This window comes from Dasypus novemcinctus, chromosome 1 (genome assembly GCF_030445035.2).
Source record: "Dasypus novemcinctus isolate mDasNov1 chromosome 1, mDasNov1.1.hap2, whole genome shotgun sequence".
Taxonomy (NCBI): Eukaryota; Metazoa; Chordata; class Mammalia; order Cingulata; family Dasypodidae; genus Dasypus; species Dasypus novemcinctus.
This window is the reverse complement of record NC_080673.1, coordinates 14,221,342-14,293,430: the sequence shown is the minus strand read 5'-3', so window position 1 is coordinate 14,293,430 and position 72,089 is coordinate 14,221,342. Positions and strand designations below refer to the sequence as shown.

The following is a 72,089-nucleotide window of genomic DNA, read 5'->3' as shown; positions in this document are numbered from 1 at the left end:
GGTCACCATCATTTTTCCCTACCACCTTCACTGAAATTATGTCTTATATTTACAATAGTTACAGTTTTTTTCTTATTCTCTTTCATGCAGGAGTCCATGACCTTGTACTGATTTTTTTTTTTAATGCACAGAAGAAGGTTCATACTTTGTCAATATCCATGGTTGTTGGCAAATTCATACTGTCACCTATCCAGCCCAGGGCAGAGCATTGTGGAATAAACCTTATCAGATTTTTTCCTGTCTTTGGTTAATTTCCATAGTGCTAGAATAGTTGTTTCTGTCTATTTTGTCCAGTTTTACACTTGCTCTTTGTGCAAGGATTTGCCTGTCTTCTCATGTATCCAAAAAGCCAGAAGTCATAGTTTCTAATATGCTGAAGTCCACTGATTTCTAATAATGATGTCTTCCTGTTTGTTTTTATAATGTTTTCCTGAATTATTCCTACCAGTTCAGCTAGAATCTTGCCATTTCATTGGTTTACTACTATCATTTTATACCAGGTTTGAGCACTTGATATTTTTCTTTGATTTACCATTGTATATGGATTGTTTTGTTTTTCATTATAAAACCTTATAACCCATTAAAGAAAATTCTGGAGAAATTGATTCAATGTAGCCCTACATAAACATGAGCCTTTGCAAGCCACTGTGTTGGATATTGATGAAATTATTGAGAGTCCAGAGAACTAGTTTTGTATTCTGGAAGCTCAGGTTCCAATGACTGTTTATTGTTTGGCAGAGCACTCTCATTTCTGTTCATTCTGTTATTTTGTCTTATCGGTATGTTATGAAGTTGTTCTTGGGAGGAATAAACAAGGCAAGTAGTGCAGTTTATCACTGAAGACATTTTCTTAGAATAATTAAATGCAGAAAACAAAACAGTTTTAAATAAATGTGTGTGATTACCAATATGAATATCACAGTCACGTACATAAAATGCACACAAACTTTAAGCAGACCATTCATCTTTTAAACACAAGAAGAAAAAAGATAGTAGCAATAAACTCAAATTGTTAATAAAAACAAGTTTCTTAAAAGAAAGTTATTGAAGTAGAATAATGATTAATATAAGTGCTAAGGCAAAGCTTCATTCATTTAATCCATTGTAACATATACACCTCGTTAATGTAAGAGGTGACTAATAGGAGAATATGAGTATGAGAGTGAGACATTTATATGGCAATCCTATAGATTTTTGCTTTGATTTTTTATTTTTAATTTTTTATGTCATTCACACATGAACATAATTAAACAATAAGGGTATAGTAAAAGTTGTGAACTTAAAAAGCAAACATGCATAACATCACACAAGGTCCATACATCACCCCACCACTAACACCTTGCATTGTTGTGAAATGTTGCTATCAAATTATGAAAGAATATCATCAAAATAGTATTACTAACTGTAGGCCATACCTTACATTTGTGATATTTTCCCCAAAACTATCCTATTATTTGCTTTGATATATTTTTATTACTGAAGTTGTGAAGTTAAAAAATAAGCATGCACTTATGTAGCATTCTTATACCACAACCCTTCTCCAATATACCACACTGTCATCAAACATTTGTTTTAGATTATCAGATATCATCAGAATATTACCACCAACCATGGTCCATAGCATACTTTGACATACTCTGTTGATACTCCCATACTTGGCACAGATTCAAGAATATTACGGTATTACTGTAAACCACAGTCCATAGGTCACATCAACTGTATTTTTCCAATCCTTCACATTCCCATCTCCCTGCAATAGTGATTTATATCCACTTTAGATCACAGAAGGACACTCTTACATCTGTTCTATCAACCACACTTCTCATCCAACTCTGGGTTCACTTTGTTATTCAGCCACTAGATTATTCTCTATCATTCTTTCAACTGACATTTACATCCCTAGACTAGACTTTCAGTCACAATCCCATTGATAAACCAGATGCTACAGACTATAATGAGTTACCACGAACTCTATCATTTCCACAATTTTACAGTCAAGTTAGTTTAAACTCCTTCATACTTTCAGCATCAGCCATCTCAGCTCTCATCTTATCTCTTAATAACCTATACTCTAGGCTTTAGCTACATGTATTTTTTTAGTTGCATTTAGTCCATATTAATGAGACCGTGCAATATATGTCCTTTTGCACTTGGCATACTTCACTTAGCATAAGACAAGATGTGTCTTCAAGATTCATCCATGTTATCTTATCTGTCCAATTTCATTTCTTCTTACTGAAACATCACATTCCAGCCTATGTATAGGCCATATTTTTTATCCATTCATTGGTTGTTGGGCACTGGGATAGTTTCCATCTTTTGACAAATGTGAATAATGGTGCTATAAGCATCAGTGTGCAGATGTCTGTTTGTGCCACAATTTTCAGTAATTCTAGATATATATGAAGTAGAGGAATTGCTGGGTTATATGGAAGTTCTGTGTTTAACTTCCTGAGGAACCATCAAACTGTCTTACTTAGAGGCAGCACCATTTACAAATGCACCAACAGTGAAAGAGTGTTCCTATTTCTCCACATCCTCTCTAGCACTTATTGTTTCCTGTTTTTTTTTTTTTTAAATGGCCATTCTATGGGGTGTGAGACGATATCTCATTATTACTTTGTTGTTTTGTTTTGTTTTTTTGAAGATTTATTTTATTTATTTATTTCTCTCTCCTTCACTCCTGCCCCCACCCCACCCCACCCCACCCCACCCCAGTTGTCTGTTCTCTGTGTCCGCTTCTATTGTTATATTGTTGTCAGCAGCACCAGGAATCTGTGTCTATTCTTTTTTTTTTTAAGATTTATTTATTTATTTCTCTCCCCTTCCCCTCCACCCCGGTTGTCTGTTCTCTGTGTCCATTTGCTGCATCTTCTTTGTCCACTTCTGTTATTGTCAGCGGCTCAGGAATCTGTGTTTCTTTCTGCTGCGTCATCCTGTTGTGTCATTCTCCGTGTAGGAGGCACCATTCCTGGGTAGGCTGCCCTTTCTTTTGCGCTGGGCGGCTCTCCTTACGGGGCACACTTTCTGTGCATGGGGCTCCCCTACGCAGGGGACACCACTGTGTGGCATGGCACTCCTTGTGCACATCAGCACTGCGCATGAGCCAGCTCCACGTGGGTCAAGGAGGCCCTGGGTTTGAACCGTGGACTTCCCATGTGGTAGATGGATGCCCTATCCATTGGGCCAAGTCTGCCTCCCTCATTATTACTTTGATTTGCAGTTCCCTGATAGTGAGAGATATGGAACATTTTTTTCATGTGCTTTTTGGCCATTTGTACTTGCTCTCTGAGAAATATCTATTAAAATCTTTTGCCCATTTTTTAATTGGGTTGCTTGGTTTTTCTGTTGTTGTTGTTGAATTGTATGATCTCTTTATATAAAAAGGAAATTAAACCCTATTGAATATGTGGTTTCCAAATATTTCCTTCAATTTTATGGGCTGCCTTTTTACCTTCATGACAAAATCCTTTGAATCACAAAGGTGTTTCAATTTGAGAAGATCCCATTTATACATGTTTTCTTTCAAGGCTCATGCTTTCGTTGTAAGGTTTAAGAATTCACCACCTAAAACCAGATTTTGAAGTTTTCCTACATTTTCTTCCAGGAGCATTATAGTTCTTGATCTTGCATTTAGGTCTTTGATATATTTTGAGTTAATTTTTGTATAAGTTGTGAGGTAGGGATCCTCTTTCTTTCTTTTGGTTATGGACATCAGTTTGTTTTCCCAGCATCAGTAGTTGAATACATTGTTCTGTTCCAGCTGGTTGGGTGTGACAGCCTTGTCAAAAATCACTTGACCATAGATGTGAAGGCATGTTTCTGAAACATCAGTTCAGTTCCATTGGTCTCTGTGTCTATCTTTATTCCAGTACCAGGTTGTTTTTACCACTGTGGCTAGGTAATAAGATTTAACGCCCGAAAATGAGAGCCCTCCAACTTTGCTTTTCCATCTTAAGATGTTTCTGGCTATTTGGGACCCATTACCCTTCCAAATAATTTTGATAATTGTATTTTCCATTTATTTACAAAAATGTTGGAATTTTTATTGACATTGCATTGAATCTTCGTTTCAATTTGTGTAGAATTGATAGTTTAAGTCTTCTAATCCATGACCGTAAAATGTTTTCCAATTGTTTAAGTCTTTTCAAATTTCTTTTAGCAATGCTTTATAGTTTTCTGAATGCAAGTATTTACATCCTTATTAAATATTTGATTCTTTTAGTTGCCATTGTAAATCTATTTTTTCCTGACATCCTCCTCAGATTGCACGTTACAAGTACATTGAAAAAACACTGATTTTTGCAAAATGATCTTGTATCCTGACACTCTACTAAAAATGTTTATTAGTTCTAGCAGCTTTATTATAGATTTTTCAGAGCTTTCTAAGTAGAGGATCGTATCATCTGTGCATAGTGAAAGTTTTACTTCTTTTCTGATTTTCATGCCTCTTATTTCCTTTTCTTGTCTGATTACTGTAGGTAGAACTTCTAGCATTACATTGAACAACAGTGGTGACAGTGGACATTGTTTTTCTGTTCCCGATCGCTACAAAGAAGCTTTTGATGGTTCACCATTGAGTGCAGTGTGACTTCTAGTTTTTAATATACAGCTTTTATTATGTTGAGAAAATTTCCTTCAATTCTTATCTTTTATAGAACTTTTATCAAGAAAGTTTGCTGTACTTTTTCAAATGCCTTTAATCAATTGAAGTGTCATGTGATTTTTCTTCTTTTGATTTATTAATTTGATGTTTTATGCTGATTGATTTTCTTTTGTTAAACCATGCTTGCATCATAAAACCCACTTGATCATAATGAATAATTCTTTTAATGCGTTGTTGGATTCGATTAGCAAGCATTTTGTTTAGGATATTTCCATGCATATTCATTAAGGAAATGGGTCTGTAATTTTCTTTTTTTTAATAATATCTTCATCTCTCTTTTAATATTAGGGTGATGTTGGCTTTATAGAATGAGTTTGGTAGTGTTCCCTCTTTTTCAATTTTTTGGATAGTCTGAGTAAGATTTGTATTACATCTTCTTTGAATGTTTGGTAGATCACCTATGAAACCTTCTGGTCCTGTGCTTTTCATTTTGGGTTGCTGATTGATGACTGTCTCAATCTCTATACTTGTGATTGTTTTGTTGGGGTCTTCTGTTTATTCTAGGGTCAGTGTATGTTGTTTGTACATTCCTAGAAATTTTTCCATTTCAGTTAAATTGTTTAGTTTTTGCATACAGTTGTCCATAGTTTCCTCTTATAAATTCTTTTCTTTCTGTGGAGTCAATAGCAATGCTTTGTATTTGATTTATTTGCATCTTCTCTATTTTATTTTTGTACATCTAGCTGAGGATTTGTCAATATTGTTAATCTTCTCAAAGAACCAACTTTTTGTTTTGTTAATTTTCCTTATAGTTATTTTGCTCTCAATTTCATTTATTTCTGCTCTGATTTTTGTTATTTCATTCCTTCTACATGCTATGGTATTAGTTTTCTGTTCTTTTCCTAGTTCCTTAAGTAATATAGATAGATCATTGATTTTAGCTTTCTTCTTTTTGAAAGTAAGCATTGGTGAACTCTATTAATTTCACTCTCTGCACTGCCTTCCTTGCATCACAGAGATTTTGATATGCTGTGGTCTCATTTTCATTCATCTTGAGATAATTATTTATTTCTCTCAAAACTGATTACTTTAAGAGTATGTTGTTTCATCTCCATATATTTGTGAATTTTCCCTTTCTCCATCTCTTGTTGATTTTGAGCATTATTCCATTATGATCAGAGAAAGTGCTTTGTATAATTTCAATCATGTTGAATTTATTGACATCTGTTTTATAATGCAACATATGGTCTATCCTTATAGCACATGAAAAGAACATATATCCTGCTGTTGTGTGACGCAATGCTCTGTAGATGTCTTATTCAAGCTCTCTGTTTCTTTATTGATTCTCTGCCCAGAAGTTTGATCCAATGCTGATAGTGGTGTATGGAATTCTCTAACTATTATTGCAGAGATATCTATTTCTCCCCTCAGTTTTGCCAGTGTTTGCCTCATATATCTTGGGGCATTTCTGCTTAGGTGTATATACATATAAGATTTTTATATCTCCTTGGTGAATTGCCCCTTTTATTAATATGTAATGTCCTTTCCTATCTCTAATAACAGTTTTGCTTTTAAAGCCTATTCCATCCAATATAAGTATAGCTACTTGGGTTTTCTTTGGTTAAAGCATGTGTGAAATATCTATTTCCAGTCTTTCACTTTTGATCTATCGGTATCATTGGGTCTAAATGATTTTCTTGCAGGCAGCATATAAATGGCTTATGTTTTCTTATTTATTGCAGAAGTCTGTGTCTTTTGGTTGAGGAGTTTAATCCATTAACATTCAATGTTATCACTGTAAAGGCTATTCTTATTTTGACATTTGGGTTTTATCTGTCATATTCTATTTTCACCACTCTTTTGGCACTTTTAGTTACTTTTACTGATATGATCTTCATTTCTAGACTCTCTTTCAACCTATCTCTCTTCTTTTTTTTTTTTTTTTTTTATGCTGTAGAACCTCCTTTAGTATTTCCTATAATCCAATCTCTTTGTTATAAACTTTCTCAGTTTCTGTTTATCTGTGAATATCTAATCTCACCCTGATTTTTGAAAGACAATCTTGCTGGATATAAATTTCTTACCTGGAAGTTTTTCTTTTGCAGTATCTTAAAAATGTCCAACACTGCCTTCTTATCTCCATGGTTTCTGATGAGAAATTGACACTTAATCTTATTGGGTGTCCCTGATATGTTATGCTTCACTCTTTTCTTTCTCTTCTCAGAATTCTCTCTTTGTCTTTGGAATTTGACATTCTGATTAGTAATGGTCTTGAAGTAAATCTATTTGGATTTAATCAAATGGGAGTAAATTGTGCTTCTTGGACATGGATATCTATATTCTTCAATAGGGTTCAGAAATTTTTAATCATTATTTCTTCAAGTATACTTTCAGCTCCTTTTCCCATCTCTTCTCCTTCTTTTTTTTTTTTTTTTTTTTAATTTTTTTTTTTAAATTTTTTATTTTTTATTGACTTTGTAATAATATTACATTAAAAATATATATGTGAGGTCCCATTCAACCCCACCCCCCCACCCCCCCTCTCCCCCCCCCAACAACACTCGTTCCCATCATCATGACACATCCATTGGATTTGGTAAGTACATCTTTGGGCACCTCTGCACCTCATATACATTGGTTCACATCATGGCCCATACTCTCCTCTATTCCATCATGTAGGCCCTGTGAGGATTTACAATGTCCGGTGATTACCTCTGAAGCACCATCCAGGGCAGCTCCATGTCCCGAAGACGCCTCCACCTCTCATCTCTTCCTGCCTTTCCCCATACCCTTTGTCCATTATGTCCACTTTTCCCAATCCAATGCCACCTCTTCTATGTGGACACTGGATTGGTTGTGTCCATTGCACCTTTATGTCAAGAGGAGGCTCAGATTCCACCTGGATGCTGGATACAATCCTCCCATTTTCAGTTGTAATCACTCTAGGCTCCATGGTGTGGTGGTTGTCCTTCTTCACCTCCATCTTAGCTGAGTGTGGTAAGTCCAATAAATCAGATTGTAGGTGCTGGAGTCTGTTGAGGCTCAGGATCTGGCTATCACATTGTCAGTCCAGAGATTCAAATCCCCTAAATATATCTTAAACCCCAACATTAACTGCACCTCCAGCACATTAGCATGAAAGTCTTATGAAGGGAGATCCCATCTGAGTCCAGATTCATCACACATAAACACCATTTCCAAAGAGGGGCCATCTGCCCTGGTAGTTAACCCCATCGGCCATGACCATAACTCCCATGGGTCTCTTTAGCCCTCAAAGGAACCAATATCTGGGGGTTGTATCTGCTTTATCTGTCTCTCTGACTCTGCTCAGTTGTGCATGAGGGCACACCTTCTGCCAGCCTCCAGACTCTTTTTTAGAAACTCGTAGCCATATAAACTCATTTCTCCTTTCCATTTCCCCCTTACTTTAGGTCAAACAGCATTTTAAAGTCATGGTATTTTATGTAGACATGGATATTCTGCTGATCCGCATTGAACCTTCCGTATAAGGTCATTTTCCAGTTGCATCATCAGTTGGTAGTTGATAGTGGTCCCTCGTTGCCAGGGAGGCTCATCCCCAGGTGTCATGTCCCACGCTGGGGGGAAGGCATTGCATTTACATGCTGAGTTTGGCTTCGAGACTGGCCACATTTGAGTAACATGAAGGCTGACAGAAGGAAATTCCCAGGCACAAAGTTGCTCTAGGCCTTGTTATTATTTTGGGTTTATCAGCTCACAAGCATAGTCATTAGTATCAGGGGCTCACTGTTGAACCCTCACTCCCTCCCGGTCCCCACCACTGTACCTGGGAGACTGTCGCTGCTCCCCTAGGGACCACGACAGAGCACCACTGGCCAGGAACCCAGTACCCCCCCTACTGTGGTTTTTAATTGTTGCCACTATGAGTATACCCAAACATTACCATGCACCCTGGACATATGTTCTGTACAGCTCCCTGTCAGTCATATATCACCTGTCATTGGTATCCCATACCAGTATCCCTCCATTGCCATTGTTGAAACACTCTGTGATCCAGAACTCCCCGAAATTTGAAGCCCAATATAATGTCATGGTCCCTTACTAGGGAATGGCATATAGCGATGAGTTTAAAGGATAGATAAAGAACTTGGATAAAGTTAGATAAAGAACTTAGATAAAGAATGTTGACTTGAAAAAATTCCACATCCTATTTCCCCCCCCCCCCCCCCCTAATTATTCAGCTTTTCTTCACAGGAGTCCTAGACCACAGCAATGTATATATATAATATACAGCACTCCCACACATCCACCAGAAAACCTTTTCCCTTCCACAGTGATACTCTTACGCCCTATTCATATCATATTTACTTAAAGTGATGTACAGAGTCTGAGACATTAGCTTTCTAACAAGGTGACATCTGTGTTTACATTATGGTGCATACTTTAGGATACACAGTTCTTTACATTTTTAGTTATCCTATGTTTTACATTATGGTTTACATTATCAGTCTGTCATCTCCTATATGTTATGGTGTAATATTACATGTTTTATATCCATCCTTGTGTCCTCTCAAGAAACTCCTCTCTTACCCCCCATTTACTTTGGTTCCACACATTTAACGTCCATTTTCCCTTCCACCTTGGTGCCCTCAGTGATAGCCAACCTCCGTTTCCTGAGGAGCCACTTCCAGAGATAGATGGAATAGTGTTCAGGGCCTAACTTGCTCAACTGCCCCAATGCCCTGGGAGCCACCCTTTCTCTCGAGGGATACAGTTCCCTCTATTGGATGGCATTAGTCCTCCCCAGGATGTGGGTCCACCCCCACTCTCACTACTTGGGTTTCTACCCCATGGTGTCACCCACTCTGGCAGAATGAGCATTTAGACATTCCCCAGGAGCCCGTCCTGCATCAGACCCTCCCCTCCGAGCATTCTAAACAGGTAACCCTCTTTATTATATTTTGATATGATTTTCTCGGCATTTTACTCTCCACCAATACCTGACCCTCTCCTGGTTCGTATGCTACCCCTCCCTCCCCCCCACTTTTGGGCAACGTTACCCACCCGTCCCTCCCCAGCCACCCTCAAACCCGCAAAGCCCCAAGCAAAGGCAACCCCTTACCCCCCTTTTATCTCTTCTTTGTGTTCATACTTACCACCATCTCGTCTTAAATTCCACCCCTGCAGACATCGGCTCATATCCTTCCTCCACCCTCCAATTTCCTGCAAGCCTATCGTTCAGTCTCTTGCTATCTAGGGCAGCTTGTTTATTTCATATCATTGAGATCATGTAGTATTTGTCCTTCAATGTCTGGGTTGCTTCACTCAACATAAGGTTCTCAAGATTCATCCATGTTATCACATGTGTTTGTAGTGTGTTTGTTCTTACAGCCGAGTAGTATTCCATTGTGTGTATATACCACATTTTATTGATCCACTCGTCTGTTGATGGGCATTTGGGTTGATTCCAACTTTTGGCAATAGTGAACAATGCTGCTATGAACATTGGTGTACATATATTGGTTTGTGTTCTTGTTTTCAGTTCTGCTGGGTATATTCCCAGCAGTGGTATTGCTGGGTCATATGGCAAATCTATGGCTAGTTTTTTGAGAAACCGCCATACTGTTCTCCAGAATGGTTGGATCCTTCTGCATTCCCACCAGCAGTGGATGAGTGTTCCCCTTCCTTCACATCCTCTCCAGCACTTGTATTCTTCTGTTTTTTTCATAGCTGCCAATCTTATGGGTGTAAGATGGTATCTCATTGTGGTTTTGATTTGTATTTCCCTGATAGCTAGAGATTTGGAACATTTTTTCATGTGCTTTCTTGCCATTTGTATTTCTTCTTCGGAGAAGTGTCTGTTTAAGTCTTTTTCCCATTTTTTAAATGGATTGTTTATCTTTTTATTTTCAAGATGTAGGAGTTCTTTATATATGCAAGTTATAAGTTTCTTATCAGATATATGATTGCCAAATATTTTCTCCCACTGTGTGGGCTCCCTTTTTACTTTCTTGACAAACTCCTTTGAGGTGCAGAAGGCTTTAATTTTGAGGAAGTCCCATTTATCTATTAGTTCTTTTGCTGCTCGTGCTTTTGGTGAGATATTCATAAATCCATTACCTATTACAAGGTCCTGTAGATGTTTCCCTACACTGCTTTCTAAGGTTTTTATGGTCTTGGCTCTTATATTTAGGTCTTTGATCCATCTTGAGTTGATCTTTGTATAAGGTGTGAGATGGTAATCCTCTTTCATTCTTCTACATATGGCTATCCAGTTCTCCAGACACCATTTGTTGAATAGGCCACTCTCTCCCAGTTGAGAGGGTTTGGTGGCTTTATCGAATATTATGTGGTTGTATATGTGAGGTTCTATATCAGAGCTTTCAATTCGATTCCATTGGTCTATATGTCTCTCCTTATGCCAATACCATGCTGTTTTCACCACCGTAGCTTTATAGTATGTTTTGAAGTCAGGTAGTGTGATTCCTCCAATTTCGTTTTTCTTTTTCAGTATGTCTTTGGCTATTCGGGGTCTCTTTCCTTTCCAAATAAATTTCATAGTTAGTTTTTCTAGTTCCTTAAAGAAGGCTGCATTGATTTTTATTGGGATTGCATTGAATGTGTAGATCAATTTTGGTAGGATAGACATCTTAATAATGTTCAGTCTTCCTATCCATGAACAAGGAATAGTCTTCCATTTATTTAGGTCTTCTTTGATTTCCTTGAACAATCTTGTATAGTTCTCGGTGTATAAGTTCTTTACCTCTTTAGTTAAATTTATTCCTAAGTATTTGATTTTTTTATTTACTATTGTGAATGGTATTTGTTTCTTGATTTCCTCCTGATCTTGCTCATTATTGGTGTACAGGAATGCTACTGATTTTTGCGCATTGATCTTATAACCTGCGACTTTACTAAACTCATTTATGAGTTCTAGAATCTTCGTTGTAGATCTCTCAGGGTTTTCTATGTATAGGATCATGTCATCTGCAAATAATGAAATTTTGACTTCTTCCTTTCCAATTTGAATGCCTTTTATTTCTGGTTCTTGCCTCAGTGCTCGAGCAAGTACTTCTAAGACAATGTTAAATAGGAGCGGAGACAGTGGGCATCCTTGTCTTGTTCCTGAGTTTAGAGGGAAGGAGTCTAGGATTTCTCCATTGTAAACAATATTGGCTTTAGGTTTTTCATATATAGTCTTTATCATGTTCAAAAAATTTCCTTGTATTCCAATCATTTGGAGTGTTTTTATCAAGAAAGGGTGCTGTATTTTGTCAAATGCTTTTTCTGCATCAATAGATATAATCATGTGATTTTTTTCCTTCAATCTGTTTATATGGTGTATTACGTTGATTGATTTTCTTATGTTGAACCATCCTTGCATACCTGGGATGAATCCCACTTGGTCGTGGTGTATAATTCGTTTAATGTGTTGTTGAATACGATTAGCAAGTATTTTGTTAAGTATTTTTGCGTCTAGGTTCATTAGAGAAATTGGTCTGTAATTTTCCTTTCTTGTGATGTCTTTGTTTGGCTTTGGTACTAGGGTAATGTTGGCATCATAGAAGGAGTTGGGTAATGTTCTTTCTGTTTCGATGGTTTGGAATAGTTTCAGCAGGATTGGTGTCAGTTCTTTCCGGAATGTTTTATAGAATTCACCTGTGAAGCCATCTGGCCCTGGGCTCTTCTTAGTTGGGAGATTTTTAATAACTGATTCTATCTCTCCGCTTGTGATTGGTTTGTTAAGATCATCAATTTCTTCTTTTGTCAATATGGGCTGTTTATGTGTTTCTAGGAATTTGTCCATTTCCTCTAGATTGTCATTTTTGTTGGAATATAGTTTTTCAAAATATCCTCTTATGATAGTCTTTATTTCTGTGGGGTCAGTGGTGATATCGCCTTTCTCATTTCTTATTTTGTGTATTTGCATCTTCTCTCTTTTTTTCTTTGTTAGTGTTGCTAAAGGTTTGTCAATTTTGTTAATCTTCTCAAAAAACCAGCTCTTGGTCTTGTTTATCTGTTCAAGTGCTTTCTTATTTTCTATTTCATTTAGTTCTGCTCTTATCTTTGTTATTTCCTTCCTTCTTCTTCCTGTTGGGTTACTTTGTTGTTGTTTTTCTAATTCCTTCAAATGTGCAGTTAGTTCTTCAATTTTTGCTCTTTCTTCTTTTTTGATATATGAATTTATGGCTATAAACTTCCCTCTCAGTACTGCTTTTGCTGCATCCCATAAATTTTGGTATGTTGTGTTATCATTATCATTTGTTTCAAGGTAGTCATTGATTTCTTTTGAGATTTCCTCTTTGACCCACTGTTTTTCTAAGAGTGTGTTGTTTAATTTCCAAATCGTGGTGTGAAATCTGGGCTTCTTTCCCTTGCAAATCTCCAGCTTGACTCCACTGTGGTCAGAGATAATGTTTTGTATGATTTCAATCTTTCTGAATTCGTTCAGCCTTTCTTTGTGGCCTAGCATATGATCTATCTTGGAGAATGATCCATGTGCGCTTGAGAAAAATGTATATCCTGCTGTGTTTGGGTGTAGCGATCTATATATGTCTATTAGATCGAGCTCCTCTAATATACTATTCAGATGTTTTGTTTCTTTGGTGATTCTCTTTTGAGATGTTCTGTCCAGAGTTGATAGTGGTGTATTAAAATCCCCCACTATAATTGTAGATGTATCTATTCTTTCACTTAGTTTTTCCAGCGTTTGCCTGACGTATTTAGAGGCACCCTTGTTAGGGGCATAGATATTTATGATTGTTCGATCTTCTTGACAGATTTTCCCTTTGACTAAAATGTAGTATCCTTCTTTGTCTCTCACAATTGTTTCACATTTAAAGTCTATTTTGTCTGATATTAATATAGCTACTCCTGCCTTTTTTTGGTTATTGTTAGCTTGTATGATTGTTTTCCAGCCTTTCACTTTCAATCTCCATGCGTCTCTGGGTCTAAGATGTGTCTCTTGTAGACAGCATATGGATGGGTCATATTTCCTTATCCAGTGTCCCAGTCTGAATCTTTTGATAGGTGAGTTTAATCCATTGACATTCAGTGTTATTACTATCAAGGAATTATTTGTGTTAGCCATATTTTGATTGGATTTGTGTTTGTCATATTTTGTTTGTATATTTTTTTTTGTCTTTTTTGTTGTTGTTGTTGGTCTTATACTCTCCTCCAACTTTGCCTTTCCTGTTTTTTCCTTTCTTCCTGCAGAACTCCCTTTAGAATTTCTTGAAGGGGAGGTTTCTTGTTGGTATACTCTTTCAGTTTCTGTTTGCGAATATTTTGAACTCTCCATCATGTTTGAATGCTAGTTTAGCTGGATAGAGTATTCTTGGTTGGAAATTTTTTTCCTTTAGTACCTTGACTATATCATACCACTGTCTTCTTGCCTCCATGGTTTCAGAAGAGAAATCAGCACTTAATCTAATTGAGCTTCCCTTGTATGTGATGGTTTTCTTTTCTCTTGCTGCTTTTAGGATTTTCTCTTTGTCTTGAGCATTGGATAATTTGACAAGTATATGTCTTGGGGTGGGCCTGTTGGGGTTTATGACTTGTGGAGTGCGCTGTGCTTCTTGGATATGTACATCTGTCTCTTTCAGTAGATTTGGGAAGTTTTCAGCCATTATTTCCTGCAACACTCTTTCTGACCCCTTTCCCTTCTCTTCACCTTCTGGAATGCCTATAATACGTATGTTTGAGCGTTTTGCATTGTCATTCAGGTCCCTAAATCCTAATTGGATTTTTTCTATCTTCTTATTGACCCCTTCTACTATCTGTTTGATTTCTGATGTACTGTCTTCCACATCACTAGTTCTCTGCTCTGTCTCTTCTAGTCTGCTGATATTTGCTGCAAGTGTATTTTTGATTTCTTGAACTGTGGTGTTCATTCCCATCATATCTGTTATGTTTTTGCGTATGTCTGCAATTTCCCCTCCAAGTGATGTCTTCATGTTGTTAACCTCTTTCATTACTGCATCAAATTTGTCGGTGATAAATGTTCTGAGATCTTTCATTGCTTGTGCCAAGTTTTGCTCCCCTTCGTGATTATTGGTTTGTTGATTGGAATCAGCCATGTTTTCCTGATTATTGTTTTGGTTCGTAGATTTTTGTTGCTTTCTGGTCATCTCTTTATTTTGACGAATTTAATCAGTTCCTTAGCTTCTTTGTCTGCTCTTGGAGGTTAATTAGTTGTTATTTTTGCACAGGTGTTATATCTTCTCTTTGTCACTTTTTTCTTCTTATTCTAGTTACTTGTTGTTGGTTAAGTTCACTTTAGAGGAAAGTATTAGTGTTGGGGAAAGGCAATTGTGTAAGCAAGGGAAAAGTGTAAAGTTGTATTGGTGATGTATATTAATAAAGCAGGAATATGAGATCTGGAAGGATGGAGGTTAGATTCATGTAGATTGTATAGAGTTATAGCTGTAGGTAGAGTACCTTTTATGAAGTTGATGACTGAATTTGGGAGGAATATGGTATGAACTACACAGCTATTGTTTTCATGAGAGAGGGAAAAAGAAAAGAAAGGTAATAGTTTCAAGAGTGGATAATAGACAGAAAACAGAACAAAGGTATTAGAAATTAAGAGTTAGACACTTTGTGGATCAAAGAACGGGAGGTGGGGGGTGGAATATAGGAGAGACAGTAGATGATAGTGGATATCAAGATGCAGGGGAAGGGGGATAGTGTAGGTAGCCTAAATCAGTTCACACAGAAATGAGGCAGTGGAGGATGGGAAAACCCAGCAAATGTGAGGTGTTCCCTGTAGCACCTATTGTATACTTGAATTAAAGTAAAAATAAGTGGAAGATGAGGGACAAGAGGGAAAGAGAAAACCGAGAAAAAAAAAAAAAAACAAACTAATTATAATAAAGAAAAAAGAAAGGCAAGAAGAAAGGAAGAAAGAAAAAGAGGATGGGCAAACGGTGGGGAACGGATAGGGAGAAGAGAGATACAGGTACACACGTGTCACAATTGCAACACTATCTAAAACAACAACTTCCCCCCGCTTTACCCTAAAACCCCCCCGTCTGTCTGCCCAAATGGGTCTGCAAGCACCTCCCTTCCCACAAACCCCCAATAGGCCGCCCAGGGCCCACGAACTCCCCAGTACTGCAGATGCTCAAAAAAAAAAAAAAAAAAAAAAAATTAAGTAAAATTAAAAAAAAAAAAAAAAAACAAACAAACAAACAAACAAACAAACAAAAAAAAAACAGAAACCCCTCCGCAGGCCTGGCTCCGCCCGCCGCGGAGGCTTGGACCGGCTCTGCCCGGCTCCTCACGCCGCCTTGGCCTGGCCTGGCTCCGCCCAGCTCCGCTCGGTACAGCGGCCCAGCCGGCTCCGGCGTCCACCTCCCGCCACCGCGGCCTGGACCGGCCCTGCCCAGCTCCGTACCCGCCGCGGCCTGACCCGGGCCCGCCCGGCTCCAAACGCTACCGCGGCCCGCAGCCGGGGCCTGCACCGGCCCCGCCCGGCTCCAAGCGCTACCGCGGCCCGCAGCCGGGGCCTGCACCGGCCCCGCCCGGCTCCAAACGCTACCGCGGCCCGGCTCGGCCTGGCTCGGCCCCGCCCGGCCCCGCTCACCGCCGGCGCAGCGCGGCCCAGCTCCGGCGTCCGCCGCTGCGGCCCGGCCTGGCTCAGCCCCACCGAGCGGGGCTAGATGCCTCATCTCCGCCTACCCAAGAAGGGAATCCTCTACAGGTAGCTGGGATCTCCGTGTATATTTCACAGACGAATCCTCTCTGTTACCTTCCCTCCAAATCGATGTCCAGACACCTCCGGACCAGCAAAAATCCCAAAACAATCCCGTCCCAAAGAGTCTCCAACGCCGCCCAGCCGATTCCCTGCAGAAGACTCTAACAGGGATGTTCACTCAGCCGCCATCTTGCCCCCTCCTCTCTTCTCCTTCTGAGACACCCATGATACATAACTGAATGCCTCTTGCCATCATTTAGTTCCTTAAGACCCTTTTCAATTAATTCCATACTCTTCTTTATCTGTTCTTATGTATGTTTTCTTTCAGAGGCCATTTCTTCAATCTCACTGATCCTTTCTACTGCTTCCTCAATTCTGCAGTTATGTACCTCCAGTTTATTTTTTATTTCATTTACAGTGCCTTTCATTCCCATAAGTTCTGCTAATTTATATGTATGCTTTCAAATTCTTCTTGTTGCCCATCCAGTGTTTTCTTAATATCCATAGTCTCTTTAACTACCTCATTGAATTTACTAAGATTTGTTTGACCATCTATAATTAGCTGTCTCAACTCCTTTATGTCATCGGGAGATTTATTTTATTCCTTTAACTGGTCATATCTTCCTGATTCTTGGTATGCATTGTAATTTTTTGTGGGTGTTGTAGTATCCGGCTTACTAGATGTATTTATTCTGGATGCAGTATCTCTTTAATTTAGGGCTTTTTGGACTTTCTGCATTACTAGTTGTGTATGAGGAGAAGAGGGTATAGTTGGTAGTGTAATCTTTGGATGTTGATGCTGTTCACAATGTCCCAGATACCAATGAAGCTTCTCCCTATTTTCCTCCTTTGCCAGAGATAGGGACAGAGCCAGAACTATGTGTAGGCATCCAAGTCATGCAGGCCAAGACCATCTTCAGTTGCGCAGAGAGACCAAAGTCGTTTCCTCCCTGCCTGTAACTGGGGCAGAGCTATAAGAGTACACAGCAATCTAAGTCATGTGGAACCAAAACAAGTGCAGTTGACCAGGTAGACTGACATACCACTGGCACTTCTTCCTTGACAGGGTTTGGAATGGACTCTCTGGAGTGGACAAAGAAACTCATTTGTGTGGGCCAAATCCACCTGCAGTTGCCCAGATATCCTGGGGGAGTATAATCCCTTCTGTCCTTTAGGGCTTGGGAATGGAAGCACTGATGTCCAAACATTCAGTCACTATAGACTGAGAGTATCTGCCATTGTCTGAAGAGGCTGAGAATACAGCAGCCACCACCTATCCTATTTGAGGTTGGGGTAGACACAATAGTCAAGTCCATGCTGGAAAAATGTGCCTGCCATTTCAGGAAAGGCTGAGGAAATATCAGCCCCCTCATATCCTATTGGGGCTTAGGGGAAGATCCATAGGTACCCACCAGTCCAGGCCATGCAGGCTAAAAGTGCTGCCATTGCCCAGAAAGTCTGAGGAAAATCACCTCTCCCTCTGTCTTACATAGGGCTGGGGCTGGAGCTATAAGTGTCTGGCTATTCAGTTTGTGTGGGCCAAAAACATTTGCCAAGAAAGACTGATGAAACACACCCTTCTCTTATCTTATTGTGGGGCAATCATGGAGCACCAGGTGTCCAACTCTTTAGTCTTTGCAGAATGAATGCACCTGCAGTTTTCCAGAGATGCTGGTTCATGTCCTGAGAGCTTTCTCCCAATTGGAGGAAGGACCACAGCCCAGACTAGGAATGCAATCTGATCTGGGTGGCAAAAAGCTGTTCCCTACCATCATTGTGATTTTCATTCAGCCCCATTACCCCTCAGGTCAGTGGTGGAGTTAAAATCCTGGATACTGGCCACGTTATTACTCGGACAGGTTCAAACTTCAGCTGTTCTTAGGATTATTATTTAGCCAGATGAATTTACTATGGCCCACCATCTCTTCCGCCCCCAATTTTGGGAAATGGCGCTTCCTACTTTAGTCACAGTATAGACATCAAGGTGGCTTTGTACCACCAGTGGAGTATGGGCACTGGCCTCTGTGGTGTTGACTACTCTACTAATGAATCTTCTCTGCAGATGGGCAATCTCCTTGTTCCATTCTTTCAAGGATGTTGCATGAGTCTCTTCTGGTCTTGTACTTTAGTTAGCTCTGAGTTATTACTAACTGCCCTGTTAGAAGAGTGGACTCTTGGAGCTCCTTATGCTGCTGTCATTTTGCCCCTTCCTCCCCTCTAGTTTCTATGTAACTCTTTAAATAATATAAAACTTCTCCAAAATAAAATTCATAATAAATAACAAAGAAAGTCATCAATATCCACAGTACATAGAAAAAAATTACTACAGAGATATTAGTAGTTTTACTAAACAGAAAAAGGAAGGAAGGAAGGGAGGGAGGGAGGGAGGAAAGAAGGAAGGAAGGGAGGGAAGGTGAGAGAGGGAGGGAGGGAGTGAAGGAGACAAGGAAAGGTAAAATAAGCATCCCAATTGTCATAAAACTCAAGAATCTCTAAATATAGATTGAATTGAGCCAGGAAGTAATCATCACAGTAATGAATTAAAATGAATTAAGTCAAAAAAAATTCGTTTTCATTATTTACCCCTTTTCGTATAAGTCTATTTCCAATGCATTGTTAGATGGCATTTGATATTAATCCCTCAGTGCAGGAAGCCTCATCCATGGGTGTCATGTAACAACATTTGGTGGAATGCAGTGAATTTATATCCTGAATTTGGCTTAGAGAGAGGCTGCATTTGAGCATCAGGGAGGCCCTCAGGATGTAACTCTCAGGCAATATATATTTCTAGGCCAATTTTCAATTTCACAAGGACAAGGTTCATAAGTATAAGCATCAATATCAAGTGTCTGATGCATTGGTCTGCCCTACTAGACACTGCCCATGTACTTCAGAGATTCTTGCCACACTGTGAGAGACTGTAGCAGGATAGGAGTTGAATAGTCCACTGGTCATTCTGTGGGTCTCCACCTACTGAGACAATACCCATGACCACATGAACACTTACTTCATAGATCCGTACCCCAGGTGCTCACCCCCACACATCCTCCCCTCCACTGACACGCCAGACCAGTTATCTCTTCCTACCACAGCTGCAGGCCTTCTGCAACCCAAAACCTCACCAAAAACAAGGCCATCAAAAAATAATAACATAATTTTTAAAAATTAAACAAAAAAGAAAAGAAAAAATTAAGTTTTTACATTTTGTCCTTCATCATTGTAAGATCTGTTAACTATTATGTAATTGACAATTTCTTCTGCATGTTCCCCCAGTGTTTTTTTTTTTTTTTTCACTTTATTTTCTGAGAAGTATTAGGTTGCAGAAAATCACATAGAAAATAGAGGGGATTCCCATACACCTCGCTCCCTCCCACCCTACATCCACCTCTCCCAATAACATCTTACCAGAGTATGGTGCATTTGTTATAATCGATGAACAAATATCAAAGCATTGCTCCTAACACGGTGAGAGGTTACATTCAGTTTATCTTTTGCATGGTATACTTTTATAAGGTCTGACAAAATGTGCAATGGCCTGTATCTGTACCTATCAATGTGAGATCATGCAGAACAATTCCAATGCCCCAAATATGTTCCATGTTCTCTCCATTCCTCCCTCCCCCTCTGTAGCAGTTTGATATTATTGATGAATTCCAAAAAGAAATATTGGATTATGTTTGTAAACTGATCTTTTCCTCTGAGCATATTAGATTATATTGGATTTAGAGGTTTACTTGATTAAATAATCAGGTAAACCTTTTGTGCCAGTAGGACGTTGAGTCTCCACCCACCAAAGGGCATGGCAAAGGACAGAGTTGAGGGTTTTTGATGTTGGAGTTTTGATGCTGGAGTTTGATGTTGAAACCGTAAGCTGGAGCCCCAAGAAGTAAGATCATAGAGGAGAAAGAAGCAAGACCCAAGAAGGGAGAAAACCTGAACCCTCACAGATGTCAGTAGCCATCTTGCTCCAAATAGACTTTGGTAAAAGATTACTTATGCTTTATGGCCTGGTATCTGTAAGCTCCTACCTCAAATAAATACCTTTTATAAAAACCAACCAATTTCTGGCATTTTGCATCAGCACCCCTTTGGGTGACTAATACACACCCCCATAAGAACCGATGGCAAATATTAAGTTTCAATTTTGAAGAATAAGGTTCATAGTTACATGCATTAATATTAAGGGCTTTACATACTTGTCTGTTTTCATTTATTGGGCACTGCCTATGTACTTGAAATGTTTTTTCCTTTCTGATAAAGTAGCAAAAATCAGCAGGATGGGAGTTTGATATTTTCTTGTTTATTGTGTTAGGTCTCCACCCTCTGAGACAACACCCTATGACAACATGAACACCTTCACATTCCATAGAAGCACATCCCAAGTGCACTCTTTTCCCATAACCCTCCACCACGAATGCTCTGCATCAGATTTCAAAGTGAGTTGGGAGGCCATTATAGAGGTAATGCTTTTGCACCTCTCATGAGAATCTCAATCTGCTCCTGAGGGTTCTAGAGAAATCTAGACACTGCAGGCAGGACTGAAACCCCAGAAAGTTGATGGCCCCCTATCAGTGGGTTTTGCCTTGAAATATATGATAGCCCATATTCCCCAATGCATGGGAGTTAGATTCACTTATAATTTTCCTACATGTGGTTCTTCTGCCACATTTATTTGACCCAATAATTAGCACTATACTCATTAAATATATATTCCAGGACTTCATCTTCCAGCTGTTCACATGTTGGGTGAGTCCAGAATCTCAGTAGACAAGAGGACAACACCTACTCTCCAGTTCATCAGACTCACCCATGACAAATAACAAAAGGATGATGGCGTACAGTGCCCATGCCAAGAGAGTATTTGCAACTGCAAGCAAGATAGTTCCACCCATCTGTCTCATGGGATCTAAGCCCCCTCTCAATTGGAGGCAAAGAGGTCATCACCTTCCAAATTCCTTAAGATAGGGGAATGAGCAAACATAGGAGGGGACTGAAACTATGGACTAATGTAGACTTATTATTCCAGTACTGGAAGAACTTGTAGCAATGTAAGGACAGAGGTCACCAATGTTCTGAGAGGAGGGAGCGGAAAGAATAGGTTAAATAATGGGGCATTGTTCAGACATTGGAATTTTTCTGAATGATATTGAAATGATGGACACAAGCCAGTAAACATTTTTCAAACCCTATAAAATTTGGCAGTGCAAAGTGTAAAACACAGTGTAAACTGAAGGAGATGCTTAGAAGCTGTGCTTCCTTATGTTTTCATCAATTGTAACAAATATTTCACAATGATAAAGATGTTGTTGGTTGGGGGAGGGTGTGTTGGGTATGTATGTGGGGGAGTCCCCTATATTTTTGTTGTAAAATTTTTGTAATCTAAAGCACCTTTAATAATAATAAAAAAAACTTGATTAAAAAGTCTGAATTAAGAATATCTGTGAAAATTGAGTTCATATCTATATTGAGTAGGTTATACATTTGCATTGATGATCATATAGGTTTGAATATGGTGTTATTAGTAAGCTCCTTTTTTTAAAGTATATTTGTGCTAAAATATTTTAACCTGTTTTTATCTAAAAATTGCCACTGAATATGTGAGGTTAATAATCATTTATTATTTGAAAGTAGATAAGTTGCAGTTTCTTCATTCATCTGTATATTAGAATGCTATCATAAAACAATTAAAATGTAGTCGGGAAACGGACTTTGGCCCAGTGGTTAGGGCGTCCGTCTACCATATGGGAGGTCCGCGGTTCAAACCCCGGGGCTTCTTGACCCGTGTGGAGCTGGCCATGCGCAGCGCTGATGTGCGCAAGGAGTGCCGTGCCACGCAAGGGTGTCCCCCGCGTAGGGGAGCCCCACGCGCAACGAGTGCGCCCGTGAGGAGAGCCGCCCAGCGTGAAAAGAAAGAGCAGCCTGCCCAGGAATGGCGCCGCCCACACCTCCCGTGCCCCTGACGACAACAGAAGCGGACAAAGAAACAAGATGCAGCAAATAGACACCAAGAACAGACAACCAGGGGAGGGGGGGAAATTAAAATAAATAAATAAATCTTTAAAAAAAAAAAATGTAGTCATATAGAGTGGTTATAGAAAACATAGTAAAAAGGTAAAATGTAAAGACAGGAAAGAGATCTAATAAGATACTAACCAAAGAAAAACATGTTTCTGAACATAAGATCTCTGAAAAGTCTTTATAAATATTGCCAATTTAATTTACATAGCAGTCAAATCCCTGTAATGCTTCATAAACTATGAATCACAAAAAGGTTTAAAGTAGTATAACTTGATATTTCCTCTGAGCTGAATGTGTCAAATTTCAGGCTCATCAAATGATGAACTGTATATGAGGGAGAGAGGGAAATTCACCATCACTGCTAACCCAGATATCCCATATGCTGTGCTGTCAGGGAGAGAGGAAAGAAGAAGGCATGGATACAAAAGAAGACGGGACTCTGTTTTTGTTAGATAGTAGAGGGTGTTATGGTATGCATCTACAGTGCAAATGGATAAGAGATTTATCTCTCTTTTACTACACCTTGTTCAAAAATCTATGCCTGTGAAGTAGATGCAGTGCCACAGAGAGCTGGTGCAGCAAGATAACGCAACAAAGGGAGACAGGCAGACACAGAAGAACATGCAGCGAATAGACACAGAGAGCACACAGCAAGCAGGTGACAAGGAGGGGGAAAAATAAGTAAAATAAAACTTTAAAAAAAATCTATGTCTGTCTTCAGGGTAGATCAGCATTGCAGGGTTCATCAGCTTTTTGTCACTGGCAAGAAGCAATTGTCTCGTTTACCCAGAAATCTTTGCACATTTTAATTTTCTAAAGGAGAAGTATATAAATGCAAGCCAAAATAAACCTAAAAGACAAAGAAATACCAACCGCTTAAGCTGGATGTGACTTCAAAACAGGATATGGCATGTAATATTTTCCCTTTTAGAATTACACTCTTTTAAAGAATCCATGTGAATTTTACTCTCCACACACTTTGTCAAAAGAGGGAAGATCCCATGTATATACCATGTGTACAGTGTCAAAACATAAGTCAGACTTAATTCACCACAAGTTTTATTACCGTTTACTAAGTCTTGCCTTTCTTCCCCTTCATAAGCAGTTTCCTGGAAAACATATCAAGAAGCAAGCTTTTGCCTCAGGCGTTGATTATTCTACAATCCTGTTGATGATCTCCTTCCCCCCCATTTCCAACAGTCTGCACCTAGAAGTTTCAGCATAATTGAACATCCTTAAAAGATATTTTTGTTACTCTGAACCCTACTTGGAAACAGGTTTTTCACTACTGTGCTTCGGACAATTAAAGATGCTTCAGACAAGTCTTAAAGCACATCACTCTCTAGACCTACAGTTTATAGCCAATAATCACTAAGATAGTCTTAGCAATCCTTTAATTATCATCTTAATTAATTACATCTTCAAAAACAGTTTTTGCAAAAAATGTCACATTCACAGAACAGGAGATTTGTTCTTTAATATGTCCTTGTTTTTAAATAAATCAATTTATTGATACATATTAATAAACATACAGTTCATCTGAAGTATACAATCAATGGTTTTTGTTATAATCACAGTTGTGCATTCATCACTTCAATCATTATTAGAACATTTTCATTATTTCAGTAGCAATAATAATAAACCTAAAACAGATGAACAAACATACAAGAAACCTCCTCACCTCTGTCTCTCTGGCTTTATATCCAAAGAGTATATTCAAAGGCTTTTAGTGCAATCACAATGTTGTATATTATTCACCTCAATAATTTTAGAACAATTTCATTACCCCAAAAAGATAGACTCCACACCCCTTAGAATTCCTTCCTCAGACCTATATAACACTAATCTCCTTTCATCTTTAGAAATTATTTATATTTATATTATATATTCATATTTTGTATAATATATTTAACTCATAAAAGAGCAATCATACAGTATTTGTCCTTTTGTGTCTGGCTTGCTTCACTCAGCACAATGTCCTCCAGGTTCATTCATGTTGTCCCTTGTTTCACAACTTCATTTCTTCTTACAGCTGCATAATATTCTATTGTGTGTATGCAACACAATTTGTTTATCCATTTATCAGTTGATGGACACCTGGGTTGTTTCCAACTTTTGGCTATCATGAATAATGTCTCTATGAACATCTATGTGCAGATATCTGTTTGTGTCACTACTCTTAGTTCTTCTCAGCCTACTAATGGTATTGCTGTGTCCCATGCCACATCTATATTCAACTTCCTTAGGAACAGCCAAACAGTCTTCCACAGTGATTATACCATTTTACATGTCCGCCAACAGTGACTAAGCATTCCAATCTGTCCACATCATTTCCAACATTTACAGATTTCTGATTTATATATCAACAAGTCTAAGAAGTGTGAAATGATATCTCATTATAGTTTTGATTTATATTTTCCTATTAGCTAGTGATGTTGAACATTTTTATGTGTTTCTTGCCATTGTATTTCTTCTTTGGAGAGTTGTTTTTTCAAGTCTTTTGTCCATATTTTAATAAGATAATTTGTCCTTTATTTGTTTAGTTATATGATCTCCTTATAAATCACAGATATTAAACCCTTACCAGATATTTTTCTCCCATTGAATCAACTGCCTTTTCCCTCAGTTGACAAAACCCTTTGAGCAACAAAAGTGTGGAATTTTGAGGAGGTCCCAATTATCTATTTTTTCTTATGTTCCTTATGCTTTGGACGTAAGGTTTAAGAAACTACCAACTACCACAAGATATTGAAGATGTTTTCCTGCATTTTCTGCTGGGACTTTTATGGTTGCTGTTATTTTATTTAAATCCTTGATCCATTTTGAGTTAATTTTTTTATGAAGTGTGAAACAGGGATCTTCTTTCTTTCTTTTGTATATGGCTATTCAGTTCTCCCAACAACATTTGCTGAATAGATTGTTTGGCCCAACTGGGTGGGTCTAACAGCCTTTTCAAAAATTGCTTGACTGTAGAAGAAAGGGTCAATTTCTTAGTTCTCAATTCAGATCCATTTGTCAGTATGTCTGTCCTTATGCAAGTACCATGCTAGTTTTATCACTGCAATTAAGCAATATGCTTTAAAGTCAGTAAATGGGAGTCCTTCTCATTCTTCTTTTTAAAAACATTTTCTGCTATCTGGGGACACTTAACATTCCAAATTTGATTATTGATTTTTTGATTATGCAAAACAAGCTGTAGAATTTCTAAGGATTGCATCAAATCTGTAAATCAATTTGGGTAGAATTTATATATTAATGATATTTATTGTTCAAATCCATGAACATGGAATGTCCTTCCATTTATTTAAGTCTTTTTCAGTTTCTTTTAGTAATGTTTTGTATTTCTCTAAATAAAGGTCTTTTATGTCCTTTGTTAAGTTTATTCTTAAATATTAAATTGTTTCAGTCACTTTTATAAATGGGATTTTTTTTTCTGATTTCCTTCTCAGATTGCACATGAGTAGTGTATAAAAACTCTGTTGAGGGAAGTGGACTTGGCCCAGTGGTTAGGGCATCCATCTACCACATGGGAGGTTCGCGGTTCAAACCCCGGGCCTCCTTGACCTGTGTGCAGCTGGCCCATGTGCAGTGCTGATGCATGCAAGGAGTGCCCTGCCACGCAGGGGTGTCCCCCGCATGGGGGGGCCCCACGCGCAAGGAGTGTGCCCTGTAAGGAGAGCCGCCCAGTGCGAAAGAAAGTGCAGCCTGCCCAGGAATGGCACCGCACACACAGAGAGCGGACACAACAAGATGACCCAACAAAAAGAAGCACAGATTCCTGTGCCACTGACAACAACAGAAGCAGACAAAGAACACGCAGCATGCAGAAAATAGATAGAGAACAGACAACTGCAAGTGGGGTGGTGGGGAGAAGGGGAGAGAAATAAATAAATCTTTTTCAAAAATTCTCAAATTGAAAATAGTTTAAAAAAAAAGAAACTCTATTGATTACTGTGTTTCAAACTTGTATCACTTTACTCAACTTGTGACTTGTCAATTAATCCTAGTAGCTTTGTTGTGGATTTTTCAGAATTTTCTAGATATAAGATTACGGCGACCCACAGTTCAGTCACAGCCGAACACAAACAGGTTCCGTAGGTTCCGTGGGGTTCCGGGGGTGGGGGATAAGAGGTTGAAGAAATGAAAGACACAAAATAACGGGGGTCAGGTGGACCCTGAGGAGCTTGCAGGAGCTTGCAGCTTCCTCAGGCACCCAGCTTAATCATGCACTTTATTTTATACCTTAAGTGACATTAACACATTCAGCAGTTCTCGCGGAAAGCTCTTGTTTCTAGGTCACTACAAGTACAATAGTTACTCTTCTTTTCATTAGCCCTCTGATAACACAGTTTTCCTGGCATTCTTATCCATACTTAGCATATTTTGTTCAGCACCTAACCATGCCCAGGGTCCCCTCCTACTTTACCTGCATTCCTCCTGTGAACCTTGCAGCCTGCTTTGCAGATGTCCAGGGACTCTGCTTTGCAGGGCTCCCCACATAAGACAATGTCATCAGCGAATAGTGAAAATTTTACTTCTTTTCTTATTTGGGTGCCTTTTATTTCCTTTTCTAGCTTAAATGCTTAGCTTGAACTTCTAGCACAATATTAATAATAATGGTGACAGTGGGCATTCCTGTCCTGTTCCTGATATCAGTGGAAAAGCTTTCAATCTTTCACCATTGAGTAAAATGTTAGCTGCAGGTTTTTCATATATACACTTTACCATATTGAAAAAGTTCCTTCTATTCCTATCTTTTGGAGTGTTTTTTATCAAGAAAGGGCACTATTTCATCAGATGCCTTTTCTGCATCGAGAGGATCATGTGATTTTCCTTCTTCAATATATCAATGTGGTTTATTACAGTAATTAATTTTCTTGAGTTTAACCGCCCTTGCATGCCTGGGATAAAACCCAGGTGATCATGGTGTATAATACATTTAATGTGCTTTTAGATTCTGTTTGCAAGTATTTTGTTGAGGATTTTTGCATCTATATTCATTACATATATTGGTCTGTAGTTATCTTTTTTTATAGTATCTTTATCTGGTTTTGGTATTAGGATGATGTTGGCTTCATAGAATGAGTTTGGTAGCATTCCTTCCTGTTCAAATTTTTGGAAGAGCTTAAACAAGATCAGCATTAGTTTGTCTTTGAATGATTGGTAGAATTCACTGATGGAGCCATCTGGTTCTGGGTTTTTCATCTTGGGGAGATTTTGATGACTGTTTCAATCTCTTCACTTGTTATTTATTTGTTGAAGTTTCTATTTCTTACAAAGTCATTGTAGGTGGTTCATGTGTTTTCAGGAATTTACCCATCTCCTCTACGTTGTTTAGATTTTTTGGTATGCAGTATATTCTGAGTATACTCTTGTGATCATTCTTGTTTCTGTGGGGTCGGTGGTAATAACTGCCCTCTCATTTATGATTTTATTTATTTGTGTCTTCTCTCTTTTTTTCTTTTTCAGTCTAGCTAAGGGTTTGTTGATTTTATTGATCTTTTCAAAGAACCAAATTTTGGTTCTGTTGATTCTCTATTGATTTTTTCCCTCTCAATTTCGTTTAATTTTGCTCTGATCTTTACTATTTCTTTCCTTTGCTTAGGTTTGGGATTAGTTTACTGATCTCTTTCTAGTTCTTCCAGGTGTGTAATTTGATCATAAATTTTAGCTCTTTTTTCTTTAAATATAAGCATTGAGGGCTGTAAATTTCCCTCTGCTGGCACTGATTTGCAGTGTCCCATAGGTTTTTATATTGTGCTCTCATTTTTATTTGTCTCAAGATATTTGCTGAATTCTCTTGCAATTTCTCCTTTGACCCACTTTAAGATTTTTATTAGTGTGTTGTTTAATCTCCATATATTTATAGAATTCCTTTTTTTCCATCAATTTTTAATTTCCAGCTGTATGATCACAGAAAGTGTTTTGTATACTTCCTATCTTTTTTAAATTATTGAGATTTGTCTTGTGTCACAACATTTGATCTATAGTGGAGAAGGATCCATGAGCAATTGGAAAGAATGTATGTCCTGCTGTTTTGGAGTGCAGTGCTCTATGTTCATTGAGTATTGAAATAGTGCGTAGAGTTTCACACAAAAACTGAGGGAGTGTTGAGTTCCCATCCTGGGGAGCTGTGTTACATCACCCAATGGAAGAGCAAGAATTCCCAAGTGCAAAGGAAAGACCAGCAAAGAAGGATGGTCCTAAGATGGGTCATTGATACTGAAGACTGTGCTTATGAGCTTCTGTGCTTGAAATTTCAGCTTGGCCTAGAGCTGCAGGGAGTCTAAGAGTTATCTCCTGAGAGCCTCCCTGTTGCTCAAATGTAAATGTAAATGTAAACTCTCCAAGCATGTAAATGCATTACCTTACACCTGCATGGGACATGACTCCTGGGAATGAGCATCCGTGACACTAAGGGATTACTACCAAGCACCAGATAGTGGTGAAACTGGAAAAGACCTCAAATAAAAGCAGGAAATGGTAAAGACAAATGAGTTTATATGGCTAAGAAACTTCAAAATGAGTCAGGAGGGAATCAGAGGGTCATGCTTAGCACATCTCAGCAGGATCTCAAAGACTGCCAGAGTAGATACAACCCAAGGTAGTGAGGGCTATGCAGACACCCAGGGAATGGTCATGGCAGATAGCTCTGGAGTTCAGTGCCTTACCAGTGGGTCCTACTTTGGAATTTGTGTTTCTGAGTGTGATGGAGTTGGACTCAGATGTGACTTCTCCATACATGCTTCTTCTGCCACTTTTATTGAACCTGTGGTTGGTGCTGGGGCCAGAGTATGCCCAGGAGACTTGAATCTCTGGACTGTCCATGTGCCAGCTGGGCCCTGAGCCTCAGCAGAGTTGCAGCTCCTACTCTCCAGTTCATTGGACTTACCCAGGTCAGCTAACTAGGAGGTGAGGATGGTCAACCAGCACACCAAGGAATTGAGAGAGTCTACAGCTGCAAACAGGAGAATCCCATCCATCAGCCATGTGAGATCTAAGCCCCCTCTCAATTTAGTGGTGGAGTCAGCATTGCCATCCCAGGGTCCTTTGGAAGGAGGAATAAAATATAGATTAAAGTGGATTTACTAGTATTCTACTATAGAATTATTGTGACTCTAGCAATGGAAGACATTATATTATTGATGTGGACACCATTGGAGTTGTTGAAGCCAGGGAGAGTGTAAAAGAGGTGTGATATGGGGCATTTTCAGGACTTGGAGTTGTCCTGAATGATATTACAGGGACAGAGGCAGGACATTATATCTGTTTGGTCTAGTTCATTTTTCATATTGTTCAAGTTCTCTATTTATTTATCCCCTGTCTAGATATTCTATCCAATACTGAAAATGGTGTATTGAAGTCTCTATTATTGTAGAGATATCTATTTCTTCCTTCAGCTTTGCCAGTGTGTGCCTCATGTATATTAGGGCAAGGAAGTTAGGTGCATAAATATTTAGAATAGTTATTTCTTCTTGTTGAATTGCCCCCTTTATTAATATATAGTGCCTTTCTTCATCCCATATAACAGTTTTGCATTAAATTTTACTTTGTCAATATTAGTATTTCTACTCCAGCTCTTTTTTGGTTATAATTTGCATGGAATATCTTTTTCAAACACTTCACTTTTAACCTGGTTGTGTCTTTACATCTGAGGCAAGTCTCTAGGGCACAACATAGATGGCTTATATTTTTTAATATTCTATCAGTCTGTGTCTTTGATTGGGAAGTTCAAGTCATTAACAATCAATGTTATAACTGTAAAGACATTACTTACTTCGTCTATTTTGATCTTTGGATTTCTTTTGTCATATCATACTATAGTTTATCTTTTTACTCTTTCTGATATTCTTTATTTCTATACTCTCCTCCAAATCACTCATCCTTGTTTCCTTTCAGGCAGCAGCAATCCATTTAGGATCTCCTGTAATTCTTGTATTTTGGTAAGATATTCTATCAGTTTTTGTTTATCTGTGAAGACTTTGAGCTCCCCTTCATCTTTGAAGGACATCTTTGCTGAATACAAAAATCTTGGCTGACAGTTTTCTTCTTTCAATAACTTTAATACATCATACCATTTTCTTCTCTCCTCCATGATTTCTGATGAGAGGTGGGCACTTCATCTTATGAGTTTCCATTGTATGTGATGCATTGCTTTTCTCTTCCTGCTTTCAAAATCTCTATATCTCTGATATTTATCATTCTGTACAATAGTTGTCTTGGGGTTTGTTCATTATTATTCTTTTTGGGGTGTGTTGTATTTCTTGGACATTGATATTTATGTCTTTCATAATGGTAGGGAAGTTTTCAGTCATTATTTCCTCAAATATGCTTTCTGCCCCCTTTTCCATTTTTTTTCTCCTTCTGGAATGCTGACAATGCATATGTTTTTGCATTTCGCATTGTCATTTCATTCCCTGAGACCCTGTGCCATTTTTTCCATTTTATTCTCTTTCTGTGACCCTCTCTTTTCCAGTTCATATATTTCATCTTTGAAATCACTAATTCTGTCCTCAATCAGTTCAAATCTGCTCTTGTGTCCCTGTAATATATTTCTAATCTCATCAGTGTGGTATTCATTCACATAAAGCCAGTCACTTCTCTTTCCAGATTTTCAAATTGTTCTTTATGCTCACTCATCGTCTTCTTAATACCTTTTATCTCTTTAGTCATATTTTCTTTCAATTTGTTTAAATTGATTTAGGATGTTGTGTGCTTATCATTGATTAATTTGTTTAAATCCTATACCTTACCAGAATGTTTGGTTTGTTCCCTTGGCTGGGCCATCTCTTCTTGGTCCTAGTATGGCTTGTAATATTTTTCTGATGTCTAGGTATCTGATATGTTGATGAAGTTACTCTGATCGATCAGCAAGAATCCCCTGAGTACATGGGCAAAGACTACTAAAGGAAGATGGTCTAATATTGGGCCCTTGATATTGATGACTGTGAGTATGAACCTTTACTCTTGAAATTGAAACTTAGCCTGTTAAAATAGGATGCCTAAGAGTTACTTCCCGGAGCCTCCTTGTTGCTTAAATGTGACCTCTTTCTAAGTATAACCCAAAATATAAATGTATTACCTTCCCCACAGTGTGAAACATGACTCCCAGGGATGAGCATTGAAGAATTACAACCAGTACCAACTAGCAATGCAATTGTAAAAAGACCTTGACCAAAAGGGTAAAAATGTAAAGATAAATGTGTTTATATGGATAAGAGACTTCGAAGTGAGTCAAAAGGTCATTCCAGAGATTACGCTTACGTACTTCTCAGCAGGATCACCTTGACTGCTGAAGTAGATACTACCCCAAATAGTGGGGCTCCTAAGGGTTCAGGAGACATTCCAGACACTATAGTCAGGGCAGGTAAGTCAGGAGTTTGGTGCCTTGCCAGTGGGCCCTACTTTGGAGTTTGCTCCCCAGTGTGAAAGAGTTGGACTCAGTTGTGGTTCCCCTACACATTTCTCTTCTGCCCTTCTATTTGAGCTATGATTAGTACTGGAGTTGGTAGTTGCACATCCAGACCTGGATCTTTGAACTGTCCATGTGCCAGCTGGGCCCTGAGTCTCAAGAGAGTGGCAACACCTACTCTCTGCTTTGTTGGCCTCATCCAGGACAACAATTAAGGAGGTGATGATCAACAACTACCATACCAAGGAACCAAGAGAATCTGCAACAGCAGGCAAGAGAGACCCTTCCGTTGGCCCTATGGAATCACAGTCCCCTCTCATTTAGGGGTGAACATCACCATCCCAGTGTCCTCAGGACTGGGGAATGAACTATGGACTAAAGTGGACTTGCTGGTATTCTGCTATAGACTTGTGATTCTAGCAATGGAAGTACATGTATCACTGGGGTGGAGCCAGTGGCCACTGGAGATTCTGAGGACAGGTAGAGGGAAAAACAGTTAATGTGGGGGCATTTTGGGGACTTGGGAATTGTCCTGAATGACATTGCAACAACAGATGCTGGCCATTATATATCTTGCCATGACCTACAAAATTGTGTAGAAGGTCTAAACTACAATGTAGGCTTTAATCCATGATTGGTGGCAATGATCCAAAATGTGTTCATCAATTGCAAAGACTGTGCATCAGTAATGGAGGATGTTCTTAATGAATGTAGGAAAATATGGCACGTTTAGGGAGCGGCGCATATTGGAATCCACGGTATATTTTATGTGCTATTTGTGTAGTCTAAGTATCTGTAAAAAATTTTAAAAACTTTTAAAATAAAAATAAAAAAAATGATTTAGGAAAGTTTTGTGATAATCATTGATTAATTGTCTTAAATTCTGAGTCTCTTCAGAATAAGTAGCTTGCTCCTTTGGCTGGGCCATTTCTTCTTGTTTCCTAGTATGGCTTATAATTTTTTGCTGATGACTAGGCATCTGATATGTTGGTGAATTTACTTTGATGGCCAATTTCTTTCTCTTATCTCTTTTTTTAAAATTTATCCCCCACCCTCCCTTATGGCTTGCTTGCTGTCTGCTCTCTGTGTACATTCTTCTGTGTCTACATGTCTCCCTTTGTTGTGTCATCTTGCTGTGCCAGCTCTCTGTGCGTGCAGGCCGTGAACTCTCCCCAGGCATGGGCCATCAGCTTTCTGTGGACATGGGCCAGCCTGCCTTCACAAGGAGGTCCCAGGACACAAACCCAGGGCCTCCCATATGGTAGTCGGGAGCCCAAGCAATAGAGCCACCGCTGCATCCCTCTTACCTCTTTTTATTATGTTTTTCACAGCTCTTTGATATTTGGTCCACCTTATCCTAAGTTTTTAAAATTGTCCAGCTTTAGTTACCAAAATTGGGCCAGATTTTGACAAATTGACTCAGAATTTCTCCCAGGGGTGGCGTAAAATGAGCTCTAAAACAAGTTCAGTCCATGTAATTTCTAGATGATCCAGCATATATGCACCTTGGCACAACTTTCTAAGTAGGTGTAGCCATCTCGGTTTTCCTTTCTTTTCCTCTGGCAAAAGCCAAGATTCAAAGCAGGTTCTGCTGACCAAATTCACTGAAGAAAAGCCCCCTGACTCACCCTCCCTCTTCCTTGTAAAATCTGGTGTAGAGGAAGATGTCTGCTCTCCTTGCAGTCAGTTTGCGTGTGTCAGGGCTTTTACCCAGGCTTTATATCTCAGGGGTCCGGAAGGGAAGCCCTTCCTGGCTGGTTTGTATCAGCTCCTTCTGCTCTCTGTTCCTTGTTCTCCCAGGAGATGTGAAGCACCTTTGACCCTTTCTCCATTGTTTTTGTGACAGCTGAGCTTTATCTGCCTAATCTGATGGTCATGTTTCCACAATTGTGAAAATGTCTTTTTGAGGTGACAATTTAACACATAATACACATACACAGTTCATTAAAAATATTTCATTGAAGAAGGTAGAATCAAAAGTAAAATTAAAATTTTTATTTTATTAATGAAGTACAATCCATTAAAAGTTTGTTGTTTTGAATAAAATTTCAACTTCGTCCTCATTTGGGACAGAATAATTTAAAATTGCTCTTGTTACTGTATGTATGGCTATTTCTGATAGATGTGCCCACCCAATCCCATGCTACAAAGGGCAAATATGACTTTTAGTGAGACGATAATTTATTGCATATGCACTGGCAAGGAACTGGAGAAATCTTATGCAAGCCAGTAAAAAGGGAGAATGGAAACTAAGATTTGTACAGGCAAAGGTGGGTGTAAAAGGAAAAGAAAACAAGTTAAAAGAAAACAACAAGTGATGCCTGGGTCTATGAAGAGTGCATGTGCAATTTCTCAGACCTGTGTTGTCTCAAGCATATCCGTCCTGTCCCTGATTTCAGTGGCTAATAAGCCCATGTTGAACAGGTGCATGCCCTGAATGGCTCCTTTCTCAGACAACCACAACCAAGGATATTAAAGTTTTGTTTCTGGGTAAAGTTACAGATTTACACTTGTTAGTTTAATATAATTAAGAATTTGATTACTTTGTTAGATGTCTTTACATAGAAATCACTCAATTTTAAACAAGTATTCATTGATTTAATTTCAATAGATGGCTAGCATAGTAGCATACACCTATGGGAGACTTAAATTTACAGCTCCATCCTAGAACAGCAGCTCCAGCTTATAAAGCAGAATTTTGAACCTCTCCTTTCCCTTTTAGCCATTTTTTCACATTTATATCTGTCTCTATCACACAGCATGATGCAAGCTCTCTTTTAAAAAGTTGAATTTATAGTTATTTATATGTTTTATATATATGAAAAATGCACAATCCTGGACACACAATCCCACCTCAGTCACTCTAAACAATTTATAATGTTCCCTCTGCACTTGTGGACCATGTTCAAGACTCAAAATTTTGGTCAGAATCATCTTATTCATGGGCTTAGCTCATATACCCATTTGTTAAGGAATAGATGTAGGGAATATCAGTCATCTATGTGTTCAATAATAGAAAGTATGGCCCTGTATCCTATTTACATGAGGACCAGCCAAAAGGAGTGTGATAGATCCCAGACAGTCAAAATTATACATGTCCATTAGAAGTTTACTTTAAAAATTTTAAAAGTCAGTTACTCAATGTGTCCTTAAAACATCTAATGGAAATTGAGGGGAAATGATTTTTTACTATATTTATTCTAGCTAAAGTTTCATAATATTTGTGGATTAAGTATTGTGGAGATGATTACTTCCTCTTATCTTTCCTGGTGTATTCACCACTGTATCCTCTGGGCTGCTTAATATATTTATTTATTTTCTATTTTAATTGTATATTTATTTATTTTTTTATTTTTAACTTGTTGAAGTATATCACTCATACATGACCCATACACAAACAATAAAATAAGACCAAAGGAATAGCTGTGAACTTACAAAACAAACATACATAACATCATGCAGGGTTCACATACCTCACTCAACCACCAATATCTTGCATTGTTGTTAAACATTTTTAACTAATGATTAAAAAGCAACCTTAAAATATTACTGCTAACCAAAGTATTTTCCCCCATCCCACCCTATTATTATTATTTTACATAATTTTACATGAACAAATATAAGCAATAAGTATAGAGTAAAACTTGTGAAGTTACAAAGCAAATATGCACAATGACAAAAAGGGGTCCCATATATCAACCCTCCACCAACACGAATTGTCATGAGACAGTTGTTACAAATTATGAAAGAATATTGTCAAAATCATACTACTAATTATAGTCCTTATCTTACATTTGGTGTATTTTATCCCCAGCCCACCCAATTATTATTTTTTTAATATGTTTTTATAAAAGAAGTTATAAATTTATAAAACAATCACGCATATGTGCAGAATTCCCAAACATCACCCCTCTATCAAACACACCACACCATACTGGAACATTTGTTACAGGTTATGAGATAATATCATCTGATTATTACTAGGTCCATAACATACATTTTGCACACATTTTGCATACTTCCTCATTATCAACACAGTACTTCTTTGGCATAGATGCAAGAATATTACACTTTACTCTTAACCATAGTCCATCGGTCATGCTGGTTGAATTTTCCCATATATCTCCCCATTCCCACCACCCTGCAATAGTGATGTACACTTGCTCTAGCTTACAAAGAAGGACACTTTTGGACCTGTACCATCAACCACAATTGTCATCCACCTCTGGGTTTACTGTGCTTTCCATTCCTAGGTTATTCTCTAGCATTCCATCAAGTGTCATTTACATCCCTATACTACCATTTTAGCCACATCCACATTTATAAACCAGCTGTTACTATAATATGTTACCATCAACTCTGTACATTTCTTCACTTTTACAGTAAAACGAATTAAAACTTGCATACATTAAACATCAGTAGCCCAGCTCAGTCCTCCTCTTATCTCTTTTAAAAATCTACCACCTAAGAAGGGGACTTGGCCCAGTGGATAGAGCATCCGCCTATCACATGGGAGGTCCGTGGTTCAAACTCCAGCTGGCCCACGTGCAGTGTTGATGCACACAAGGAGTGCCATGCCATGCAGGAGTGTCCCATCCATAGGGGAACCCCATGCACAAGGAGTGCTCCTCGTAAGGAGAGCCACCCAGCACGAAAGAAAGTTCAGCCTGCCCAGGAATGACACTGCACACAAAGAGAACTGACATAACAAGATAATGCAACAAAAAGAGACATAGATTCCCATTCCGCTGACAACAACAGAAGCAAACAAAAGAAGAACAGAGAACAGACAACTGGGGCGGGGGGGAGGGGAGAGAAATAAATAAAAACTAAATCTTTAAAAAAAAAATCTACCACCTACCACCAGGCCTTGAAGATATTTTCCTCTATTTTCTTCTAGAAGCTTTACAGTTCTTGCTTTTATATTTAAGCTTTTGATTCATTTTGTGTTAACTTCTGTGTAAGATGTGAGATAGAGGTCCTGTTTCCTTCTTTTGGCTATGGATATCCAGGTCTCTCAACATCACTTGTTGAATGGACTGTTCTGCCTGAGCTGTGGGGGTTTGACAGGCTAGTCAAAAATCACTTGACCATAGATGTGATGGTCTGTTCCTGAACCATCAATTCAGTTCCATTGGTCTATCTGTCTGTCTTTATGCCAGTATCATGCTGTTTTTACTACTGTAGCCATGTAATATGATTTAAAGTTCAGAAATGAGAGTCCTTAAACATTGCTTTTCCTTTTTAACATGTTTCTGGCTATTCAGGACCCCATACCTTCCAAATACATTTGATAATCATGTTTTCCATTTAGTTAAAAAATACTGGTGGAATTTTTATCAGGATTGCACTGAATCTTTATATCAATTTGAGTAGAATTGACATCTGAATGATATTTAGTCTTCCAATCTATGAACATGGAATATTTTGGTTTCTTTTAACAATGAGTTGTAGTTTTCTGAATACAAGTGCTTTAGATTGTTGGTTAAGTTTATTCCTGAATATTTGGGTTTCCTCTGTCATTTTTTTCACAACACTTCTGAAACTTTCAGTTGCCTTTGTTGATATAATCTTCATATCCAGATTCTCTTCCAGCCCTCTCTATCCTGTACTTTGCTTTCAGGCTGTAGCATACCCTTTAATATTTCTTGCAAAGCTGGCCTCTTGGTTACAAACTCTCTCAGTTTCTGTTTATCTGTGAAGATTGAAAGACAATATTACTGGATATAGGATTCTTGACTGGAAATTTTTTTCTCTAGTAGCATCTTAAATATATCATTTGACTCTCTTCTTGTTTCCATGGTTTCTGCTGAGAAATCAGCATTTAATCTTATTAGGTATCCCTTATATATTATACCCTGCTTTTCTCTTGCTGCCTTCAGAATTCTTTGTCTTTGTCATTTGACATTTTGATTAGTATGTGTCTCAGACTTGGTCTATTTGGATGTTTTTGGATGGGAGTATGCTGTGCTTTTTGGACATAGATATCTATGACCTTCAATAGGGTTGGTAAATTTTCTACCTTTATTTCTTCAAATATTCCTTCTGCCACTTTTTCTTTCTCTTCTCCTTCTGGGACACGCATAACACATATGTTTGCACATGTCTTGTTGTTGTTTAGTTCCCTGAGACCTTGCTCAATTTTTTCCATTCTTTTCTGCATCTGTTCTTTTGTATGTTTGCTTTCAGAGGCCATTTCTTCAAGCTCACCAATTCTTTCTTCTGCATTCTCAAATCTGCTATTATATTATTCCAGTGTATTTTTTATTTCATTTATTGTGACTTCATTCACATAGAATGTGCTATTTTTCTATATATACTTTCAAACTCTTCTTTGTGTTCATCCAATGTGTTCTTAATATCCTAATCTCTTTAGCCATCTCATTGAATTTATTAAGGAGATTTGTTTGAACATCTATGATTAGTTGTCTCAACTCCTTTATATCATCTGGAGGCTTACCTTTTCCTTAAACTGAGCTATAATTTCTTGTTTTTTGGTGTGAATTGGAATTTTTTGTTAGTGACTTGGCATCAGGCTAACTAAAGTATTTATTCTGGGTGCACTTTTTCTCTTTAGTTTAAGAATTCCTACCTTTTCTCCCTTGCTGGCTGTGCAGTAGGAGTCAAGGGTGTAGTTGGTACTGTAAGCTGTGGAGACTCAACCTGCATTCATTTCCCCAGGGAAATGATGACTCTTCTCCCAACTTTATCCCTTCCCAGAGGTAGGGACAGAGTCACAGCATTGTGGAATAATCCTAGTTGTGCAGGTCTAGACTGTAGCTACCCAGAGAGACTGATGAAACTTCATACCCCTTTTTTCCCCTGACTGGGACAGGGATGGAGCTCAGATGTGGGCAGCGATCTATGGAGTGTGTCCAAGATGATGGCGGTTGCCCCAGTAAACTTCCAATTATTCAGTCCATGCCAGCCAAATATACCTACAGTTACCTGGACAGTCTGGTACAGGGCCCCCCACCATAGGTGGGGCTGAAGCCTAGGCTAGGCCTGCAGGCCAATCTAGGTGAAAGAATTTGGTCCCTTCCCTCACTGTGATTTTCAGTCAACCAGGCTTTCCCTCATGTTGTGGGCAGAGTCAAAAAGGTGGCCACCAGCCTCTTTCCAACTTGGATAGTTTCAAACTTTAGCTGTTCTTATTTTAGCCACCTGAGTTTACTAATCAGTAGCTGAAGTCAGTGGCCAACTGTCTCTTCCTCCCATTTTTAGGAAATGAAGTTTCCATCACCAACTTCAGAATATTTCAGGAAGTGGCTTGTGCCACCAGAGTACGATGATCATCAGTCTCCATTGTGTGGCCTGTATTTTCCTGGAACAGCTGGTGCAGGACTCCCCATCTTTCTCCCTGTCAGAGGTGGGACTGGGACTTACGTTAGAGATGTGATCTGATCTGGATGGAAGGAAACAGGTCCCTACAGCACTGTGATTTTCAGTCGCCTATGCTTCCCCTCATGCCAGGGGCAGAGTTAAAACGGTGAATTAACAGGTTCAAACTTAAGTTATTTTTAGGGTTATACTTTAGTCTGCCAAATCTACTACTCAGTTGCTGAAGTGGATGCCCTACTGTCTCTTCTTCCCTCATTTTTGGGAAGCAGAGCTTCCAATTCCAGCCATGGAATTGCTCCTGAGGCAGCTTGTGCCTCCAGGAGATGATGAGCAAAGGCCTCCAGGATGTGGAAGGTTTTACTTATGAACCTTCTTTGCAGATGGGCAGTCTCTTGCTTTCATTCTTTCAAGGATGTTACAGGATGTTCATCTGTTACAGGATGTTCTTCAACCCCTCAAACAGGTTTTTTAGATATCTCTGTGTGATTACTAAGTGCCCTGATTCAGGAGCTGACTCTAGGACCTCCTTACTCTGATGCCATCTTGCTGGATATTTGTATATTTATTTTATTCCTGGGTTGCTTTATTTCTGGCATTTTCACAATTGCACTACAAGCAGAAATATATCTACCAACTACTTGTGCTGTAGTCTTGATAATAGTGGTTCCAGACTTCAGGGCAGAACTTAGAGATCCCTTTTATGATTTAGCTCGTTCCTTCAGAGGTCCTATATTAACACGACTCCCATTCATGCATTTACTCATACTCTGTTATTCTTTAGTGTCTGAAACAGAATCATTTGAGAACCTTATTGTACTCCCCCACTTTTTTATTTCCTGTTGGAACAGAGATCTTAAAGTTTCCAATCTTTTTCAAAAGGCCTTTGGGAATTTCCTTTTCTCTTAGTAATTATTTATTGATTCAGAATTCTCCTTATCCTTTCCTTATATCCTAGCACTGACTCCATGATTTGTGTCCATCTTGTGAAAAGGAAGTCCAAGCACCGTAATAGGAGTAAACCCTAGTGACATTTTTACATGTAAAAGACATTCATTTCATGAGAACCCATTGTTGACAGCTCGCAGAATACACATGCCCCCAAAAGATGATGAAGGATGCTAGTTCTAGTTTCCTGACAATGTAAGGCCAATTCAATTTCTATTGCCAATATTCCCAAATTCATTTTCCTTCTCTCTCTTCAAGTGGTCCATTTTTATACTCATTGGACTATTTTTTTATTGCTCAGTTAGTTTTCTTCTCCACATTATCAGTTGGTGGGGGCAATTTCAAGTCTTCATGATGGTTATGTCTTCAAAGTCCATTTCTTTTTTATACATCATGTGGACTTACTATGATTGTGTTTGAATACTGGTCTTTAATATTAACTTCATATGTTGATTTCATTTCCTAATTTTCCAAGATATAACCAACTGCACCACTGCAACAACAATTCCATGATTGTATCATATTAATATTATTAGAAAAAATAGAAGATCTCTGGATAAAGGATTGCCTTCTATTTATTAGAAAATGTAAAACATGCTGAGAAAGAAGTGGAGTAAATGGATTTCTAAAGAAATCCATTTTATGTATCCATTGTATTTTATGAAGAGGGCTGAAGTAATGTATTCCCCCTACACTCATATATTCTTCTTACATTGGGCTATCGTCACCCCTTCATGGAGCAATAGGGTTATTCACTGCCTTTCAGTAAGGGTTAGCATTGGCACTTGCTTCTAATGTCAGAAATCTGAGTGAAATTACTGCATGGCTCCCTAGTCTAGGACATAAATGATAACACAGCTTCCACAATGTATTTTTCTCTGTGAAATCATTGTGGCTCTTGGGAGCCTTGTGCTAACATGTAAGAGTTGGATATTTTAGTTCTTGCCTGCTGGTAAAAATCATGAGGATAGGCTGCACAGAGATGGAAGGACTTGAGCAACCCACAGTGCTCCAGTGTGCATATTCCCAGTTCAGATACTGTATATGAGTGCCCTTCAAATTATTCTCACCCCTTCTTCCACACTTTTCATACTGTCACCTAGTGCAGTAGATGGAAGCTGTCCCTGCCCAGTCCTCCCCAGAGTTATATTCATGAGGAAAAAAATGGAGATATTTTAAACCATTCACTTGCAAGGGTTTCTTTTGTTTTTTAATGGAGCTAAAGATAACTGAAACAATGAAAGTAAATACAAATTCATAGAAACACGCAGTAATCTAAAACTAAGTCAAAGACACAGTGAAATTTCAACCATATCAAAGGAGACTATTACAAGTGGACATTCTTTTTGAAAATTATACATGAGAAATCAGAATTGACCAAAGAAAGGTCCATAGTAAGTGATCAAATCAGCATTCTTCTATTTAAATTGCAGGGGCTGGGAGTGCAGGTCAGATGAGGCATGAACCCAAAGTCATGGTTCATTTCAGAATTGATATTTTGATAAAAGCAGTAGTTTATTGTGTAGAAAATATAAAAGAGATGCTGAGTCAATTCTTTGGTTACATTTCTTGTACAGCTGAAGAGAAAGAAATGTTAAATCTCCAAATGAAGATATTTTATGCACTCTCCTTCTTAGGAGATGACCTCCTGCTGTATATAAGAGGGTAGATAATATCAGGAGAGGTGATGAAAAACCACACTGTGGAAAGTGAATAAATGCAAGCTTCATGATGTGCAGCTCATGGACCCTCTTTAATATTTTCTTAAACATCCACATGTAGAAAGATCATTGATGGGGAAGGGTGAAAAGGGGGAGGATGTTGGTTATATGAGAGACCCCTATATTCTATATGTGACTTTACTTACTATGACCTAAAACTTCTTTGAAGACATAAAGAAAAAAAAGGTAAGACACTGAGGAAGAAATGGAAGAGCTTGCCACTGTAAATACAGAACAATACCTCTTAAAGTGATGAAAGGCAAAATATGAAAAAAATATATAAATAATATATTTCATTTTTAATACCCCGATATTTTAAAATTTATTTTAGTTTTTCTAAATTATTATGTCTTGTATTTCTATTGTTTAAACTTATCAATACTTATTCATTTTCCTACTAATTGAATTTGGCAATATATTAGGCTTCATTTTTTAAGACATTTTGGATCAGAGAGGAGTTATAACTATGGCATGGGAGGAACATTGGTGTAGGTGTCATTGATGGGGGATGCATGGGAGGGTATTCACCTAGGCGTGCATATGGGGTATATGGATAAGTTCAGATGTTCTTTGAGTATTGTCAGGTGGGTAGAAATTCATATGACAAATGAGGGAATGCTGGGTTAACATCCTGAGGAGCTCTGTTCCATTCCCCAATGGAACAGCAACAATCCCCCAAGTGCAGGGTCAATGGCCAGTGAAGAAGGATAGTGCAATGATGGGCCATTGATACTGATGTCTATGCTTATGAGCCTGTTGTGCTTGAAATTTCAACTAGGTCTAGTGTCGCACAGTGCTAAAGAGTTACCTCCTTAGAGCTTCCATGTTGCTCAAATGTGCCACTCTCTAAGCCACACTCAGCATATAATGCATTATCTTCCCCCCAGCATGGGACATGAGATGAGCCTCCTTGGTGCAGAGGGATTATCACCAAGCACCAGCTGGTGATGCAACTGGGAAAAGACGTCAAATAAAAGGGGGAAATGGTAAAGAAAAATGAGTTCATATGGCTAAGAGACTTTAAAGTGAGTCAGGAGGACATCAGTGGGGTCTCATTTATGCATGTCTCAGCAGAATCTCATAGACAGCCAATGTAGATACTACCTCAGGTAGTGGTGCTCCTGAGGGCTACAGAGACTCCCAGGTCCTATGGTCAAGACAGATGGTCCTTGAGTTTGGTGCCTTGCCAGTGGGCCCTATCTGGAATTTGTACTCCTAAGTGTGATGGAGTTGGACTCAGATATGACTATTCTACACATGCTTCTTCTGTTCCTTTTATTGAAACTGTGGTTGGCACTGGGGTTGGTGTATGCCCAAAAGGCTTGACTCTATGGCTGTCCATGCACTGGGATCTGGGCCTCAGTGTAGTAGCAGCATTTATTCTCCAGTTTGTTGGATTTATCAAGGTCAGCTGACAGGAAAGTGAAGATGGACAACCACCAGACCAAGGAATCAAGTGGATCTACAGCTGTGGACAGGAGAGTCCCATCCATCAGCCATGTGGGATCAAAGTCCCCTCTCAATTGAGACATGGAGTGGGCATCACCATCCTAGGGTACTCAGGATGGAGGAATAAAATATGAATTAGATTGGACTTACTGGTATTCTCCTATAGAATTATTGTGACTCTAGCAATGGAAGAAGTTATATCATTGATGTGGAGACAGTGACCACAGGAGTTGCTGAAGGCAAGGAGAGGGAAAAGGAGGTGTGATATGGGGGCAATTTTGGGACTTAGAGTTGTCCTGAATGACATTGCAGGGACAGATGGAGGACATTATATATCCTCCCATAACCCACTGAACAGACTGTAGGATAGTGGAAACTACAATGTAAACTGTAATCCATGCTGTATACCAATGCTCCAAAATGTATTCATCAAATGCAATGAATGTACCACACTAATGAAAGAAGTTGTTGATGTGGGGAAAGTGGGAGTGTGGGGAGTGGAGAATATAGGGTCTCATATATTTTTAATGTAACATTTTGTGAGATCTATATATCTTTTAAAATAAATTCAAGTCTCCTGAACTTACACGTACCAACTCCAGCACCAATTATAGGTTCAAATAAAAGGGACAGAAGAGGCATGTGTAGAGACCCATCTGAGTCCAATTCTGTCACACTCAGGAGCACAAATCCCAAAATAGGGCCCACTGGCAAGGTGCCAAACTCTGGAGCTAACTGCCATGACCATAGGACTTTGGTGTCTCCAGCCCTCAGTAGTCACACTCTGTGGGGTAGTTTCTACTCCTGCAGTCTATGAGATCCTGCTGATATGTGCATATGTGTTAACCTCTCTGATGACCTCCAGACTCACTTTGAAGAGTCTTAGTTGTATAAGCTCATCTGTCTTTATCATTTCCTCCGTTTATTCAAGGTCTTTTCCAGTTGCATCACCAGCTGGTGCTTGGTAGTAATCCCTCTGTGCCAGGGAGGCTCATCCCCAGGAGTAATGTCCCACACTGAGGGCAAGGTAAGTCACATTTGGGTAATATGGAGGATCTCAGAAGGTGTATTAGTCAGGGTTCCCTGGTCCCTAAAGTCTATAGATGTCCTTGTATTACAATTAGCTCAGTGCCTGCTTGAACAAACAACTGGGCACAATTTCCTGGCTGAGATGACACATTAGCCTAACCATCACAGCCCACCCCATGTCAACTTTTCAACCATACACATTACCTTAAACCAAACTTAGTCTTTAAGTAAAAACATAAAAACATTAACAGACATGCATATATATATAATATATATATTAATGTTTTTACTTAAACATATATATACATATATGTATATATGCCTAATAATATGTATATATGTATATATATGCCTATTTCCAACCATCCTGTGTACAACTGGAAATGCATTAATTCCCTACAGAATTGAGTGCAAGTTCTTGGGTAATACTCAGTCTTAAACTTGACATCCTCAAATATTATGATATGAAACTTACACAACTTGTCATATGATAAGTGAAAATGTTGGGGAAGAAAACAAAGGAATTCATTTTGTATAAATATACATTCATACTCATATCAAAACAAGGAAAATGATTCATGACCATTACAGTCCTCGTTTCTGTAACTGGTCATGGGATCGAAGTTCATAATAGCCCTCACTCCATAAGTCAGGGATCCAATGTAAGGATTCTGTCAGTTACTGAGTTTGTCTTTTCCAAATATGCATTCTGGTACTGGGGAAATAACCACAGAATCAGCCTGGAGACCCACTGAACCAGCTGTGAGATGGGACTGAGCTAAAACTGCAGTAACCACATGACCTCTATAAGCCCCTACTCTGACTGGTGGACCACGGTAACATTTCAGGTCTCTTGGAATTCATGTCACTTCTGAGCCAGTGTCTAAAAATTCTTAAAATAGCTGATCATTCCCTTTTCCTCTATGCACATTTACTCTGGTAAAAGGCCATAGATCTCCTTGGGAAATGTGGGAGGAAGATTAACAGTATAAATTTTTGGCAGTTTAACAGGATTCTTCCCCAAGGTGACTGGCCTCCCCCTCATTCAAGGGACTCTGGGTCTGTAAACTGTCTCAAGTCTGGGAATTGATTAAGGGGCCATCATTTTCTGCATCTGTAATTTGAGTTAGGGTTTTGTTCACTCAACCTAGAACTCTTCTGTTTATACAGATCCAGGAGAAATTTAGTAGACTGCCCATCTACTTCACTTCTAGGTACCCCAAGATATATTATCCTAGCCATAACTCTATGCAACTCAGACTATTTTGATTGCTGCTTTGACCTGCCTTTAATTGAGGTAGCTATGCCCACCTTTTCTTCAGTGATTATACTATCCATAGTTGACTTTTACCAGACTGAGATCCAATCATCTTCATAATGTTAAAGGATTCTAATTTGATTACAGCCCTCCCTACAGTAATATCTTGACTACAGAGAAGAGCAACCACAGAGTTCTTCAGGGAAGTTGGAGTTAGTCTTACAAATTTATTCCTCAAGGTTCTGGTTAAAGGTGTGCCCTCTGGACTTTCCTGGGATGGGTGGACAGGTGTCAAATGGTAAATCCATTCTAGCATTCCAATCTCTCTAAGGCTTTGAATTCCCTCTTTTACTGTATACCAGGGCAAATTGGGCATCTCAACTTCACACATGCTGAGCAATCTTTTGGTCCATGTGTCAATCAGCCACCCAAAGAAATTGTTAGAGCCTTCTCTAATCCCCTCAAGCTACAGCTTCTCTAATCCCCTCAAGCTCCAGAATTTCTACTTAGTGGGCCCATATCAATAAATGCAGTCTGATCAACTTTACATTCCTTTCACCATTATCCCATACCCTTAGTATCCAGTCCCACACATATTCCCTTGATTTCTGTCTATATAAATTAGAAAACTCAAGCAGTTCTTTCAGTTATACCATACCTCCTCATGGGTCCCACTTTGTATTTCACCTTTGGGAATTGTTGTGATTTTAGTCTAGTATTAGGTCTCAAAGACAAGAGAGGTGGTGGGGGTAGGTAAGAAGAAAGATTAGAAATGCCCTGCAAGCTACTGACCTCAGGCCATTGCCTGGCATTTTCTTCTGGTCAGACAGGATTAATCCTTTCAGGGAGAGTTTGGAAGGCAGTTTCCTCAGGGCAGATTGGAGGCTGGGCAGTGTATGCTGGAGTTTGGCTGGTACCTACCTCAGGGCTGTGAGGACATCCAGACTTACTGGGGCAGGCCAGAAGTTGGGCAGTGCAGGCTTCAGTTTGGTTGGTACCCACCTCAGGGCTGGAAGGATGTCCAGACTCCACGGGGCAGCCTGGAGCCGGGGTGGTACAAGGTTGATGTGTTGTGGTCACCACTGTGCAGGCCATTGCGGACTTATCTGGCAAAGTCTCAGTAGAATTTAGGTTTCCAATGTCCCCACCAATGTTATCAACATCCCATATGTCTCCCTCCCAATGCTCTGGACTTCCCTCCTGTCAATTAATGCCTTCACTTTAACTGCTGAAGCCCTGCAGGGTTGAGATTTTAGTTTCCTCTGTAATTCTGCTACTGGTACAATGAGAGTCTATGATTGGTTCTCAGCTATTTCAAGCCTGTGGCAACAGGCTTTCACTGGAATATTCTTCTTCACTGGTCTTTGCCCTTGCAATTGGGAGATTGCTGTTGTCCACACATCTCAGTAGGATCTCAGAGACAGCCAAAGTAAATATAATCCAAGGTACTGGTGCTCCTGAGAGCTATGAAGAAACACAGGTCCTGTGGTCATGACATATGGCTTTGGAGTTTGGTGTTTTGCCAGTGGGCCCTACTTTGGAATTTGTGTTCCTGAGTGTGTTGGAGTTGGACTCAGATGTGATTTCTCTACACATGTCTCTTCTGTCATTTTTACTGAACCTGTGGTTGGTACTGGGGTTGGTGTATGCCTAGGAGAATTGAATCTATGAACTGGACATGGGCAAGCTGGGCCCTGAGCCTCAGCAGAGGTGCAAAACCTACAGTTCAATTCATTGGACTTATCCAGGTTAGCCAACAAGGAGATGAGGATGGTCAAATACAACACCAAGGAACTGAGAGTCTACAAATGCAAGCAGGAGAATCCCTTCCCTCAGCCATGTGGGATTAAGACCCTTTCAATTTAGAGGTGGAGTGGGCATCGCCATACCAGGGTCCTCAGGATGGAGGAATAAGATATGGATTAGAGTGTACTTACTGGTATGCTACTATAGAATTATTGTGACTCCAGCAATGGAAGAAATTATATCATTGATGTGGAGACAGTGGCCCTGGATTTGCTGAAGGCAGGGAGAGGGAAAAAAAGGTACGGTATGGGAGCATTTTCAGAACTTGGAGTTGTCCTGAATGACATTGCAGGGACAAATGCAGGACATTATATATCCTGCCATCACCCACTGAATGGACTAGGAGAGAGTTTAAACTACAATGTAAACTATAATCCACGCTGTATAGCAGTGCACCAAAATGTATTCATCATATGCAATGAATGTAACATGGTATTGAAAGAAGTTGATGTAAGAGTAGTGGGGGGTGTGGGGAGTGGGGTATATAGGAACATATTATATTTTTTATGTAACATTTTGTGTAATCTATATACCTTTTAAAAAAAAAGATAATAAAAAAAGAAAAAAAATTCTGAACGACTGTGTAAGTCAGGGTTTCCTGGGGAAACAGAACTGCCGGAAGTAATAAATATTATGAGATCTTCATAAACTTATCTCAAGTGTCTGGGGGAGTACAATCAAATTCCATAGGGCAAGGTGCAAGGTAGGAATTCTGGTCAAGATTTTACATGAGCTCCTCAGGACAATTGCATGGCTAATGTAGAGATGGAAATTCTCTTTTGAATAATGAAGTCATCATTTATCTTTTTAACGCCTTCAACTGATTGGATGAGACTTCCCCCCTTGCTAGAGATAATCTCCTCAGTCGATTGTAGATGGAACCAGCCATATATGAAATCAACTTACTGATGAAGTCCAGAAAACATCATCATAGTAACAATCAATCCTGTGCTTGCTTGACCAAACAACTAGACCATAACCTGGCCAAGTTGACATGTTAACTTACCCATCACAGCCCACCCATTGTCAGCTTAGCAGTCACACGCATCACCTTAAACTATACTTTATGTCAAAATAAAACAAGAGCTGTCATATTTTATGCCTAAAAATTCTCAAATGTCCTGTATACAACCATAAATCATCTAAATTTCCTCAGATAGTTTGCAAGTCCTTGGGCAATACTACCTCTTAAACTGATAACCTCTAAATTAAATGCATGCAGTTAATACATTTGTATATATGTATATATATATACATATATATACATGTGTGTCATTACAATAGTAGGAAGAAATATCCATAACAGTAACAGTTCTCTTTTCTGTAACTGGTTGGTTACACGGTCATAGCAGATGTTTATAACCACCATCTTCTAATTCTCTTTACCCTTAGCAAGAGACATACCTGGCCATGCTTCTTTCCCAGGTGTGGTAATGGAAACCATTATTACTGTAGTTTCTGGGCCATTGCTAACCGTATCTTGATTTGGTTGTTGCAGTTTTCTCTTGGCTTTTATCGAAGAGCACTGAAGTACTAAGCAATGATGTAGGGCTACTCCTGTATTCCAGAAAAACTCCTCTTAATCTCCATTGTAAAGTTGGAGTCTTATTCACCGTTGATGGTCAGGATTAATCAACTCAGCCAACAGAGTAATTTCCTGTGATGCATGTTGATGCAGTCAAGTGGAGGCCAAAGTGGTGAAGTGGCATTCTGAACTTGTACTTCCGAAGAATCATTGTATCTCCTGCTAGGTGCACTTCTCCAGTTGAAACTAAGATGCACAGTTCTACGTGTGTTGACTAGAACAACAATCACTGACACAAAATTCTAGCACTTATAGAGATCAAAAGGGGGAGAAACATGAAAATATCATTTAGGGCAAGAGTAGGTGCTATACACGATATAGCAAACTATGACTTGGTGGAAGAAAGATGCCAAAGCATGAACAATTTTCCTAATGAAGAATAAGACAGTAAAGGCCTCTGACTTTTGAGTTAAAACCTGGTTGGGATAGCAGAATCCATAATCTGTCATCCTTCTGCACCATATAGGTGCCCAATAACTTAACCTACTAAAAAAAAAGATTGAGATGGCCATTTTGATTGATGTTTAACAAGCAAGAACACAATCCATATGTGTTTGGACAAAAAGGCAGACCCAGGTTATGTAAGGAACAGAAGGCCACAGTAAGAGGAATTAAGTTCACTATAAATAATTTCAACAAATTTCATGTTGTTGCTTTTAGAATGAAGGATAAAATTTAATTTCACTTGCATTTGTAAAAAAATTCCTGACCAGGGTGGGACTAAATAATTGCTTTGTGGATGTGAGTCTATCAATTAAAGTGTTATTGCAAAATTCTGGGTGGGACACGATAGTGGACTTAACTGACATTGGTAGAGGTTTTAAGAAGTGAACAGATTTGTAGTAGATAATGAAGGTAGACAAATTAAGGTTCTCATGATTGCATGTTAGAATGAAATGACAGAGAGCCAGGGATGACTCAGATTTATTAGCTTGAATAAGAGAGTGGATGATTTAGCATTTGTATGAGAAAGGAAGGGCCTGGAAAAAGCATTTTTATCAACAATGAAGGTGGGGATTAGTAGTTCTTTTTTAGCCTTGCTAGTTTATATATGCACGCATTTACAGGGGTATAATGTAAACATTTGTATAAATTGTCCATTATATAAGTGTAAATGTATAAATATCAAATAGATGATATAGACAGCAACAGGTGACACCAGAGCTCAAGTGAAAGTTTAGCCTTGAAAATAAATTCCTAACCAGAATTAATGACACCACATAAATGGAGTGTGAAGTAAATAGAAATGGAGGTATCCTCTGGACATCTTGGGAATTGTAGTATCAAGAAGTTAAGAGTGAAGGAATATCCAGCAAAGAATCAAGAGAGCACCATGGTAAGATCCAAGGAAAGCAGTTTACTTTTGAGAAACTCCAGTTTCAGAACGCGGATTGTTTAAAATTCTGCTTAGAAATTGAGTAATGTGATTTAGACAGAACTCTATCCATTGTGCTATAGTGATAAAAATGAAAATCAATTTCAAGGGTTTGAGCTTAAAATGAGAGTGAAAGAAGCTTTACTAAAATGTATTTTAATCTTGATATCAGACTGCTTCAAATTTCCATCCTCTCCCTTTCCAAATTTCAGTTTTTTAAAAACAATAAATCTTAGTTTGGTCAATTTCAAAGCTAAAAATTTCCACAGTTTCTTATCTTTGCATATTTTTTTTGTCAGTGTCATTTTAAGAGTTTATTTTCATAAAAATTATTTATAATGGAAGTCCTGACAGGAAAAAAAATGATATTTATGATTCCTGTTACTGAAATCTTAGTATTGATTTAGATAGTTTTACTTTTTCTTTTCTAATCCACAATTATTTCATTTTTGACTTGCAATGACTGACACATATTGTGCATTCCTGGGAAAATCCCACTTGCTCATGAAGTATTTTCCATTTAAGTAATACATTAAATTTGCTAATAATTTGTTAAAGATTTTTGGCTTGTGTTTCTTTTAACAAATGTTCTATGTGCACTTGATAACGATGTATGTTTTGTCATTGTTTTGTGGACTGTTCTATAAAAGAAAGTAAGGTAAACTTTTACATAGTTTTATACAGCTTTCTATGTTCTTAATGCATTCTAACTCCTTTTTTTTAACCAATTATGAGATTGGATTATCTTTCATTGGGATTTATATATTATACCAGAGTTCCTTTGTTTTTGCTTTATGAATGTTGAAGTTCTTACACTACACAGGCATGCCTCATTTTGTTGACATTTATTGCACATGGCAGATACAGTGTTTTTTACAAATTGAAGATTTGTGACTATACTACATTAAGCAAGTCCATCAGCATGTATTTACCCACAGTGTGTACTTATTTGTGTTATAGTGCCATATTTTGGTAATTCTCTCAATATTTTATTTTTCATTGTTATTTCATCTGTGATGATGATCTATGACCAGAGGCCTTGTAATTGCTTTGGGACACCATGAACCACACCCATAAAAGAAGGCAAACTTAATTGATAAATGCTCTGGATATTCTGACTGCTCTACTGATAGTTCATCTCTTTGTCTCTCTCTCATAGTCTTCCCTATACTTTGAAGCACAGCAATTTGTAATTAGGTAAATGAATAACCTTACAATAGTCTCTAAGTGTTCAAGTGAAAGGAAGAATTATGTGTCTCTCAAGTTTAATTCAAAAGGTAGGAATTATTATGCTTAGTGAAGAAGGCACATGGATTTCCAAACAGGCTAATAGATATGTATGTTGATGCAAACTGTTAATCACATTGTGAACACAAAGGAAAACTTCTTGAAGGAATTTAAAATCTTTTGTGGGGAAGCAGCTGTGGCTCAATCAGTTGGGATACCGTCTACCATATGGGAGGTCCTGGGTTCTAGTCCTGGAGCCTCCTTGTGAAGGCAGGCTTGCCCACATGCTGCAGAGAGCCACCTGGCCCACAAGTGCCACAGAGAGCTGACTTGTTGCATCAGCAAGGTGATGCAACAAAAAAGGGAGACAAGCAAAAACACAGAAGAGCACACAGCAAATGGACACAGACTGCAGACAGCATGCAGAAATAAATAAATAAAGCCATGGGGGAGGGGATAAAAAAAATATTTTGTGAACACATGAATGGTAAAGGAAAGCAACTCTATTGCTCATATAGATAAAGGATTACTGGCCTGGGTAGAAGATCAAACAAGTCATAGTTCCTTTAACCTAAGCAATTATAATACTGAGCAAGGTCCTAACTCTTTTATGCTTTTTACAATATGGATTACTGATTTTATTAAGCAAACTGTTGAGATATACTTCTCAGAAAAAGGAAAAAAAAGGCTTCATTTAAAATATTACTGTTCACTGACAATGCACTGATCACCCAAGAGCACTGAGGGAGATGTACAATGATATTAATGTTGTTTCCATATGTTTTGCACAACATTCATTCTGCAGCCCAAGGATCAAGTAATTCTTTCAACTACCAAGTTGTATAATTTAAGGCATATGTTTCATAAGGCTATAGCTGCCATACATTATGATTTTTCTAGGAAAAATTAATTAGAAACTTTCTGGAATGGATATACCATTTTAGATGATGTTAAGAATATTTGTGACTCATGGTAGTAGGTCAAAATATCAACTTTAGCAGAGTTTGGATGAATTTGATTCCAACCATCATGGATGACTTCAAGGGGTTCAAGAATTAAGTGAAGAAAGACTCTGCAGATGTGGTTGAAATAGCAAGAGAATTAGAATTGGAATTAAAATTAGGAGTGAAATGGAAGGTGAGACTGAAATGCTACAATCTCATGGTAAACTTAGAATGGATGAACACTTGCTTGTTATGGATGAGTAAAGAAGTAATTTCTTGAGATGTAATCTTCTCCTGGAGAGGATCATGTGAACATTGTTGAAAAGCCTACAAAGAACTTAGAACATTATGCCAACGTTGACAAAACAGTGTCAGGAATTGATGCCAATGTTGAAAGAAGTTCTACTGTGGCTATCAAACAGCTTTGCATGCTACATAGAAATCTTTTGTGAAAGGAGGAATCTATAGATGTGGAAAATTTCATTGTTGTCTTATGTGAAGGAATTATTACCATGACCCCAAATTTCAGCTACCACCACCCTGGTCATTTAGCAGCCATCACCATCCATGTAAGGCCCTCCAACAGCAGAAATATTTTGCCTCATTGAAGGTCCAGGTGATGGTTAGCATTTTTTAGCAATAAAGTATTTTGTAATTAAAGTATGCACATTTTTATTAGACATGTTGCTGTTATAAACTTAATAGAGGACAGTATTATGCAAACATAAATTTTATAAGCACTGAAAAGCCAAATAAATTCGTATTACTCACTATATTGTGATATTTGCTTTACTGTATGCACTGGAATCAAATCTGCAAAATCACGGAATGTGGTAGGTTGAGACTTTTATGGGACTCTGAAAATCACATTATTAGATCTAATCCATTCCTGTGCATATTAATTTATTGTTTGGTTATTAATAGAGTCATTCTAAATTTCTCATCATTATTTACAAGGAGTATAATTATTCATCTTTTTCATTTGACCTATTTGGATTTTAATATTTGAAGCTGGTTTAATACAGAAACAATAAGTTTGGGTATCAGTTTCTCATCCAATATGATAATTTCTTTTACTTGGATCACTGTAATCACTTGATATCTGGCTTAATGATTTCTGTTTTCCCATCTACAGTTTGTTCCATTTTTCCTGATTTTCTGACTTCTTTTAGAATAATTGTATATTATTATCATCAGAGAAATATGATAAGAAAAATAGAAGCATAGCAGAATATATTACTGAATTGGGAGAAAATCATGGCACTCTCGATTTCAATTTGATACATTGTATATAATTTCTTCTTTAAAAGGCTTGCCTTTGTGTATCTGATGAATACAAACTTTAAATACTAAATTTAAAAAGTCAACTAAGACTTTCCAAAAATGGTATAAATAAATTGCTGAGTCACAGAACAGAAAGCATCATGAAATATATTTACCACCTTATATTATTTTTTAAATCAACCAACTATTAATTATTGCTATTTGCTGTTTTTAACCAGTCTGTCTATTGTTTTGTTTAAATAATTACATTTATGAAAGAGACAATTAGACATTTAGAACAATATGTAATTCCAAATAAACTGCAATTTTAATATTTTATATTAAAAACATAACACATGGGGTCAACTATGTATCATAATATAATGGGCTTTACTTTTCTGCTATGGCTGCACTCCATACTTGCTCTCAAGAAAGTTCTTCACCATAGATAAATTGCTGGAGCTGAATGTGGAGTGAAGTAACTGTGCCCAAGAGGGCTGTCATCACTCCTTTTCCAGTATACAAAAGCCCTTCTCTGATTGTGAGATGAAGTCTTCTTCTGCCTTCCCACTACCCATTTCATAACCCTGCTTTGATCTGGCCTAGACTTACCATGGGCTTGAACTATAGAAGTTGGAAAAAGTGACATACTGTCATTACTAACCCTGGGTCAGAAGAAGATTCTCATTCCTTGCTTGGGCTTCCTGGGATTTCTGGCACTTTCAACACTCTAGGGTAAGGAAACTGCCATACTGCAGAGGCCATAACTAGGCTCATTAGTAAATACCCTGCTAAGTCTAAAAGTCTTGTCATCTCTTTCAAGTCAGCAGACATTGATTGAAAGTACCTGGTATTCTCTACGAAAACAAAGCAGCAGTTAAATGCCATCAAGATAATGAGGTCGACATTATAAGGAGAAAAAATAATGGCTCTCCAAGCCTTAACAGAATTTCTGGCCTGAAAAAGTGTAATAATAATTTTAAAGTTTTGTTTCAAATCACTAAATTGCATAATGTGTCACCTAACAATAAATAATCTGAACAGTTTATGCCCTGCAAGAATTTCTTGGGCCAACTTTTTGTTTACCCCTCCTGAATCAAGGTCCTCACAGCTCTCACATCAATACAGTATCAGCTTAGAATATATAACTGCATCATCATCTCATGGATATATTCCTCTAAATAAAGTTCCTGGGTAAACATTCTCTCTTCTTTGGATCTGTGAATCAAACAGGGCATGTTTTCTGTGTCCAGCACAGCCAACATGCAATTGTGGAACATTCATAGGTATCAACTAAAGACACTCCACTGCACAAAGTAGAGAAATGGAAGGTAGAAGAGAGCACAGATTAATGGAAATTCTGAAATCAAGTTAACTCCATAGAGCATTTGTTGAACAGGTTTTAAGATCACGGCATAATTCTCTATTGCTCTTGATTATGTCCTCTGGTTTTGGTTTCGCTTTCCAAATCATCATTCCTTTTTAATGGATAGTATTACATGGAATGTATTATCAGTTGAGTAATTCATTAACATGCTTCCTGACAAGAGAAATTTGAGAATTCAAAAGTTTCCTTCCCTTTTGTGCACTTTTTTGTTCCCATATTCCAAATTGGATGTGGTTCCCTGAAACTCATTCTTGTAAACTTTGTCATACTTCTAGAGATTTCATGAGAAGCCTTTGAGATATTCTCTCTTTTCTCTTGACCTTCTGCTAAGTGAGCAGGGAACAATGACTTGAAGTTTCTAGAAGTACTTTCATTTGTTTGAGAAGATGCCAACATGTTGGCAATATCACTCTCAAGATCCTGAAAAAGCAATTTTTATGACTCAGTAATCTGAACCCTTGCCTTTTCTGTGATTTACTCAAAAAATTATACAGCCACATCCTCAAGTTTTCCTCCCTCACATATATTTTTGACAATGTATATTTTAGCATCATTTCTCTCAAGAGATGCTGAGATATTTCAGAATGTTCAAGTCTGTGCCTGTTTTTACAAAAAACAGTTTCCCTCCCAATATATCTCTCTCCTCTCTCATTTTACTATAATAAAACATGCAGGTAGCTTTGCTTGGAGATCTCAGTTATTTTGTCAAATGTTCTGCCAATACACAACTAGTATCACTATTCCCCACTGTCCCATTACATGCTCCTCATTTTTTTCCTGAGCCCCCATCAGAAATGTTAAAGTTCACATTTCTACTAATAACCTATTCAACCAATTTTGGATTCTCTATCACACACCTCCAAATTCCACCAGTCTTGATCCACTACCCATTTCTGAATGCCACCAAGTTTAGATATCTATTACAATATCACCACCTTCCTTATTCCAAATATCTATATTTGTATTTATCACTGCATAATAAATTGCCAGAAATCTAGCAGCTTAAAATCACACACACACACACACACACACATAATTATCTCAAAGGTGCAGTGGGTCATGAGGGAGTCTGGTCATAGCTTAGCTGGATTCTTTGTTTAGGATCTATCCATGTAACAATCAAGGAATCAACAAAGATATATTCTCATCTGGAGTGCTTCAATCACATAGACGACTCATACCCCATCACCTTTGATATTGTTTAGAAATAAGTCACAGTCCCACACTGAAGAATCTGTGAATCAATAGGAGTTCATGCTTGGGTGTATCCTCTACAAGAAGCAATTCCATGAGTGAGAAGACAGGGCATCCAACAGCTCCACAGAAGGCTTTAATAGGACTGCAAATCTTAATCAAATATAGATAATTATAAATGATCAATTAAAATATTAACTGCTTTTTTAAGGGATAAGAACACTGGAAGAATGATTTTTCAGCTGGATTCAGATGCTAAGTCTCAAAATTTTAAGATTCTTAACAGTGATTCTCCTTTGAAGTGTCCAATGATGCTTAATTATATCATTATTTTGATTTCAATATACTATATTCTTTTTTAAAATTTTTTTATTTTTAAAGCTGCTATAGATTAAATAAATGTTATGTAAAAATTATAAAGATTCCTTCAAACTCATGCAATGAGAGCTTACTATGAACTTGTCCTTTTAAAATGAGTCAATCATAAAAACATAATTTGCTAATGTGTACACAGCACAAAAAGCTCTAGAAGAACTTCAACATGCATATTTGCTTATGGAATTAGTGGATGCTGACTTATGTCAGGTTATCCATATGGACTTGGACCAGGAAAGTATGTCCTACCTTCTTTACCAGATGTTTTGTGGTATTAAACATCTGCATTCTGCTGCTATAATTGATAGAGAATTGAAACCTAGCAAATTTGTGATCTCTTCAGAGTATACCTTTAAGATCCTCAACTTTGGCTTGGCCTGGACAGTCTGCACCAATTTTATGATGACCTCCCATGTGTGATCGGCATCACCAAGCCCCTGAAGTCATTCTGGGGATGGGGTACAAAGAGTATGTTGATATTAATATTTGGTTAGTGGGTTATATCATAGGAGACCTGGTGAAAGGTTGTGTGATATTCCAAGGCACTGATCCTATTGACCAATAGAATAAAGTTATTGAGCAGCTGGGAACACAGCAGAATACATGAAGAATCTTCCTCCAACTGTGGGGAATTATGTAGAAAACAGACCAAAGTAACCAGGCATCAAATTTGAAGAACTCTTTTCAGATTGGATATGCCCGTTAGAGTCGGAATGAAATAAAACATAAACAAGCCAAACAACAGATTTGTTATCGAAAATGTTATTGAGACCCCGACAAGTTTATCTGTGTAGATGAAGCTTTGAGTCACTGGTATATAAGTGTTTGGTATCACCCTACTGAATCAGAGGCACCACCACCTCAGATTTAAGATCCCCAGTTGGAAGAAAGACAAAATGCAATGGAAGAATGGAAGAGCTAATTTACAAAAAGGTAATTTACAAAAGATTGAGAAGAAAAAAGTAATGATAGCATTGTAAAAGACCAACCTTCAGAACATATACAGCAGTAAGTAGCAATACCACTCCTTCTCAGGCACCGTCTGTCAATGACATTTCATCCATGTTCAACAAGCAGACACTGGCCATAGGTATAAATAGCAGTCTCCATGCCTCAACAGGACCCCTCGAAGGTTGTGTTGATAAGATAGACATAGCAAGGAATTTTCACTTCCACGGGCCTGAAATGCTGGGGAGTGGTTGGAACCCAAATAGAAAAACTCTCTGTTCTCCTGTAAGAAACAGGATACTTTGTCCTTACTCAGTTCTAATAGGATGACCTGCTTAGATTGTAAAACAAGGCAGATTATGTCTGAAGAAAAAAAGGGCAAGTCACACTTTTAGAGATTTTGTTCAAGGTCATTTCAGGTGAGCTATGAGAATAGATAAATTTTTAAGCCATACAGTAATAGTGGCATTTTCTGTTCATCAGTACCTGCTGGGAATTATATGGATGTCTCCTCAAATACTTGCTTGGTCTGCCCATCTAGCACTCTGGAAATAAAAATTTAAATCCCAAGTAATCTCCCAGGTAGCGCTGCTTCTAGAATTGTCTCTTAATCCTATTAAGTAATTTAGTGTCCAGAAAAAAATAGATTTATGCTTATTTATTGGCCATCATCATATTATCCTATTTTACCATCTATGATGGTATCATTTACTCAATCTCTTGTATTTCAGAAGGAAGGGAATATAATTAATCTCTTAATAAACAAAAAATTAACTTTCTTTTATTTGTGATTATGTATATATTCATTGCTAAACCCAAGGCACATATGTCCATGAACAGACATTTTGTTTCCTGTAAATTGCCTTAATCTGGGATGATTTGTAAATTCAGCTTAACTGCACGATAAAATTTTAAGTTTTATTTTGTGTGGCTTAAGACTCGTATAACTTTAAACTTCTGTCTACCTTATCTCTTATTTCTTGGTCTTCTAGTTTTAAATACTACCTAGAACTTGACCTTTCTTATAGGGCACATAAAACTCCATCTCAATGCGGAATTCTTGGATCTATTACATACTGTAAGAGCAGCATTTTGCAAAATAATCATTAACAACTATTGCCGCCATTGCTACATGATTTTTTTGATCCAGAGACTAGACTCAGTCCTTTACTTACCCTAGGTCATTTAAGATAAAATACATGGTGTGTCAAGGCAGAATTTCTCTTTACCAACACAACATCTTTGCCCAATTTTCTTTCTTTTCTGAAAAAAACCAGGTTAGATATACATCCCTATTTAGTGTGTGTTAGGAAGCAGGACTGGTTCAGAATGCCTATTTATTGTTGTTCCCATTTTGTGTGGGCATGTCCTTTTCCTAAGGAAATTGCCAGTATTCTAGGAAAACCCTTGAGAAGGATATGGAAGAAATATCCTAAAGTGAGGGGCTTAACTATAAGATATTTTATGATTTAAAACTGCTCACTTGAAATTTAGACTTTCAGACTTGTTGATATGTAAATTATTCAAAATTCTTTAAGACACTGAGTATTTCAATATTATGATAGAAATGGAGTTATGATGATCAGATTCAGCTTCCCATGCTCATGTTTTTTTCCATTGAGCTTAGTTGGTTATAAAGTCATATCTTGTTTCGAATTATTTTGGAAGCTATTTGGTTAGCATTCTATAGAATGCGTTCTGAAGATGAATTTTGATTAAAAAGTTAATTATAAATATTACCTACAATCTATGATTCTCCTGCACCAGTTGCATCCTCTTGGTTGGTCTTATTACTAGAAACTGGAAGCCTGATGAACCAAATTAATATTGAAATAAATAATTTTATATTGTGTGATTTAGAGACAGTCTGGCTTTTTAAAATGAAAATACTAACTTGGATTGAGCAGAAACACCTATTACATGGTTTGAGCTGATTTTGGTCTTTGTATATTTAAGAAAGGTATCACTATCCATATTTAAGTTTCCTAAAAAGGTCTTTCTCTCTGGTATGTGTTCTTTAAATGACTTTACAAAGCCTATCTTTAAAAAGGAAAACAAAGAAAGGGTGAGTTTGAATAATTCCTTACCTTCTTAGAGAAATGCAGCCCCCTGGTCAAATGGGAACATCAAGGTCCACTCACCTGAAGCCCTTTATAGGTGGTGCTCAGTGCCCCCAGATGGGTCTTCTGCTCATCCTTCCTTTGTGCAGTTCACCAAGCTTGTGGTCACCCACTAGTTACTCAGCAGGGTTTCTTGCCAAGAATGTCTTCCAGCAGGCAGCAAGGAGAGTGCACCTCGGACAGGGCCCAGGGCTGGAGATAACATAGCTTTGTGGAAGTACCTCACCCAGCTTCAGGGTCCTTCCTCCTGAGCCAAGACTTACCAAAGTCCTGGGGCAATGCAGATGATTTCAAATTGATGTCTATGGAAAGGTGCCAGCATTGGAGAAAGAACAGGAAAAAAATGTGCTCAACTTTTTCATCTTTTCTATTTTATTTTTGTTATATATAGTGTACACAACCCACTGAGTGATTACCTTGGACATGTATTTTTATAAACCAAGTAATTATTAGTATCCTAGAATTTGGACTAGGTTTGTGTAGTTTCTTAGCTTAATTTTCAGTCCAAAATGAAATGACTGCCTCCCCTGTGTCCAGTCTAGATTTCAAGGTCAAGTTCCAGAGAGCAAATTTCTGACAGTAGTTTAGAAACACTGGCTGTTCATAAGGTGAATCAGCTTTGGTCCTAAAAACGGGGCATGGGGCTCTGCTCTCAGCTTTGGAATGTGAAACTCAGAGCCCACATGTGGAAAGGAGAAAATCCTAATTAGGACCACTTGCTGATACGTACATTTGATATTAACAAATGAGACCTCACCAAAATTATAAATTTTTCTCCATCATTTTGGCTTAATCATGAAAGTAAAAAGGCAGTTTACATGTGGGAGAAAATATTTAGAAACTACATATTCAATGGTGGTTAAATATCCAGAATAGGTGAAGAAATCCTACCGCTCAACAGCAAAACAGACAAACCAATTTAAAATAGGCAAACTGCTTGAATGCCAATTTTTCCAAAGAAAATAGGCAAACAGCCATAAAGCACGTAGAATAAGTGCTCAACATTATTAGCCATTTGGGAAATACAAAGCAAAATCACAAGATGCCATTTAACACCCAATAGAATGGAGACTTTATTTTAAAAAAGGAAAAGTTTTGGAGAGAATTTCGAGAAATGTGAACACCAGATTCTTGGTTGGAATGTAAAATGATGCATTCATTGTGGAGGAGAGTTTGGAAGTTCCTCAGAAAGTTATGTGTAGAATTGCCATAAAAACCCAGAAAAACCCACAACTAGTTTCATACCCCCAAAAAATTAATAGCAGGGACTTAAACACAAAATTGCATACTGAAGCTCAAAAACAGTATTAGTCACAATCACTAAAAGATGGCAGCAACTCAAGTGTTCACATATCAATGAATGGATAAAAAAAATGTGCTATATACATAAAACAGAATATTGTTCAGTCATAAAAAGGAATGCAATTCTGGTACATGTGACTACATGGATTAACTTTGAATATATAGAGTTAAATGAAACAAGCCAAATAACAGAGAACAAATATTTATAATCTCAGTGATATAGAGTTTAGATTAAACAAATTAATACAGTGAGAAATTAGAATACAGATTAGCAGGGGCCAGGGTTAGGGAAAGAGAATTTCATGCTTATTACATATATTTTCTCTTTGGAATGTTGGGAATATTTTGATAATGGGTAGTGGTGATGGTAGGACAATATTGTAAACATAATTAACAGCTCTGAATAATAAATTTGAATTTGCTTAAAAAGGCAAAATTTCAGGTTGTGTGCATGTTACCAGAGTGAAAAATTTTAAAACCTCAGGACTGTATCACACAAACAATGAACCCAAATGTAAAACATGGACTGTGTTTAATATCCATAGGATATTTAACATCCATAGGAATATATTAGTATTAAAAAAACATAAACTTATTGAGGATCACCAAATTCATGCTCTCACACCCAGGGATTGCAGAAAGCCTGCTCATCTCCACGGTGTTTGATAAATGTGGAGCTTTCACCCCAGTGTTTGAGGAGAGCATATTTGTTTGACAAGCCCTTGGAAGGGGTTGGAGTGCTCCTTCATCTGGCCCAGTGTACAGTCATTCCATATATGACTAAGAGGAATTGAAATCCAATGGAGTATTCCCTGCAGTGTTTTGGAATTATTTAGGATCCATGGACTCTGTTTATCTTCCAATTATTTCCTATGGGAGTGGGAACGGAAATGCTTATCCTATGCTGGTCTCTCCTTTGTATATTGGAAGCAATAACTAGTTCTCTAGGATTCATAGGTACACACAAGAAGTATCCCCCAAGACAGAACACATCCATAACCAATTTTGATAGGACTTTGTACTAATTGTTGTTACTTAATGCCTTAAGTCTTTTGTGATAGCTATGGAATCAATGTATTTGCATATGGAAAGAACATTCTTTTTCGAGTCCAGAAGATGGGGTGTAGTGTCTTGAAGCTGTATATACCCCAAAAAGGTATGTTCATAAATTTAATCCATTATTGTGGGTACAGACACCTTGTAAGTAGAATCTTTTGATGAGGCTACTTTAGTTAAGGTGATACTCACCTCATTCATCAGGGCGCCTTAATCTTATTACTGGAGTATAAAGAGAGAGGCAGAGATAAAGCCATGGAAGCAAGAAGCTGAAATCACTGAAACCCAGAAGAGAAAGAAAAGAGACCAGACATCTCCACATGCCTCGCCATGTGGCAAAGAGCCAAGGATTTCAGGAAGTGTTCCTAATTCTCCACATCATCTCCAACAATTTCTGTTTTCTGTTTTGTTTTTGTGTATTTTTAAAATATTTGGTATCAGTCATTTCAATGATTTCAATGGGTTTGAGGTAGTATCTCATTGTAGTTTTGGCTTGCATTTTCCTCATGGCTAATGAAGTCAAGTATCTCTTAATGTACTTTTTGGCCATTTGTGTATCTTCTGTGGAAAGAAGTCTAGTCAAGTCTCTTGAACAATTTTTAATTACATTGTTTATCTTGTTCAGAAAATGGATTATTCTAGATATCAAACTTTATATAGGAAATGTAGTTTCCAAATATTTTCTCCCTTTGTTAATTTTATCATTTTACTTGTGTGTTAACATACTTCGAAGGTCAAAAGCTTTAATTTTTTTGCTTGTAATTTGGGCATATAGTCTCCAAAACTTATCTAACACAAGGTCCTGAAAATGTTTCCCTATGTTTTCCTCCAGTTTATTAGAACTGGTCCTTATATACATGTCTTAGATCCTTTTTAGTTGATTTTTGTATAAGGTGTGAGGTAGTGTCCTCCTTTTCTTTTTTTTTCATGTGGAGTGTAGCTTTTTCAGCAACAATCAATGTTAAAGAAACAATTTTTTCCCAATTCAGCAGTGATTGTCTACGACTCAAAATTATGTTTATTAGTACAAATACCATAATGTTCTTCAAAGGACTAGGTCAAATGTACGCCAGAAATACAATGTGGTAAGAATGTGGAGATGTATTGAAAAACACAATTAATGTAACCTATTATAACAACAATATTATAATATTCTTGCATCAATGTCAAAGAAGTACTGGGTTAATAAGAGAGATGAGCATGAAAATATATACCAAATATATGCTATAGACCATAGTTAGTGGTAATAGTCTGATGATATACTCTCATAATCTGTAACAAATGTTCCACAAAGTTAGTCATTGATGTAAGGATGTTGTGTAGGAATTGTGTGCAGATTTGCAGAAGTTCACAACTTCTCTCGTTAAAAAAATGTTATAAATCAGTTGTTCATAAACAAAGGTTGATTTCTGAAGTCTCAATGAAATTCCTTGTGTCTATACATCTGTCCTTGTTTCATTACCATTACTGTTGCTTTGTAACTTTTTTAAGATTCAGAACTCTAAGCACCCTGACTTCTTTCTTTTTTCAAGATGAGCTTAGCTCTATAGGGCCCCTTAACTTTCCATATAAATTTGATAATTGGATTTTCCATTTCTGCAAAGAAGGTTGGAATTTTTATTGGGATTGCATTGAATCTATAAATTATTTTGGGCATGAATGACTTCTCAATGATTTACAGTCATGTAAACTATGAACCCAGAATGCCCTTTCATTGCTAGATATGCTTTAATTTTTTTAGGATTGTTTTTTAGTTTTCTGTGAACAAGTCCTTCATATCTTATTTAGACTAATCCCTAGATATTCTATTCTTTTAGTTGTTATCGTGATTGGATTTTTTTAACTTCCTCATCCCATAAGTCATTGCTTGCATATATTAGCAATACTGATTTTTGAATGTTGACCTTCTACCCCACTACTATGTTCAATTCATTTATTAACTATATGCTTTTCTTGAATGTATTTTTTTCAATTTTCTCTATATTGGTTAATCCCATCTGCAAATAAGGCAAAATTTTCTTCTTCCTTTCCAACTTGGATGGATTTAACTTGTTTTTCTTGTGTTATTTCCTTGGAAAGAACTTCCAGTACATTGTTGAATAACAGTGGTGACATGGGACATCCTTGTCTGGTACCTAAATTAGAGGGAATATTTTCAATCTTTCACTGTCTAGTAGAATGCTAACTGTGGGATTTTTATATATACTCTTTCTCATGTTGAGGATGTTTCCTTCTATTCTTAGTGTTCTAAGTACTTTTTTCAAGAAAGCATGCTGGAGTTTGTTAAATGCATGTTGGCATCAATTTAGATGATAATGTGGGTTTTGTCCTTCATTGTGTACTGTAGTGTATTACATTTATTGACATTCTCATGTTGAAACAATTTTATGTGCTAGTAATGAATCTCTCTTAATAGGAGGTATAATTCTTTTAAAATACTGTTGCCTTTGGTTCCCTAGTATTTTGTTGAGCATTTTTGTATCAATGTACATAAGAGGTATTGCTCTGTTGATTTTTTGGGCTATGGGGTACTTCTCCATCAGGCTTTGGGTAAGGGAGATGTTCATCTTATAGATTGAATTAACCAGTATTCCATCCTCTTTAACTATTTGGAAATGACTGAGCAATATTGGAGTTAAATCTTCTTGATGTTTGGTGGAATTTCCCTGTGAAGGCATCCGGCCCTAGGATTTTCTTCTTAAGAAGGTTTTTTATTACTGAGTCAATCTCTTTAGCAGTAATTGCTTTGTTGAGATCTTCTGTTTCAACATAAGTCATAGAAGGTTGTTTGTGTGTTTCCAAGAATTTGTCCATTTCTTTTAAGAGGTTATCTATTTTGCTGGAATATGGTTGTTCATAGTATCCTCTGAAGTCCTTTTTGAGTCAGGTCATCATAAAGACCTCTTTCTTATTTCTGATTTTCATTATTTGCATCCTCTCTCATTTTTTCATTGTCATTTTATCTATTTTTTATTGGTCTTTTCAAAAACTCGCCTTTTTTTTTTTTTCGTCTTTCTATTGTTTTGTATTACCTATTTCATTTGTCTCCACTCTAATAATTTGTTATTTCCTTCCTTATGCTCACTTTGCATTTAGTTTTCTCTGCTTTTTCCAGTTATTTTGTTTTTGAGCTCAGGTCTGATTGTAAGTCTTTCTTCTTTTTTAATGTAAACATGTTTTAGAACAATGTATATTCCTTTTTGCATTTCCTTCCCTGGATCCCGTAAGTGTCTGCATGATGTACTTTCACTTTCATTCACCTCAATATATGCCCTGTTTTAGCTAGTGAATTCCTCTATTACCCATTGATTTTTTAAGAGCATGTTAATTTCCACACACTTGTCGTTTTCCTTTTCTGTCTCTATTATTGATTTCTAGCTTCATTCTATTGTGGTCACAGAATATATATTGTATTATTCCAGCATTTTTTTGTTGAGTGACATGTTTTGTATATGTTTCTCAGATCCAGTTGGTTTAGTGTATTTTTCAAATTCTGAACTTCTTTATTGATCTTCTGATGATATTGTCTATCCTTTATCAAAAGTAGTGTATCAAATTATCTTACTATTAATATAAATATGTTAAATTCTCCCTTCAAATCTGTTCTTTCATTATCTGTGGCAAATGTTCCACAACTATGTAATGTTTGGTAGAGGGGTATAGTATGGGAATTCTACACCTTTGCACATTGTTTTGTAATTTCACCAACTTCTTCAATAAAATACATATAAAAAACAAAATATATGCCTCATATATTTTAAGGCTCAATCTAAAAATTAAAGCTGTAATGAAACAGATATCAGTTTTTGGTCTTCTTTCAGGATGACAGTTGACAGTGTTTTTCTTGGTTTTCCTCTCCAGAAGTGGCACCTCTTCTCTCTGTGTGAACTGGGACAAAAAAAAAAAAAAAAAAAAAAAATCGGAACTCAGTATTCTAGCTCTTTATCCTAAGGCAGGATTTCCACACAATAACATGTCTTGGGGGAATGAAATAGGCCATGAAAAAACAAAATAAACTTTCACAACATGAAGCATGGAGAGAGACTAGGTAAGTATGTAGCCTGCCCTTCAATGAGTGATGCAATATGTTAGACTGGCATCTTAGGAATGGGGGAGTCCACTATATCTAGGCCACGTTTTTACATTACAGAGCTTATGTAATACACAATCTGGGAATCAGGTGGATGGGACCATGTTGTAAATTCATTCCATGGATTCTCTATGTTCTTACCAAGATAGAGTAAATTTTTTTTTTGGTATTTCTGCATTTGTAGAATGCCCTTAGACCAATTTCCAGCAGCATTAACTTTTTATTTTTATAATAATCACCAGATATATAATTGCTTTAATGGGGAAGGGTCCATCAACTCCTCACTTATTCATTCTAAAGCTCCCACCCCTTCATCTGTAGAATAACACAAATTAGGAATTTGCATTATGGGAATGATCAGTGAAACAGATCAGAAAAGATTAACAGTCTTCAATAACTGGTTGTGGGACCTTTGTGTGCCCATATGGAAATGAAGGGTCTTTATCTCTACCTCACACTCTACACTGAAATCTATTCCACGTGGATTTCTAATATATATGTTTAAGGAAAATCAGCAAAGCTATTAGAGGAAGTCTCAGAGGTTGCATTTATTATGCTGTAGTCGACAAATACTATTTAAAAAGAAACTAAATCTGGTAAGTAAAAAAATAATCAGTAAGCAGAACATTAAACATTTGTGTGTCTACTCTTCTAGAAAAATGTTAACAGAGGAAATTGCAAATCTTTGGGATACATGGAGAATATTTTCACAAAACAGATGTATGGAAAGTGACTGATATGAATAATATCCTGTAATCCTTCAAAGCAATGGGAGAGAAGACTCCTACTAGAAAATAGTCAAAGAACTTATAGGCTCACTTCTTAAAAGAGGATAACCAAAGACCCTTAGACATATGAAATGTTACTAAGTTATTTTAATTACACAAATGAAAATAGAGTTTGATGCAATTTTATATGCATCACAATGGTGAAATTAAAAATTTAGGACTATCAAGTGTTAGAGCATATAGATTAAGTAAAAGTCCCATAATTTGAGGTTGGGTCTAAAATGGGTCCACACTGGGAACCTCTTTGAGGGCTCTACTATACCTGAGTATATCCAGGTGATCTGAGCAACTCCAATTTCATACTACATATACAGGAAGGAAAAATAATCCTATTACAAATACATGTGGATGGATTTCAGAAACAAAATATGGGTGAAACAAATCAGTTGCAAATGAGTATTGTATGATTATATTTATATGACATATAAGACAGGGAAACTAATTTATGTTGCTAGAAGTCTATATTGGAATTATCATGGGGACAGGTAGAAAAGGGGAAGGAACCCAAGTATGCATTTTATACTTTAAGTTAAATTTACAGAAAAGGATGTTGTAAAGTACTAAGAGGCTTAGAAAATGTAAAAGTATAAGTTTAAAAAGAGGGAAACAAATCTCAAAACCTAAAACTTCTGTATCTATTTCCCATGTGCTCCCCAGTCAAACCTGACTGCATTAAACTCTTTATGGAGTTTTCATAACATATGATGCACTATGGAATTTTTTTTACTAAAGTTTATGGCTTTAATTCCAAAATTTAACTTTTAATATGTTAGTTGGGGATTTTTGTCTTTTATTCTATTTTTTTGTTATTAAAATGAGAAGTTTAAGAATCAAATTGAAATCTGAAAAATATGGGGAAAGCATTTATCAAAGTCCTTCTCTTATGAAATGACAATGAATCAAATTATAGATGTATTATAGGAATTTTATAATCCATGCACAGGGAAGACACTCTTTTCAAAATTAAAGTCTATTTTGTTTAGCAGGATCTCATAACAAATTGCTACTACTTATATTTTATAATAAAAATTGATAAATTTGAGTAAGGAATTTAGTAGAAAATGTAATTGTTCAGTGATTTTTCAGTCATCTTTGTTTAAGCAAAATAGAGCAAATTAATCATTTAATATTGTTTCAAAAACTAATTATGTTTGTTCTAAATTCAATAATTTTAACAGAGAAAAATATTTGTACCATCAATCAGCATGACTAATATTTATGTCTTAGCAACATTGTTTTATAATTAATTGTTTGGCAAAAAATTTAAGAAAGAAGAAGTAGGTACAATATTTGGAATAATTATAAACATACATATGACTGCCAAGAAAAATTGGAAATGTATTTTTATAATTATCTTACTATATGACTTAGAAGATGCTCACCTCAAATATGAACTATGTAGCCAATATTTTAATCACTTAGTTATCCTAATCAAGTTAAAAGAAAAAATAATTGTGACTCTTCACATTACTTACTATTATACAATTCTTTTTTTTAAGATTTATTATTATTTCTTTTTATTTCTCGTCCTCTCCCCCCCCCACCACCATTGTCTGCTCTCTGTGTCCATTCATTGTGTGTTCTTCTGTGTCCGCTTGTATTCTTGTCAGTGGCAACCAGAATCTGTGTCTCTTTTTGTTGCGTCATCTTGCTGCATCAGCTCTCCATGTGTGTGGCACCATTCCTGGGCAGCCTGCACTTTTTTTGTTCTAGGTGACTCTCCTTACAGGACGCACGCCTTGAGCATGGGGCTCCCCTATGCAAGGGACATCCCTGCATGGCACGACACTCCTTGCACACATCAGCACTGCACATGGGCCAGTTCATCACGCAGGTCAGGAGGCCCTGGGTTTTAAACTTGGACCTCCCATGTGGTAGGTGAACACCCTATCCATTGGGCCAAATCCCCTTTCCCAATTCTTTTTTTTTAATGTGGCTCATATATTTGATTTAAATCTATAACTTTGTAACTTCATTAATGAATTTTTATTATTTTTATGTGTATTAATATTATGACTCTCATTATGACTCTTTCCTCCAGAATTCAATAGCAATTATAAAATCTTTGCTTACAAATGTTAAAAAGAAAGCTGTACCTGTAAGAAAACAAAAGCTCACCCAATTTTGGAGGAGGAAAGAATTTTATTAAACAATCTTGCAAGAATGGGCACATGACCTGGATAAAATGCCCAGAACTCCAAACAGCAAGAAACAGTGATATTTAAAACCTACACCTAACATGCGGGTCCCTCCCCTGTTCCCCGTTGATTGGGTACTTCAGGGGTTACAGCCTATCCGAGAGATCTAACTAACTTTCATGGTTCCCTTTCTGACTCCCCCTCCTGCGTTCCCTACCCTCTGGCAGGCTGGGCAGGCTCAGTACCGCTTTCACCCCCACACACATTTTAACTTTGGCGCTGCTTTCTCTACTGGCCCTGCCCCCAGCACTCACCATTAGCCCTCCCTTGTTTTGACACCACTTTTTAAATTCTTGGCGTGCCAAAGCGACTAGAACCCCCATCCTACCTCCTTGAAATGCAGAGCCGGCTCCGGGTACCCCTTTGTGAAAATTAAACTTAATCTTTTCCCACACAAAGAAACATATGGACTGAACACATACTTATTAGGATGAATTTTCACATGTCTTTGTTTTAGTAATATCCTCATTTTGCATATCATGAAAATACTTTAGCATTACTTTAATTCACAAATCATAAAACCCACGGATATTTTTATATTGAATAACAGTTACATAATGATAGTATTTTCATGGATCACAAGGTTATATAAAGAAAGAAGCAGCACTGACTATTAATAAGTTAAGGATACCACCAGGAAATTATAAAGTAAATCACCAAAGATACACAAAAGTACAAGCAAGGTTAAAAATGAATAGATTTTAGGATATACTTACATTTGTAAAGATTGATTGCAAAAATGTAAAGAAAGGCAAAAAGTAAAAGTATCAAACAAAAATGAGGCCAAAACAACAAATCCTAGAAACTAAATATAAAATATGCAATGAATAATATGAAAACAATATAAATACATGCTCAAGCTAAAGTACACCGTTTTATAAAATATAACATACTTGAAAATAAATTAAAAAATGAACAAAATACAATTAATAGCACCATTGGATTATTAAATAAAATCTACCCATAGAAAAAGAACTATCTCAGGATGACGTACGGTAACATTTCCAAATATTCAGTGATCAAAAATTCTTATTATATACAAATTATTTAGAAAATATATAGGAGCAGATAATGTATAATCCATTTTATGAAACTTGCTAAACCTGAAGAATAAATCAGATGTGTGCATGGCCAAGAAAAATGTAAAGGCTCACCTAATTTCTGAATATATGTCATAATGATATAACTCAAGATTGCCTGTTATTTTTCCCTGAAGGTAGTCATGATTGCAAAACTTTACAGCATGAAATTGTAATGTGCATCCCTATGCTTTGACTAGTATACTCACAAAGTTTTAGTTTATATAATTATTCATTTTTAGTTTTCATTTACTTAAATAAATTTTTTTTCTGAAAATATTTTTAGAGGTATAAAAAGCCTAGCAGGAGTACTTGGAGAGTCATTCCTGGTTTCCCCTCTTGTTAAATCTGACCTTATTATGCTACGCTTTGTTCCAACTAATGAAACTACTTAAGCATTTTTTTAAGAAAGAATCACTTTTTTAAAAAATCCTCCCCTTGTGGTTTGCTTGCTGTCTGCTCTCTGTGTCTATTTGCTGTGCATTCTTCTGTGTCTGTATTTTTTATTTATCTCCCCCACCCCTTGAGGCTTGCTTGTTGTCTGCTCTGTGTGTCCATTCGCTGTGCGCTCTTCTGTGTTTTTACTCATCTCCCTTTCTGATGCAACACCTTACTGAGTCGGTTCTCCACGGCGCTTGTGGGCGGGCGTATGCGGGCCAGCGGCACTCGGCAGCACCCAGGCTGGCAGCTCTCTGCAGCATGCAGGTGACCCTGTCTTCACAAGGAGGCCCCATGACATGAACCCAGGGCCTCCCGTATGGTAGATGGGAGCCCAACTGATTGAGCCACAGCAGCTTCCCTATGCATTATACTTTCCTCAAAATTCTTTAGTTTGTACCCAGGATCCCATCCAGAAAACCATTTTACCTATAGTTGCCATGTTTCTTTAAGCTCATCCTGACTGTGTCTCTTTCTCAAACATCCCCTTATTTTTGGTGCCCTTGACAATTTGAGGAGACCTGCTCAGGTGTTTCATAGGAAATCCGTAAATGACAGTTTTGATGTGTTTCTCAGGGTTAAAATGAGTGTGGGGGATAACAACCATGGAGGAAAAGTGCCATTTTCATCACTTATCAATGGTACATGCTAGCAAAATAAATGTCAATGATGAGATTAGCCTGGACCACTCTGTCAAGTTTCTTCAATGTAATTGAACTTTTTCCCTTTCCATGCTGTTCTCTTTGGAAGAAAGTCACTAAGGATTATCTGCCACTAAGAGGTGTAGAGTTATAGTTACTTCCTTGAGGGCAGAGTTTCTACACAAATTATTTGGAATTCTTCTGCATCAACGTGATCTCTTCTTCCTCATTTATTTTTTTGGTCCTATCAGTGTGAACTCAGGTATATTTGAATTTAAACTTCATTGCTCAAATTGTTCCAGTTTTGACCATTGGGAGGCCTTCAGTTAGCTCCTGTGTCCCTTTCATCCACCACCATCATTTTCTCTCCCTGAACACTTAGTTTCCCGCATTGCAGAAATGCTCCTGGCTTATCTTATGTATGCCCTTTCCTAGGCCTAGAAGCAGACATTTCTACAAGGAGTTCTGATTCCTTTCACTGGAAAATGGTATTTGAAAGGGAAACCTGGGGAGAACAGTACAGACTTTGCTTATACTTGCTTCCAGGTATGCCCTCACAGTAGACAGAGCTAAGAGATACATGTGCGATAATAACACATGAATGGACATGTATGCATAATTATATGCAAGTGTGTAAAAGTATATGACATATATATGTATGTGTTTGAATCCTTGAATATATATATTTATAGTTATAAATTGTAAGTATATATCCTCTGTGCCTATGAATAACATGACTAACGATGATGTGTCCCATTGTATCCTAGGACCACATTGTTCAGTCTACCTTTCTTTCTTTGCTTATCTATAACCTGCC

General features: G+C 37.5%; 1 pseudogene; it reads left to right on the top strand.

Moving 5' to 3' along the window:
* The first annotated feature begins 39,340 nt into the window (after positions 1 to 39,340).
* On the top strand, positions 39,341 to 57,534 carry LOC101447668 (mitogen-activated protein kinase 9 pseudogene; annotated as a pseudogene).
* The last annotated feature ends 14,555 nt before the right edge of the window (positions 57,535 to 72,089 follow it).